The 72,089-nt window shown below is 44.0% G+C and overlaps 1 protein-coding gene across 3 annotated transcripts; it reads right to left on the bottom strand.

Moving 5' to 3' along the window:
- Positions 1–16,196: 16,196 nt before the first annotated feature.
- Positions 16,197–71,015, bottom strand: BICRAL (BICRA like chromatin remodeling complex associated protein). 3 transcript variants are annotated; one of them, XM_073553441.1, is made up of 13 exons: positions 70,903–71,015; positions 55,468–55,585; positions 55,108–55,153; positions 49,570–49,618; positions 37,188–37,256; positions 34,365–35,987; positions 30,490–30,559; positions 20,583–20,662; positions 19,329–19,378; positions 19,087–19,232; positions 18,347–18,441; positions 17,942–18,044; positions 16,197–17,225 (listed from the first exon to the last, which is right to left on the bottom strand). In XM_073553441.1, the coding sequence occupies exons 3-13, from the start codon at positions 55,146–55,148 to the stop codon at positions 16,447–16,449; spliced, it is 3,105 nt and encodes a 1,034-aa protein (XP_073409542.1). In that variant the 5' UTR covers positions 55,149–55,153; positions 55,468–55,585; positions 70,903–71,015; the 3' UTR covers positions 16,197–16,446. The 3 variants fall into 3 exon arrangements, with proteins under 3 accessions (XP_073409542.1, XP_073409541.1, XP_073409540.1); XM_073553440.1 differs by lacking the exon at positions 70,903–71,015 and adding an exon at positions 69,458–70,277; XM_073553439.1 differs by lacking the exons at positions 55,468–55,585; positions 70,903–71,015 and adding an exon at positions 69,458–70,277.
- Positions 71,016–72,089: the final 1,074 nt, after the last annotated feature.

Below are 72,089 nucleotides of genomic sequence, written 5' to 3'. Positions count from 1 at the left end.
CTGTGGGTCAAGGTGTGATGAGTGCCCGGTCTCGAGAGCCTGATGTAATGTGTGTTCAACCCCACAAGTTTGAACAGAGGGGCGAGGTATGTGGTGTAGCAACCACTGTGGCCACTAGGGGGCACTGTGTGGATGTCCCAAGAGAACGGATGAGTGGCAGAATCCTGAAGGATGGTTATGCATCTCAAGGTGGGTGGCCTTAAGGTGGAGACTTAGGTATGCGTATTGATCAGCAATGATATTGCTGAGGTGTTGTTTCAAAGTATAAGGGAGAAGTCTCCAGGTAACTAGAGAGTTGGGGGGACCTGGTTACCTACAAACCCACCCAGGTGTGTGTGTTTAAAGCACGGTTGTAAATTGTGTGAAAATGCCTGAAGGACCTGTGATGAGGTCAGAGTCATGTGACCCAGTGGGCGTGGCTATGAACGATATAATGTGGCCAGGGTGAGTCACAAGGGGTGAATGCAGGGACCTGGTTGGTCCAGAGCGGAAGGTCCCGTGCACAGGATTGTCTCCTGGCTAACAGCCTGTGTGTGGCTGTGTGTAATGGCTGCCAGAGCCTGAAAGTTCCCTGGAGTGATATGCAGCATGGAACCTGTGTGAACACTGGGTTTACAGTGGGAAGCTATAATGGACGCTGTGCTGTTTATGTGAAGTTTTGTTGATTGCTTCTGTCGATTTATGCTGCATAATAAACCACAGGGACTGCTATGTTTAATGGAAATCCCGTGCCGGATGTGTTTTGTTCGCTGCCAAGCGAGAATTCCCCAAGTAAATGACAGCGCTACCTCACAGCCCCTACATTACGCTGCTCTCAGATTAGGTGGCACACACGTGGTGACAGATTCCCTTTAAGATATTCCTTGGTCGGAAATATATCAGCCCTGGCAAACAATCTCATGACATCTGCATCACAAATTTTACATTTTGTTACCCAAAACTGCATAAAAATTACATTTAAAAAAAAAAAGTTTGTATAAACTCACCTATTGTTACACTCCAAATCTCTACTGCGAAATGATGACGCCTCTACTAAATCACTGTAGTCACTACTTGGCATTTTCAGTCTCTTATATTTGTGACATGAGGGATATTATGTCTACACATTACATACATATTGACGCAGATAACGTACCTACACAGCACCGGACGTATGGGAAAAACTGACTCCGTTAGGTTACCCTAGCAGAATTTCTTTAAAGATCCTATTTCAGTATTTAGTTGGTGTGATAATAATATTAGCAAATACCTCCAATTAGACATGTAGTACAGTTCTTCTGATTCGCTATGTCGCTTACCTCATGTCCAGGCATTGCAGTAGCTTAGGTATCCATGGTTACGACCAATAACTGACTAACTGTCACCATAGGAGTGGTCGTAACCATGGATGCCTAAGCTACTGCAATGCCCTGCACATGGGGTATGCAACATAGCGAATCACAAGAACTATACTACATTTCTAATTGGAGGTATTTGCTAATAATATTATTACACCTACTACATATTGGGATAGGATCTTGAAGATGGGAATACCCCATTAATGTTCATGTCCCCAGTTAGAAGAAGCTCTTGAGAGATACGGTACTTTTGAGGAGATTTATCTGGTGTAAGGAGTAGCTTACAAATGTTCCCATCTCAAGGCTGCTTGCTTGAATATATCATAATTTAATGCCTTTTCTGGAAGAAAGATTCATAAATAAGATAGGTACTACAATGATGCGTTGAACATCGGCTGTATAGCTCAGTTATAGGGACGCTGCATGGAATTTTCCAGTCTCTGTTTATAATTTTTGGGAGAGGTACACCAATTTATTTTTTACTACACATTTTGCAGTAAAGCAATCCATAGACATACTGTTGATGTAACAGCAATACCGTCCTGCCTCCCTGTATACATGCATGTTCAAATCAGCTAAGCGTGCATGTATTCAATGCCTAAAAGGGAAAAAACACAGTAAGGCTCTTCTGGTGGCAGCTTTTCTCTTGTGGACACGAAGGAATGGGTATGTGAGTGGCTCAGTGTTTAGCACTGTACAGTGGGTAGCATAGTGGCTCAGTGGTTAGTATTTTGCTATAGCACTGCCGTTCTGGGTTCAAATCCCACCAAGGACAACAACTGCAAAGAGTTTGTATGTTCTCCCCATGTTTGCGTGGGTTTCCTCCGGGTTCTCCGGTTTCCTATCGCACTCCAGAGACATGCTGATAGGGAATTTAGCGCTGTAAAAAATGATGGCTGTATATAAGCAAGCCAAAATAATAATACCTTTATGTATTGTTGAAGGTCCATCTGTTGGGACCCACATCAATCGTGGGAACAGAGTTCTGATAGCGCCGTCTTGAGTTAAACTAGGGTGCGCAAGTTCGACCTCTGCTCCATTCTTGCGATTTTGGGAATAACCCTTTAAGATGTCATTCACCCAACAGTATTTTGCACCACCCAACAGTATTCTGCACCAATATTGGAAGCCAAAACCAGGAGCTGAGCATAAAATAGGAAGCTTGAATCATCCTGTTACAGTTTTTCTCAGTTTATGTTATACTTTTACTTTTTGGCTTGCAATACTGAGCAGAATACTACCATGTGAATGAGACTGAAAACTAAAAACAGTCCTTGTAAGATAGATAGATTAGGTAGACAGATACTCGTAGATAGATAGATATATAGATGATAGACAGATAGAGATAATAGATAGATATAGTAGATAGATAGATAGATAGATAGATAGTTTGAATGGTTTTAATGTTTTTATGTGTTTTCACATGGCCTAGATTCATGCACATCTGCTGCTGTATTCTTTTTGTCTATATTGTGCAATTTTGCAGCTTGCACGTGTTCACACTAGGACCTGCTGGTTGTTTTTTTTTTGTCTATTTAGTTGCTGGATGCTAGCTGCCTCCAGCCTGATCTTGCACCCCTCCCATTGGCATTGCAGGTGGCCGCAATCAGCTCTACCTGCCCATAAATTGTAGGCTTAAGCTGGAGTCACACATAGCGACTTACCAGCGATACCGACATCGATATTAAGGTGTCAGGATCGCTGGTAAGTCACTATGTGATCGCTGGTGAGCTGTCACACAGACAGCTTCACCGGCTATCAGCACAGCGATGCCGAGCGCCCGGCGTCGCTGTAAAAAATAGAATTAAAATAAAAAATATTGTTATTCTCACCTTCCAACGTCCCGCGCAGCCTTCCCGCCTCTCTCCACGCTCCGGTCTCAGTAATCCTTTGCGAGAATGACCAAGAGAGTCACGGTCTCTCGGGAGCGCGAAGTCTCGCGGTCATTCGTGCAAAGGATCACTGGGACCGGAGCGTGTAGAGAGGAATGCTGCGCGGGACGTCGGAAGGTGAGAATAACAATATTTTTTTTATTATTTTTTACAGCTGATCGCTGGTCTCCCTCCTGTCAGACGCAGCGATGCATGCTGGCCAGCGGGAGACCAGCGACGAAAAAAAATGTCCAGAGGTTTCTTACAGCGATCCCGGCAGTGCGGCCGCTCGCTGATCGCTGTCACACACAGCGATCTCACTGGTGAGATCGCTGTTACGTCACAAAAGTTGTGACTCAGCAGCGATCTCGCTAGCGAGATTGCTATGTGTGACTCCAGCTTTAGCCCGGTAGTGACATGTTTGTCCAAAATTGTAGGCTGGTGGTCCAGAAGTGGCTAATGTATGGTAGAGCAGGGACCCATCAGGGGGAGGTCACCTTGCCATGGTTGATGGGCTTACATGAATTGGCCAATTTGTTCACTAAAAACCTTCATTTTCATCTTACTGTAAGTAAAAAAAATTTTGTATCTAAATTGAATGGTTTTAATGTTTTTCTGTGTTTTCACATGGCCTAGATTCATGTACATGTGTTGCTGTATTCTATTTCTCTACATTGTGCAGTTTTTGCAGCTTGCTAATGTGCACACTAGGAGTTGCTGTTCTTTTTTTTTGTCTAGACAGACAGACAGACAGACAGACAGACAGACAGACAGATAGATAGATAGGTGTCACACACACACACACAACACCACTATTCTGATTAATAAGACAGTCACATCTGGACCTTTTTCCCGCAGTCTTTGGTTGTATTGCAGCGATGATTTTAATGTGTCATTTACAGCCAGACAGTTCTAACCATGGACGTCATTATATATTTACAAGTTGCTTCATGAAACACTATTTACCCAACATAACAAAATAAACTGCAATTTGTGATCTTTTTTTTTTTTTTACAAAACATTTTATAAATATTTTTTTACAAAATGTATACAAAGCAATTCATGAGATGTTCTATACAACAAATGTGTATCCGTAAAATGAAATTCAGTAAAACGCTGTCCATGAGATACATGTTTATGCCTTTGATTTCTATGTCAAAAAGTTTCACTGTCGCTCCAGTTAAAATCAATCAAGGAAATGTCAGTTTTAAATTGTTTGTTGAAGCAGCTGCTGGGAGATGTAGTTATGAAGACAGCTGGAGGTAAAACCACAAATGTATCTGTGGCATATGATCTCCACTATCTACTTTGGGGCTTTAGTCCTATGTATGTAATTTAGGTGCAAACGTACTATTCATGATATTTATTTTCTTTCCATGTGTGTTTAGATGAGTGGTCTCAAACCAAGGGGTGGTAGTGTGATGATCATTAGAAAATGGGCTAAATTTAGATCTTAAGCCAAATTTAGAAGTCCGTGAAGTACGGTACAAGTATGGGCAGACCGGCCGAGGTTCTCCTGGCCCGAACTTGACAGCCTCATAGGCATATATGTGACTGCTAAATTCGAAAGAACCGCTGGCTAGTGCGTACATCGTGGTTCATACTAAGGCCTGTTTCACACTTCCGTTTTTGTGTCCGCCAAACGGATCCGTTTCCGTTTTTTTGACGGAAACGGATGCAAACGGATCCGTTTTTTAAAAAAAGGATCCGTTTTTTGACGGATCCGCGGTAACCGCTATGGGACAAAAACGGATCCTGCAAAAAAATGGCGGATCCGTTTTTTTACGGAAACCAACGGATTTTGACGGATTTGAAAAAACGGAAGTGTGAAACAGGCCTTAGACCGTGCTTCACGGATGTCTCAATGAGCCCCTACTGATGTGAAAAAGACCATCCCAAGCACATAGTAATCACGAGACCAACATCTAATCCTGAGCCTTGCACTGATAGGGGTTGACCCTTACTTGGACAACCTCTTCTTGATCTAAATGTGTGGCCCCGATAAAATAAAAAAAAAAATCTACACTCCCCTCCTATGCTGGTGTCAGCACTTGCAGTCTTGGGGATCTCGTGTGATTGTTGCGACATGTGACCCCTGGCGCCCAATCAGTGCTGGCGTTACTGTCTCCGCCTTTGGACAAATCGAACAGGAAGAGGAAGCCAGGGTTACAACTGATCTGACGTCCTCTTCATATTCAATTGGGTGCTGGGGTCACCTGTCATAATAACAGCACAGGAGCCACGGGGACAGTGAGTGCTGACACGTGGGAACTGCGCCAGCACAGGAGGTGAGTAAAAGCTTCTTAATTTTATCGGGGCCAAGCGAGGGGTATGAGAAGAAGTTATCCAAGTAGTGAACAACTTCTGGCCGGGGTCACACTTCCGAGAAATTCGCCTCAATACCCGGCACTGCCGCCAGCACGCAGACCGGAGTGTGCGGCTGCATGTATTTCTATGCAGCCGCACAATCCGGTCCCGATGCGCGAGTTTCTCGCATCACACTTGCAAGTCTGACCCAGGCCTAAGCCAGAATCACAAGCATATGTGAAAAATTTCTATCACTGGATACATTTTTTTTTTTTGCAAATTCTTCTATTTAAATCTGACATTTCCTCTTTAACAGGGAATGTTGCTACAGAGTAATGCAAACCGTAAACTTGGCACAAATTAAAATAAAAAAAAAAAAGTCAACGTGAACGTACAAAGACATCGTATATCTTCACATTACACTTGGTAAACAACATGGTTCCTCACACTTACATTCCTATTGCAGAGCCTCTGTTACACCTCTACTACATCTGCTATATTCTGTAGTATTATCCAGCAGAACTGAAAAGACATAAACCATGGAAGTAGGTTTCACGACAAAGACTGTTTTCTGCGCTAAACATAACCATCTCTACTCAACAGCCAAAAGGCAGCATATGATGTGATTAAACTCGTAAAGGAAACCTATGAGAGCACAAACTTGATTTATTTGCTTCGTATATACAGGGAAACCTCAAAAATACTCCTCTTTTAGGATAGAGCAACATTTTTGGCTCCTACGCAGGCAGCACTTGTAGAGAAACTACCTAGGCACTCAACCATGACCCAGAAAGTTTTGTAAAGTCCCTACTAGTTATGCTCAATGCCAGGCAGCTGCCTCCCAGCACTGTTCTGTTGCCCGCCTGGAAGAGGGTAAAATGATGGAGACTTGTTACTTCCTCGCAGCATAATGGTCCTTAAAACAAGTAAATATACCAGCCAGTAAACCAAAAAAATAAGGGAAAATCTGTCATTTGCCATTAATATGTATTATTTTTTACACACTGTAAATGCCGCTGCTCTCCGGAGTCAGACAATGTTTTGCTATTGTTGCCGTGACTCCTCCTTCCTGAGATATGCACCCTCTTTCCTGTGTGTAAATCTTGTCTATTTTGACAAGTAGGTGTGGTCCTCAAGATTCTCTGTGGGCGTCTTCATAAGGACCATGCCCACTTGTCTAAGACGACTAGATTTACATACAGCATCAAGAGGGGTATATATCAAGAACAGAGAGGCACAGGAACCAAAGAAAAACATCACCAGATTCATGAGAACAACCCTTATGCCAGGTAAAAAAAAAATAATTACATATTTACGGCAAGTGACTGGTTCTCTTAAAGTTGGCTAGAACCAAAAACTTTGCTTCTGCAATTAGAAAAGAACACAAATTAAGTTGAATAATCAAACACTGCTTGAGAAAAATGGAACTCTACCCCTATCAAAAAAGAGAAAAAGTAATGTTGGACCTAGAGATATGTATAAAAAATAAAATAAAAAAGGAGTTTTAAGAGTGGTCTAAAGTTCTGTTATGAAGAGTAACATTTATGGAACACCCCAGAAAAAAAAACCTGACAATGAAAGAAAAGGTACTTAAAGGGTTATTCCCACAATGACATTATTTTTCACAAAGCACAGTAAAAGCACACTTATTGTTAGTAGACATACTAAGTCAAATATAACATTTTCTTCTTGTACTTTTGTGCCTTTTTCATTTCTATCTGCCCCTCTGTTCATCCAGCTTCACATAGCAGACTGGGCAGTCCTATGCTTTTCTGTTAAATCTACATGTTCCAGCAGCACTTGCTTCTCCTCAATGCTGCAGCCCCCTCTCCCCTCCTGTGTGCTCCTGGACTAGCCCCATTACTGAGTGTTTTACCTCATATTTCTGCGCACTCTCTGCTCCTGTACAGTGACCAATTCTATCTTATGTTATCTACATCAGTATAGCTGGAGTGCATTTTTATCATTAGCTGGTTCTAGCAGAGCTCAATTCTCCTGCCATCCTCTGCATTGGCAATGCAGAGCTGTGTTTGTTGCCTGCTGCTGACTTATCAGTCTTGTGAAACTGCAAATGGAACTATATTGATGCCGAAGACAGAAGATAATCCTCTTTTATATGCATCAATAGATAGCATTTGCGGTTTCACATCACTGGTCTCTCAGCAGCAGGCAACAAGCACAAATCAATTAGTCTCAGCCTCTCTATACAGCCCTCTCCAGCATTATATCCTCTCCATACAGAGCCCCATCCTGCAGTAGATCTATCCTTTCTGTCCCCTCTTTATACAGCCCATCCTGCATTATATCCTCTGCATACAGAGCCCCATGCTGCAGATCTATCCTTTCTGTCCCCTCTTTATACAGCCCATCCTGAAGTATATCCTCTCCATACAGAGCTCCATCCTGCGGTAGATCTATAGTTTCTGCCCCCTATTTATACAGCTGAACCTGTAGTTCATCATTACTCTTAAAAGCTCTGTTTTAGATACAGCATGGCTATACTGAGAAACTGCACTGCACAGGATAGATCAAGGCCCCTGGAAATACAGGATGGTTCCAATTGCAACAGGAAGGTAAATACAGTAGAGCCTGGAGGGTCATCTTTAGGCTGTGTGCCCACGTAGCGACTTTTAAGTATTTCTGCGGCGTTTTTTAACGCGCGATTCTGCCGTGGAAACGCTTAAAATAAGCGTTCCATGCATTTGTAATAGAAAATGCACATGTTGTGCCAATGGTGCGTTTTTTACCGCTGCGGAATCGCTTAGCGGTAAAAAACGCAGCATGTTCATTAATTTTGCGGAATCGCCCGCGATTCCGCATACCATCAATTATATGCGCAAAAACGCATGGGAAAACGCATGTCAAAACGCTTGACAATCGCGTCAAAAACGCGTGTCAAAAAGCGCATGCGATTTCCCTGGCAAGGGCATGCGTTTCTGCTCAGGAAAAAAATCGCTTGAAAATCGCTACGTGGGCACATAGCCTAAAAGGGGTGATATTAGAAAAATGGAACGGATTTAAAAATAGGTTACACTGAAACAAAATATATGCGTACATTATTATAAGACCACATTTTGAATTGGGAAATAAACCTTTAAATGGCTGATGGTAAAGTTCAAACACCATAGATTCATGCACCGACCGTCAATGTTTTTCCTTTACACATAACATAGTGGGTTTTTATCTCTTGGGAGTATTCTTCATATTTTTATTCTTGCCTTAAAAAATTTTTTATATGCTATTGCAGATGTGACTTTTAAGTTTACTGACTCTATTGTTTGTCTTATACATTTGTCTATGCAAACTACATTGACTTAGGCAAAAAGAGATTACACTAACCAGCTGCAGATCAACATACAATACAAATACTATACTAAATGTGTTACATGTGTTGGTAAATTTGCACTTGTATGATTTGTTTGGTTTGATTCTCTTTGATATATAGGAAAGGAAGGAAAGTTGGAGAAAAAAAAATATATTGTTATGGGGTATTCCCGTCTCATATAGTGACTGCATTTAGTAAGTATACGTTAGGTTTTTATTATTATTTGTGGGACTCTGACCTCTGAGACACCCACTAATCCTAAGGTTGAAAGGACAGCAGCATAAATCAGTGCCTTGTCCCTTTACGGTATTTCCTTGCATCCAGCTATAAGGCCGGGGTCACACTAACCGACGCAAAATACGGTCCGTAGTTTACAGGCGTAATACAGATGAATGGCCCCTAAACAGTGCTCCGTATGTCATCTGTAAGCAAGGTGTGGTTGCGTATTTTGCGCATGTCAGCATCCGTATGTAATCCGTATGGCATCCGTATGCAATCCGTATGGCGAGATTTTCTCCCCGCCTTGCAAAATGGACATATAATGGAGCCCTATGACAGGGTTTCTAACAGAAACTAAATAATAGATATAGACACATAGAATGCATATATATATATATACTAGCTGAAGAGCCCGGCGCTGCCCGGGCATAGTAACTGTGGTTAGTTATAGAAAATTATAATTATCCTCCATCCCATAGTCCCGTGCCCATATACCCATCATACATATCCACGATCCCATAGGCCCGTGCCCATATACCCATCATACATATCCTCCATCCCATAGTCGAGTGCCCATATACCCATCACACATCCTTCATCTCATAGTCCCATGCCCATATACCCATCATACATATCCTCCCTCCCATAGTCCCGTGCCCATATACCCATCATACATATCCACGATCCCATAGGCCCGTGCCCATATACCCATCATACATATCCTCCATCCCATAGTCGAGTGCCCATATACCCATCACACATACTCCATCCCATAGTCCCGTGCCCATATACCCATCATACATATCCACGATCCCATAGGCCCATGCCCATATACCCATCATACATATCCTCCATCCCATAGTCGAGTGCCCATATACCCATCACACATCCTCCATCCCATAGTCCCATGCCCATATACCCATCATACATATCCTCCATCCCATAGGCCCGTGCCCATATACCCATCATACATATCCACGATCCCATAGTCCCATGCCCATATACCCATCATACATATTCGCCATCCCATAGTCGAGTGCCCATATACCCATCACACATCCTTCATCTCATAGTCCCGTGCCCATATACCCATCATACATATCCTCCATCCCATAGTCCCGTGCCCATATGCCCATCATACATATCCGCCATCTCATAGTCCCATGCCCATATACCCATCATACATATCCTCCATCCCATAGTCCCGTGCCCATATACATATCCGCCGTCCCATGCCCATATACCCGTCATACATATCCTCCATCTCATAGTCCAGTGCCCATATACCCATCACACATCCTCCATCCCATAGTCCCGTGCCCATATACATATCCGCCATCCCATAGTCCCGTGCCCATATACCCATCATACATATCCTCCATCCCATAGTCCCGTGCCCATATACATATCCGCCATTCCATAGTCCCGTGCCCATATACCCATCATACATATCCGCCATCCCATAGTCCCGTGCCCATATACCCGTCATACATATCCTCCATCCCATAGTCCGGTGCCCATATACTCATCACACATCCTCCAATCCATAGTCAACCATTATGACATCATAATGAGCGGCGGCAGGGCTTGCAACCTTTGATGACATCAGCGTCGCCATGGCAACCATTGTGACGACATAATGAGGGGCGGGGCTTGACACGCACACACTGCTTCCCCAGTATGCAAATAGGGGCATTGTGACATCATAATGAGGGGCGGGGCTTGACGCGCACACACTTTTCCCCACAGTATGTAGATAGGGGCAAAATTGTTTGGTGAATTGGAACGCGCGGGGTTAAAACTTCGCCTCACAACATAGCTAAGGCTGTGTGCACACGCTGCGGATTAGGTGCGGATTCATCCGCGCGGATTTTGTAAAATCCGCAGGTGAAACCGCAGGTCAAAAGACCTGCGGTTTTACCTGCGGATTGCTCTGCGGTTTTGCCCTGCGGTTTTTCATCTCCTCAATAGAGGAGATGCAAACCGCAGGAGAATCCGCAGAAGGAATTGACATGTCAATTCTTTCTGCGGATTGAAAACCGCAGATAATCCGCGCGGAAAATTCCGCACCGTCTGCACTGCGGTTTTTGATTCCCATAGGGAATCATGGTACTGTACACCGCAGCAAAAACTGCTGCGGGTCCGCAGCGGCCAAAACCGCTGCGGAACCGCAGCAAAATCCGCAGCGTGTGCACACAGCCTTAGGACGCTCTCGGGGTCCAGACGTGTGACTGTGCCAAATTTTGTGGCTGTAGCTGCGATGGTGCGGATGCCTATCCCGGACATACACACATATACATACACACACACACACACACACACACACACACACACATACACACTTTGAGCTTTATATATTATATATATATATATATACATACATGTCATTGTGACAAACATATATATATATATATATATATATATATATATTTATACTTCACAGAGTTCTTCATAACAGAATAGCCGCTAATTAAATTGCCGGCTTCTATCAAATCCTTCCCCAACCCGACATGAAATGACACATGGTTTACATTCAGTAAAGCATTTCATTTCATGTTTTTTTTTTATGTGTGAGTTTACTGTATAGCGCACTGAATTGCCGGCTTTTCTAAAAGACACCGGGTGCGTATTTCTCGCAAGTCACATGTGTGGTCCGTGTGTAATCCGTATTTTTTGCGCACCCATAGACTTGCATTGGCGTACTACGGGCGTAGTACGCTGACAATCGCAGCATGCTGCGATTGGCACGGACCGTAGAATACGCCCGAGAAATATACGGCTGTTGGGAGCAAACCCATAGAGAAGCATTGGTCCGTGTGTAATGCGTGCTTTTAACGCCTCACACTCGTCCGTATTCTTTGCTAGTGTGACCCCGGCCTAAGGCCGAAATCAGATGTCTGTGTATCATGGTCCGAATATGAATCAGGATGCAAGGAATGGCCATGGATTTCCTGACCCAAATTCCACAGCCTCATAGGCATATACAGTATGAGGGTATTGAGTTGGCGGTCAAGAGACTTGCGGTCAGTTCATGCATTGCAGTATACATTCAGACAGTGATACACCGTCTAAATAAGACCTAAAGGAGGCAGCTACCGACGCCGATCAATTGATTTACTCTGCACTGTGGCCACTTTATCCTCAGGATTGATGTTAGGCCATGAGGTTGGTCTCCCGACAATCATAAACTAATTGGATAGTCAAGTATTAAACTATGTTTTTAATTAGCAAACCTGAAGCCTTATGGAAAATTATAAGTTTTTGTACTTGAAGAGTGACATCTTAAAGGCATCCACAACTTATCTAATGGTCGCTATATTTGCCAGTTAGACAGTCACACGAGCGATGATTCTCTGTTCAGATCGATTATGGCAATGACACTTTGAGCCAAGTGTCAATTTTCTGTGGTCCAATTTTCTGGCATGAAAGAATTGTACCACAGGTTCGAAGAAGACGGAGAATGCAATTTCTCCATTCTCTCGGTCAGCGGTAATCGAACTGCACTTAAATGACATCTAAGTGCACGCCAGTGTTTTACACTCACCCGTAGACTTGTATGGGTGCACATGATGCCAATGTCGTAGCCACACACAGCATGCTGTGGATAGGTAATAAAATTATAATATGGTTACTGTTACTGCAATTTGGTAAAACTGCATACACCAACTTATCCTTAATGGGTGCAATTACCATGTTGAGATGGGGCACTTTTCATACACAAATTGATGAAACTTATGAGACGGCAGATTCGTAAAAAAATACATTGCATGTTAATTCATACAGAACATCCAAATCGATTCAGCCATGCTTTCCCAGACTATCACATTTGTGACGTTCAGATGGCTGTGATTTGCGATAGCATACAAAGATTGAAGTCATAGGTGAATTGTTAGTAGCGTCACCAGTATCAGTACATGGAAATGTGCCTGAGGGAAAAGCCACACCGCCGTATAAATCAAAGCGCAGACTGGCCGGTGTCTCTCCCGACCCGAGCGTGGCAGCTGCATACAAATACAAGAAGCCATCGCGCTCAGGTCTGGAGAGCCACCGGCCAGTCTGTGCACTGTGCTCCGATTTATACAGCTGTCTGGCTGCAACCTAAGACCTCCAAAGTCCATTACGTGTGGGTCTAACACGCAAGGACCTGCGGCAGCTTGACCGGTATCTGATGTTAGAACGTTTTTCACAGTTTTCTCAAACAAGGATATCGCTAGTATATGTCATCACTTTCCAAGCGTTGGGGTACCTCTATGCCCCTTACCAGCTGCTAAAGGAAATTTGCAGCAAAGGGAGACTTTGCTTTTTCCAGCCAGTACATGATGGGCTGAACTCCCAAATATGACTGGTGGAGCAGGAAGAGAAAAAGTGTCATATTGCTTTTTTAGCACTTAGAAGGGGGTCACCCCATTGATTGGACATTGGGAGCATATCTTAGCAATTTTCTTTTAATAACTGTATGGATACTGGGGGGGTTCCAGAGCTTCTCACTTCAGCATAGGGAGATTAAATGTGCAACTGACAAGGTATCCATAACCCGCTTGCCAGGTTTCGTGCCCATCTGACAGGTATTATATGTTTAGCCTAATAATAAGAATAGGACAGATGCACAGTACTTGCAGATACCTTAAGAGAATCTGATGACAAGCGACATGTTAATAGGGTCTCAAACCTCCTGATATGGCAGGGAAAGACTTGGAATGACCCTATTAAGGGTTTTGATCGGAGCCTTTAACTTTTACAGCTAATGAAATCATTAATCTGGGATATATATGATAGGAGATAACCAAGGTAGATGCGATGGGGACCATTGGAAGAAGTCCTGTCCAAGTTATCCCATTCTTCGTCACCTATGTACATTGAGCTCATTTTTGCATCTGCCATCATAGCAATGTTAGCTTAAAATGAAGCAACAGGGGATGTCCTGCTTCCTCGTTGCAGGTTTGGGTAAGGAGATACACAACAAATCTTACAAATGAAGGACCTTAGCAATATCAATTAGTGTTAACAAACATTTAAGAGTGAACTGTTACCTTTATATGTCTGGTCATCTACAGCCCCATAACTTCAGGCTGTGCTAAAAACTAGTAATGTATTGTCCTGGCATAGAAATGACTGTAATGAATAGCTGCACTCTCTCTTAGGGCAGTTTCACACGTCAGTATCTCCGGTACGTGTAGTGACAGTTTTCTCACGTAACGGAGACACTGACACACGTAGACACATTCTAATGAATGTGTCTATGCAGATGTCAGCGTGTTTTCACGGACCGTGTGTCCGTGTGCAAAACACGCTGACATGTCGGTTTTTGTGCAACAGCAAGGATCACAAGGACCCATACAAGTCAATGGGTCCGTGTAAACACGCACCGCACACGGATGCTGTCCGTGTGCTGTCCGTGTGCGATCCGTGTGCGTTTTTAAAAGGCAAAGGGTTAACATTGAAAATAATATTTCAAAAACACGGACACGGACAGCATGCGGACAGCACACGGATGTCACACGGATGACCTCCGTATGCATACGGACACACGCACACGGATAGCTCCGGTACCGGTTTTTCCGGTACCGGAATTATCTGGACGTGTGAAACTACCCTTAATAAGATGGATATGACTGATGTATTGCTTACGACAGACGGCGATTCTCACACACAATAGTGATGAGCGAGTATACTCGTTGCTCGGGTTTTCCCAAGCATGCTCGGGTATCCTCCGAGTATTTTGGCGTGCTCGAAGATTTAGTTTTCGTCATCTCATCTGCATGATTTGCGACTTGTAGATAGGGAATTCCCACATGTATTCAGCCTGTCTAGCAGTCGCAAATCATGCAGATGAGACGACAAAAACTAAATCTCCGAACACGCCAAAATACTCAGAGGACACCCGAGCATGCTTGGGAAAACCCGAATAACGAGTATACTCGCTCATCAATAACAATAAACCATCCTGAACTTTAACATGTACAGAACATTGCTGATAGATGACGTGCATGTAGCATTACATATATATTAATTTGGATGGTACAAGGAGTCTCTGACCGCGAAACCGTCTCTCGTCTAAATTTGAGGACACTTATAGGACATTTCAGAAAAGGTGCAATCTCTCATATTTGGCATCAGGTACAAAAAAAATGTGTAGCTCTAATATTAAAAAGGACCTGTCACTTGCCATAAACGTAATTTTTTTCTAAATGGTGTAAATGCCAGTACTCAAATGAATCCGGCGATATTTTTCTTTTGTTCCTGAGTCTTTCCTTTCCAGATATATGGCCCCCTATTCTATGTATGTAAAGCTAGTCTTTTAAGCTAAGGGGGTGTGGTCATCATGAAGATGCCCAGAGAAACATTGAGGACCACGCCCACTTTGCTAACAAGACTAAATTTACATACAGGAAAGAAGGGGCCATATCTCAGTAACGGAGAGGAGCAGGAATAAAAGAAAAAACACGCCAGAGTCAGAAGAAAGGTATTTACATCAGGTTAAAAATTACATATTATCCTATTCTTCTGTTTTATGTAAATTACATCCTTTTGTCTATTGCTTACCTGCACAATATATTTTTTTTGAATGTCAATTACTCAGTTTACTTGTGCTCTTTTAAGAGATCATAAATGTAATGGTCTGAAATCCACTTTACGACTCATCAGAGGCTATGGTTGCAGCTCTTTGTTTCCCCCATAATCTATACTGCAGCTCTGCTTGGTCCAATTTCCATCTGTGTATAGACACAATCTTCCCACAAGCTCAAAATCAATTTAATATATGAAGAACAGATTTCCACTGCTGTATTTATCAGGTAAATGCCACTGATTATCAGAAAGGAGGAACATCCAGATCTACTTGCATCTGGGTATTGAGACCTGAAAAAAGGTCTCGCAACAAAGAAGGAATCTGCGGCATACAAGACAACTTTTGCTGGCGACAAAATGAAAAAATAGTAGGCCATTTTGGAACAAAATATTAAATACCCAAACTATGTTCATATATAAAGTACCAAAATAAACCGCATGATCCCAGATTAAAATTTAGTCGCCTTAATAAAAAAAAATCCCTTGGATTTACTGTACTTGTTATGTCTCTTTCTATTATAGGTGGCAGTGCTTTACCTCACTCATCTGACACTGAAGAAATAAGTCTGCTTCAGATTTGCAATAGAGATTGCATCTTTAATGAAAATGTGAAAAAAATAACAAATATATTTTAAAACCCTTGTACTACTACTGAGACCTGCTTTTTGTAGATCCATCCTGATTGTCTAAAACAGGCTTGCTTTCACTCAGTAATGGCTGCCTCAAGCCGCTGTGTGCCGTTGCAAATCTGGCTTGTGAATAAAGTCACTATTGCTCACTGGTGGCATGCATCCCACAGAAAAAATGTGAAAGTTGTCCTTTAGCACTCTAATATACTATTTACAGCGGCTTCTAAAACCGAATCCGTTTCTGGTGCTCCTTCTCTGGCATCAGAAATGGGTTTGTCCGTGCAGTTTTCCTCCAATGCAGGAGCTGATGGTTTTACAAATTGTAATTCTGCTGAATTCCTGCTGGAATTGTCACTTTTGAAGTGTTTTGCACTTAGTTTAAGTTCCAGGACATTTCTTACTGTCGCTTTTACCGTATCACTGGGAGTTGAAGTTTTACAAGGTTTTCCGGGACTTACTGAAGGATCTCCTGGCTTGCATGCAGCATCTTGAGAAGGTCCCGCTGCTTTACCATGGAAATGCTCTACATCGCCTGTGTCCATATTTGCGCCAGAAACAGAAATGGTCACCGGAGCATCAGCAACAGGGTTGGGATTCCTAGATGCCTTATACGAAGCATCGGGATCTGAAGAACATTCAGTGTACTTGCGCTTCAGTTTATAAAGGCTTACGAAAAGTTGCTTTTGTGGTAAAAGACTTGTATTCTTCAATTTACTATCTGCATTAAGGCTGTCTTTATCCTCGGAAGGGTCATTGGGTTTATGGGATGCTGAATTATTCTTAGGCACTGATAATGGGGAGTCGTGTACTTTACCCACAATTGTCTTGTCCTTAATATCATCAACCGGTGAACAAGCATCTGATAAGGTAGGGTCTGCTTCGGCATCGGTATCCTGACTGCTGGAAACCTTCTCATCAGAAGAACTTTCTTGAAATGTATCAAGGCAGCAAAACTCTGACAAGTAACCATCTGTGAAAAGAGGAGAATTTTTTTTTTTTCTCAATGCCTTAGTGCCACACAGGTACCTATCTGATATTGATGACCTACCCTGAGGCTGGGTCATCAATATGATAAGTCTCAACATCCCCTTTAAAAAAAAAAACTTTTTAACCAGTTACAGACCACCTGTAAACTTTAAACATCCAGACGATCCACACTTTGCTCCGCATGGACATTCTAAAACGTCAATGCAGAGTAGGTGCAGAGATCGTGCAGCTGTGGAGTCACTATCTGATAGACACAGTCAGACTCTCCGTAGAGAAGGCAGACATGGGTTATTACCACCTGTCTTCCTGATAGCTGTATACACAGCGCTGAACAGTACTCACAACTTTATGCAGTGACCAATTGGATGCTTTGTATACGTACACTGAGCGGAGGGGAGAGATCTCCTCATGAAAACACGAAGCTCATAAACCAGTGTATTTTTTTCATTGCTTCTGGTAGCCAAATGGCAAAATAAGTGTGGCTACTAGGAGTCCAAATGTAGGTGTGACATGCAGCTCTTACATAGGAAAGAATGTTGAGTTGACAGATAAACGTTAAGACCCCATCTACCAAGCATTGCTGAAAAAGAATAAAGAGCTCTCTCTTCTCCCTTTTATAGCGGTTGTTTTATTATTTCTTTCTCTTGCTATTATGTAATTTATGCTATGTAAAAAAAATGTGGTAAGAGAAAAACTCACCAGGATCGACCAGCGCCATCCGTTTTTCAAGTGTTAGCATGGCTCTTTCTTCTTGGTTGAACATCCTGTCTAACATTACCATCTCTGCAGAAGGAGTGGTCCGCTAAAGCAATAATGCAGACAACAGATCAATATATTAATACCTCACCCATCAAATACCATTCAGAAATATGACATTTTCTCGTATGTCGCTGTTGGATGCCTTTGTGGACCTGGCCATCAGACTATCTAATTTTCCATTTGCTGCACATCTTTGCTTTCTCATCTGAACTCAGTTATTTCCCCGACTATGCTTTTAATATTCGATTCTGTCATCATCTACAACTCGGACAGATTCGTGACACCAATATATATTGGTAAATGCATACTGATGAGTTATCTGTGCATTATATGTACATTACACACCATTGCATCATCTACTAGCAGCATTCGGTACTTGTTGAGCATTGCCTGGGTCTTCTGTAAAAGATGTGTGGCTGCAGTCTCAAATTCATCGTCCACTGTAATTAAAAGAGAATAAGTAATCAATAAAAATGACAAAATACAACTAAATAAGATGTATATTATAAAGGGGATGACCAGCAACTTAAAGCTTTGTTCATTGCTAAGTTCACAAAAGTGTATTTTCGGTTTGTGTTCTGTCCTTGCGTGCAACGGACCATACAAGGACTAATTGTAATTTTCCCACACAAACTTTAGGTCTGCATGTAAAAAAAAAATGCAACATATGCCAATCTGGTCCGGATTATAGACCAGATTAGTGCATGTAAATAGCAAGCAGCTCGTGCACTTGTCCATTATGCAGATGAACGCATGAAGCTGCAAAAAAACCCAATCATGCCACAAATTTCAATAAGTCCAATAAGTTCAGTGTTAGTCTGAATCTAAGTGAAATGTGCCAAAAATGCAAAATGATCCACATCAAAGTTCATTCTGACACAGAAATAGCTCACGTCCTCCTATGTCCAGACATATTACTAGCAAAAAGCTTGAAGGTGGCAGATTGCTTAGCTGATGCCGAGACAGAAAGGGAATTGGCCTAGCTATCAAACTGAACCAGAAAGCCAGCCCCTTTCAAGCACTAGTCACAGAGAAAGGAAAGATATCTATCTACCTTTGCCGTATAGTACATAGTGATGAACTACCTTGCTGTAAATCCTCCTCACTTGGCAGTGATCCTTGAAATATATGAAATGGGAAAAGCCTTTCACAAGCATTATTGATAGACTGGAATCTGCTTCTGTCTGGCAGCAGGGATCGCTCGTTCTCTTTACGCAAAAGCTGAAGAAATCTAGAAAGCAAAAAAAAAAGAAAAATTCAAAATAGAAATGAAAATCAAGATGTTATAGTCCAATCAAAATACTGAATAAAGGGCTGTAATACTCACAGAGCTTTTTTTGAGGTTGGCCTCTTCAGTACACCGGGACCCCCATCAACCTATCAAAAAAAATATACAAGAAACAATATTTACAAAAGAGTTTTCAGTTTTAGACAATTCTTAAAGTTTCAACTACCCCTGGCCCTCTACAGCTGTAGTATAATGTTATTCAGTGGCTTCTGCTCTCTCTCTTTAACTAATACTTAAATTCTTTCTTCAGTTTTTAGCAATTTCCTAATAAACAATCTATGGCCAAACAATTTTTATTGGTTATTTCGAGGCACTTACAATTTGATCATATTTTAAATCATTTTTTTTGGAGGGGAGAGGGGTGATGATTGAAAAAACTGCAATTATGAAGTTTTGGAGGGTTTCTATGCTCTATAGAGTTTACTTTATGGATTAAATCATGTTATCTTTTGATACTTTCTGTGGATGTGGCAATACATTAGGACCCCATTTCATTATTTGTGGGGGAGGTTCTAGTCACTTTCCTTTTTGTCTTGTGGTATTAGTTGCTGTTTTTGGTGTCAAATTCATTAAACTAATGCACGCAATTCATCAATTTGGCAGAAAGTAGAAAATTGGATTTTTTTTCTGTTTTGAACTACTTTAATTAAATTAGCAATTTGGTGTCAAAAGTCAGAAAAAATTGTGTGGAGGGGTGAGAGTGATATTGATGAATCAGGCAAAAACATCTGGAATTGATAAACTCCACCCAAAATGCAGAAAACAACAAAAAAAAACCAAGGACATATAAAGTAGACTTAAAAAAGGCGCATATAGAATAACGAATTGGGTGCAATACAAAAGCCTTTTTCTAGGCTGTATTGTGCATAAATATATGACTTCAGATTTTGTATTAGTCTAGCCTGATGAAGAGACCTGAGTGGTCTCGAAAGCTTGCAATGTATTACCATCTTTTCAGTTAGCCATTAAAAGGTATCAACTACTGAGGACTCTCAATCCTGAATATTTTTCTTCACAGCAATTGGAATGTTTTTTCCCATTTTCTAGTACATGACATGGTAAAACCAATGGTGTAATTCAAAAGTACAACTCGTCCCACAAAAAAACAAGCCCTCACATGTCCATATTGATGAAAAAAATAAAGTTATGGTTCTGGGAAGAAGGGGAGCAAAAAATGAAAATGCAAAAATACCTTCGGGGGTTAAGGGGTTAATCTTTTACACTTTAAAAATTACAAAAAGGAGAATGGGCACATGCATATACATATTGAATATACCAAAAGGTAGCTATTACCTCTGCACTTTGCATTCCCACGACAGCTTCTTTTGACAATGATAAATGATGGTGTAAATGTTTCCCTACAGCACTGTGATCTGCAATAAAACAAGTGAATACGGGGTATTTTTTCATGATAGCTTGATATTTGAAGTAGCTGCACTGTAATTTGAGTAGCAGTTCTCAAAACGTAATTATTGCTGCTGCCTCATGATTAGTTCAATTGGAGTCATCCTTATGGTCCCCACACTTAAAGAGAACCTGTCAGCAGGATTGTGCACAGTAACCTACAGACAATGTCAGGTCGGCACCGTTATACTGATTAAAATGATACCTTGATTGTTGAAATCCATTTTGTGGTTTGTGACTGTTCTTTAATCTTTATTTTCAGTGTTTAGTTAATGACATGCTCGTGCCCCAGGGCGGGCCTGGAGGGGGTGGTCTTTATGTGGTGTTCTGATTAGGTATTATTAATGCAGACTGCTGATAGGTCATTGATCCCTCAGTGACATGCCCCCTAGTTTGCATAATGAATATTTGTACATACTTAGCAGCTATCGGTGTATATAGCTGTGATCCGATAGCAACTTTTGCGCCGGCGCATGCGCAATAGCAGTTATCGGATCACAGCTATATACACCGATAGCTGCTACTGCGCCATTTTCAAATTTGATTTTCTTTTTCTAGCTGAATAACATGAAGAAAATGTATTATTGGCACATGAAACATGCGATTATGAAGCAGAGCAGGTGCCACGACTGGCACCTGCCTGCAGAAGTTTTTGTTTTTCTTAAGTATGTACAAATATTCATTATGCAAACTAGGGGGCAGGTCAGTGAGGGATCCGTAACCTGTCAGCAGTCTGCACTATGAATACCTAATCAGAGCACCAGATAAAGACCCCCTCTCCAGGCCCGCCCTGGGGCACGAGCATATCATTAACTAAAAATTGAAAATAAAGAAATTAAAGAACAACCACAAGATGGATTTCATCAACCAAGTTATCATTTTAATGAGTATAATGGCGTCGATCTGCAACTGTCTGTAGGTTACTGTGCACATTCCTGCTGACAGGTTCCCTTTAAGATTACAAACTTACAGATTCCATAATGACCATCTAATGCAGGGTGAGTAACCTTTTCTGCCAAGGGCCATTTGGATATTTATACCATCAATAGGGGACCATACAAATTGTGTGCTAACTTCACCCACAAAGAAAGTCTTTACGTTGGTACTGGTGTTAGGATATAATCTTCCATTGCACTCGTTTCAGCGTTCAGTAGTGAACACTGAATGAATGTCACGAGGTTACCGCAAGAGAGAGGAGCCAAAAGACCGCAGCGTGAGATTATTCCTTCTCCTACACTGAAAAGAAGCACTTCATCTTCTTTTTAAATGATGTTAATTTCTTTTGGCTGAACTGGGGTTAATCGGCCATGTTGGGAGCTCTGGGAGTCTGAGCTCTCAGCTGAGCTCGGTTAGCCATTCCCATCCCCTTTATAATCTGGGTCCTGATAGAAAACCATGTCAGAGCTAGCTTATGCTGCATGGCTTGGAAGATAGGTGCTTATATGAGAAGGCATTTGGAGGAGTTATCTGTGACTGTTGCGTGGGTTTGTAAGTGTGATAATTCCCTTCCCTCTTCTTACTTTGGTCTTGCCCTGTCCACACCCCGGTGCATTCCTCAGTTATATGTGAGTGTATATTTGTATGCCTGGTATTTTCAGTTACCCCTTGTTCGTGTTGCCTTGTTTGTTGGGTTGGTGTTAGGCGTTTGGTTGATGCCACTGCACAGCAGGAATCCTGAGCCTTGCACCCAGCGGTCTCCCATTCTTCTTCAGCCGCAGTGGAGCCTGCTCAGCAGATTCGTCGGTACCGGCGCTCTGCCCAGGCCAACTCCGTGGGTTTGCTTGCTGCTGCCACCTCTGGCACAGCTATGACAATGCATGCTGCTCAGCAGCGAGATTCTCCAGGGACTAAGTCCTCATGTCGGGCCACTGAGCATGCCCGTGGAGTGATCTCCCATCGGAGATCGAGGGTCACGTGCTCAGGTCCTGCTCGTGTTCGGATTGGCCCATCCGAGAAGCCAGGAAGGTCCCGGACGCCCATGGCTATAAAAGGTTTGCAGGGCCGCTCGCCCATGCGCTAGGATAGACTGTATTTACAGGCTATAAGGTGTGTGAGATGTATGCACGTATGAATGTATCTGGTGACTGACTCATTATGAAACCTCTACCCTTGGTACGCATGTGTTGTGCAGCCTAACCTGCTAGCGCCCAGGCTTAGGTGTAGGTAGCTCAGGGTTTGAGTCAGACATTGGTCCTCACCAGTGATCCAGCACGCCTCAGTGCACGTGCTCCACACTCCACTACCAGCGTCTTTAGCGGCGCTCGTGGCAGCGACGCCGCGCGCTCAGTGGGCCTAGAGGGACTCTAACCCCGTGTCCTTGGGGTAGCGTTCTGTGGCCGTACACTGTGCGCTCTTTTAGCCGAGCTCTGTGAGCACAAACAGGTTCCGGCGTTTATGTTCAGCGGTAGTGCGGCTCTCTGAAGCAACAGAGTCCGCCTCCGTACACACCGGGTGATGATAACCCGCGTGTCTTTATAGTATACCGCCATATAGCATCCGCCATTACTGAGCAGCAGGTTACCACCCCTGCACGGTGGACCTCGGGCTGCGAACGCACCTTATTACCATCTTTATTATTTGGTGCCTTCCGGGGTCTGGCTCTTAATGGCGGATGAACAGTACATCCGGCAGCTGCAGGGCAGGTTGACGGCTCTCGAGCGTTCAGCCTCAGCTGAGGATGTTACTGCGGTCGCTGTCCAGGCAGCCACAGAGGCTGTCTCCCGTGTGACCACAGCCATCCCTGCCCCGACTTTGTTCCGCCGCCCCCTGCCCAAGAAGTTCTCGGGTGATAGTGCTTCTTGTAGGGGTTTCGTAAGCCAGTGCTCTATACAGCTGGAGCTGCTGGCTGCACGATTCCCCTCTGAGCGGGCTAAAGTGGGATTTATTATTTCCCTCTTGTCGGGCAGGGCTTTGGAGTGGGCCACACCGCTGTGGGAGTGTGGTGATCATGTGGTGCAGAGTGTCTCGCGGTTCTTGGACACTCTGAAGCAGGTCTTCCTGGGACGAGTCACCCATGACACCGCGCTCAGGCTGCTGGCATTGTCACAGGGCTCGTCCATGGTCAGCCACTTTGCCATCCAGTTCCGGACGCTGACCTCAGAGTTAGAGTGGCCAGATAAGGTCCTCATTCCGGCATTCTGGAGAGGTTTGGCTGGCCATGTGAAGGACACTCTGGCCACCAGGGAGATTCCCGCCACACTGGAGGAGCTTATCACTGTCTCCACCCGTATTGATCTTCGCTTCGCCGAGCGAAGGTTGGAGCGGGCCCAGTGTAGGCAGCGGTTTAGGTTGGCACCTAACTTTGCTAAACCTCTGGAATCTTCCGATCGGGCGTCCGAGCGTCAGGGGGCTTCCCGTGAGGGATCCAGGCCCCGGTCCGCTCAAGCTCCTGTGACCTGTCATGTTAGCCGGCAGTCCGGTCACCTTACCAACCGGTGCCCACAGCAGCTGGGAGAACGCTTGCGCCTAGTGGCCATAGGAGGCGGCGCACTAGAATCAGCGGCGTTTTCCTCCAAGCTGTCCTTTAAGGGGACACTTGAGTTTGATTCATCTACTCTGGCAGTGGAGGTTTGCGTGGATTCCGGGGCAGGGGGCAATTTTATGTCGTCAGCCTTCGCTCAACGGCACGCTATACCCCTGGTTATGATGTCTACACCAGTCACCGTCAGAGTGGTGAAAGGCACCACTCTACCCTCACAGATAACCCACCAGACCGCCCCCTTGTTACTCTCACTGGCTCCATCTCATCAGGAGATGATATCCCTCCTCGTCATGCCCGAGGGTATTGACCAGGTACTTCTAGGGGTCCCCTGGTTGCGGTACCACTCCCCCCATATAGAGTGGTCCTCAGGGAGGATTATTGGGTGGAGTAAATCATGTGAGGGTAGATGTCTGAGGGAGTGCATTCAGGTTGCCTCCACCGAGGTTCCCGCAGATCTCTCGTCGCTCCCCAAACACTATCGACAGTATGCGGACGTGTTCTCCAAAAAGGCGGCGGAGACCTTTCCACCGCATCGCCCCTATGACTATCCTATTGACCTCCTGCCTGGTGCCGAGCCTCCCCGGGGTCGAGTCTATCCCCTATCTCTCCCGGAGACAGAGGCCATGTCTCAATACATCAGGGAGAATCTGGCAAGAGGATTCATTAGGAAGTCAGTGTCACCAGCGGGGGCGGGATTCTTCTTCGTCCAGAAGAAGAGTGGGGAACTACGTCCTTGCATTGATTACAGGGGTCTTAACGCCACCATCACCGTTAAGAATAAGTATCCTCTGCCCCTGATATCAGAGCTGTTTGATAGGCTACGGGGAGCGAGGGTGCTTTCCAAACTTGATCTGCGGAGGGCTTACAACCTGATTCGCATCCGTGATGGGGACGAATGGAAGACGGCATTTAACACCGGGGATGGGCACTATGAATACCTGGTGATGCCCTTCGGCCTCTGTAATGCCCCGGCCGTCTTCCAAGACTTTGTGAACGTTATCTTCCGGGATATGCTTACCACCTCGGTTGTAGCCTATCTGGATGATATTCTCATCTACTCTCCAGATATTGATTCCCACCGGAGAGATGTTTGCAAAGATTTCGATCACCTGCGGGCAAACTCCCTCTATGCCAAGTTGGAGAAGTATGTGTTTGAGCAGGAGTCCTTGCCTTTCCTGGGCTATATCATTTCCGCCCGGGATTGGCCATGGAACCTGCCAAGCTACAGGCGGTGATGGATTGGCAGGAACCTCATTCTCTCAAAGGGGTGCAGCGCTTTATGGGGTTCATAAATTACTATCGCCAATTCATCCCCCACTTCTCGACTTTGGTAGCACCCTTGGTAGCCCTCACCAAGAAGGGTGCAAATCCCAAGTTGTGGTCGGAACCAATCTCCAAGGCCTTCTCCTCCATTAAGTCCCAATTCGCTAGCGCTCCCATTCTACATCGCCCCGATGTAGATAAGCCCTTCATTCTGGAAATGGATGCCTCTTCCGTCGGTGCTGGAGCGGTCCTGTTTCAGAAGGACACGCAAGGTCGGAAGCACCCATGCTTCTTTTTCTCCAAGACCTTCACACCAGCGGAGAGGAATTATGCCATCGGGGACAGGGAGTTGCTAGCGATGAAGTTGGCCTTCTCGGAGTGGAGACACCTCCTCGAGGGGGCTCGCCACCCTTTCCAGGTGTTCACTGACCACAAAAACTTGGTGTATCTGCAAACAGCGCAGCGGCTAAATTCTCGCCAGGCCAGATGGTCTTTGTTCTTTTCCCGGTTCCACTTCACCCTCCATTTTCTCTCCGGGGAGAAGAACGTTCGGGCCGATGCTCTCTCCCGCTCCGTGGTGTCATCAGAGGAAGAGGAGCCTCGGCTGATCGTCCCATCCGAGAGCCTGAGGACTGTGGCTCTGGTTGCCCTTGAGTCAGTACCTCCGGGCAAGACATTTGTCCCTGCCCGTCTGCGACCGGAGGTCCTCTCTTGGGCTCATTCGTCCAGGGTGGGTGGACATTTCGGGACAAAACGGACCTCTGAGCTTCTGGCGAGGACGTACTGGTGGCCGCATATGGCCCGTGACGTCAGGGACTATATTCAGGCGTGCGTCTCTTGCGCCCAGAATAGGTCCTCTCGGCAGCGGCCCGCTGGGCTTCTTTATCCTCTGCCGGTAGCGGGCAGGCCCTGGGAGTTGGTCGGTATGGACTTTGTGGTGGGGCTACCCAAGTCCAGTGGCAGCACGGTCATTTGGGTTGTCACCGACCATTTCTCTAAGATGGTGCACCTGGTACCTCTCTCCCGGTTACCTTCTGCGTGGGGCCTGGCAGTGATGTTCATTAAGCACGTTTTCCGCCTGCATGGCATGCCGGACAAGATTGTCAGTGACCCGGGTCCTCAGTTTGCGTCCCGGTTTTGGAGAGAGCTTTGTTCCCTGCTCAGCATTGAGCTGAATCTCTCCTCGGCCTATCATCCCGAGACAAACGGGTTGGTAGAGAGAGCCAACCAGACCCTGATCACATATCTTCGACATTTTGTCTCGGTCAGGCAGGACGACTGGGCATCCTTGCTGCCGTGGGCAGAGTTCGCTTTGAACAATGCTGTGGCCGACTCCACCGGTCAGACCCCATTCCTCCTAAATTACGGCCAGCATCCGCGCCTCCCTGTGCCCATGCCCGTGTCATCCACCGACTCCAGGGTGGCAGACTGGGAGGTGGAGGCACGCGATATTTGGGATCACACCCAGGATGCTATTCGGGCTTCCAAGGAGAGAATGAGAACCTCCGCTGACGCACACCGGCGTCCTGCTCCGACTTTTACCCCTGGCGACTTGGTGTGGCTCTCCGCCCAAAACATCAGGCTGCGGGTAGAGTCCGCTAAGTACGCGCCGCACTACATTGGCCCCTTCAAGGTCCTCGAGCAGATCAGCTCTGTGGTCTACCGTTTGGCCCTTCCACCACACTTGGCTATCTCTGATACATTCCACGTGTCCCTCCTTAAAACATAGCCACATTAAGGATAAGCAACCCATAAACACTAATGTATATAATAAAGTAAAGGGTTTAAGGAACATGTGGACAATCGCAAAAACATAACAATAGACACAGAAAAGAAAAGTGATCAAAAAAGGTCCAAAAAACTAGATAATTCAAAAGATAAAACATTGAGTCTTTATTGAAATATGACCAAGGTACAGGGAAAGTGAAAACAAGTCAAACATGACCATGGTAGCACAAGGGCGACAAAGTGGGGCATACATTGGGCTTATGGACAGTGTAGGGGAAAGCAAATTGCTTAGGCATTGTTATGTTGGCAACATTGAAAATATAGCACCCATCCCCAAAATACACATATTATAAATACCACCCAACAGGATATATTAATATAAAGACACTACGTCAAGATATACACATCTTTACCTGTTGGAATGGGAGATGAAGGTCCACCCAGGTATGACCCCCCCCAACGCACGTTTCGGCAACTGGCCTTTCTCAAGGGGTAATGGGAAACAAGGGAAGTGAGGGATATTTAAGATAGAGTCCACCAATAAGATGGTAGAGCACACACATGTGAGAAATCAGGCCAATCATATGGTTAATAGGAATCACTCACAGAGGTGGCGCTTGTAACCATGGTTGCATCACAAAAACCACATAGCTCCATATGACAACAACTCATGTAGCGATATCCAGCAGGAAGAGGGCAGACAAATGCTACATCCAATATGTAACTATAATACAAGAACCATCACTATCCCATAGAGAGTATCACAAAAGATCTCTAATATATGAACATAGAAAAGCTGCGCCCCGTCCTATATTGGTGACATCAGCGGGCACACTAGTAATGGGCAGTAGTAGCGTCAGGACGGCCACTCCCCCTACTGGGTCACATGAGAAAGCACATCCTGTCATAGTGACGCGGTCACGGAAGAGACCACGTCATGAGCTCCTCCCCTTAAGGACTCAGAGGTGGCGACACGTCCAACCTTAATGACGCACTCCGTCACCTAGGCAACCCTGGCGGCGGACTACGTCAGCATCGCCCAGTCATGCCCATGAGTGATTCCTATTAACCATATGATTGGCCTGATTTCTCACATGTGTGTGCTCTACCATCTTATTGGTGGACTCTATCTTAAATATCCCTCACTTCCCTTGTTTCCCATTACCCCTTGAGAAAGGCCAGTTGCCGAAACGTGCGTTGGGGGGGGTCATACCTGGGTGGACCTTCATCTCCCATTCCAACAGGTAAAGATGTGTATATCTTGACTTAGTGTCTTTATATTAATATATCCTGTTGGGTGGTATTTATAATATGTGTATTTTGGGGATGGGTGCTATATTTTCAATGTTGCCAACATAACAATGCCTAAGCAATTTGCTTTCCCCTACACTGTCCATAAGCCCAATGTATGCCCCACTTTGTCGCCCTTGTGCTACCATGGTCATGTTTGACTTGTTTTCACTTTCCCTGTACCTTGGTCATATTTCAATAAAGATTCAATGTTTTATCTTTTGAATTATCTAGTTTTTTGGACCTTTTTTGATCGCTTTTCTTTTCTGTGTCTAGTGTCCCTCCTTAAGCCTGTCACTTGTCCCGGTTCTCTGAGTCATCTGCCTGGACATCAGACTTGTCCTCGGACGAGTTTGAGGTCAATGCCATCATGGGATGCAAGGTGATGCTGGGCAAAAAGTTTTGTTTGGTGGATTAGAAGGGTTATGGTCCAGAGGCTCGGACCTGGGAGCCAGTGGAGAACATCCACCCTCCGCTCCTCATTGCGGCGTTTGAGCGTAGCGAGGCTCAGAGGGGAGGGGGCCCTAGGAGGGGGGGTAATGTTAGGTGTTGGGTTCCTGCCACTGCACAGCAGGAATCCAGAGCCTTGCACCCAGCGGTCTCCCATTCTTCTTTGGCCGCAGTGGAACCTGCTCAGCAGATTCGTCGGTCCCGGCGCTCTGCCCAGGCCAACTCCGTGGGTTTGCTTGCTGCTGCCACCTCTGGCACAGCTATGACAATGCATGCCGCTCAGCAGCGAGATTCTCCGGGGACTAAGTCCTCATGTCGGGCCACTGAGCATGCCCGTGGAGTGATCTCCCATTGGAGATCGAGGGTCACGTGCTCAGGTCCTGCTCGTGTTCGGATTGGCCCATCCGAGAAGCCAGGAAGGTCCCGGACGCCCGTGGCTATAAAAGGTTCGCAGGGCCGCTCGCCCATGCGCTAGGATAGATGTATTTACAGACTATAAGGTGTGTGAGATGTATGCACGTATGAAGGTATCTGGTGACTGACTCATTATGAAACGCCTACCCTTGGTACGCATGTGTTGTGCAGCCTAGCCTGCTAGCGCCCAGGCTTAGGTGTAGGTAGCTCAGGGACTGAGTCAGACATTGGTCCTCACTCCTCACCAGTGATCCAGCATGCCTCAGTGCACGTGCTCCACACTCCACTGCCAGCATCTTTAGCGGCGCTCGTGGCAGCGACGCCGCACACTCAGTGGACCTAGAGGGACTCTAACCCAGTGTCCTTGGGGTAGCGTTCTGTGGCCGTACACTGTGCGCTCTTTTAGCCGAGCTCTGTGAGCACAAACAGGCTCCGGTGTTTATGTTCAGCGGTAGTGCGGCTCTGTGAAGCAACAGAGTCCGCCTCCGTACACACCGGGTGACGATAACCCGCGTGAACTACTCTGCCGGGACGATTACTAATGTCTATAGGTGGATCAGAAGAATAGGTGGAATGAGCTTTAGTTCATTTCTGGCAAATAAGGAAACTGGCACGTTTAGGAGGGATACGCAGCGGGAACGAAGAGCCTTCGTTTTTAGAATCTCAACATAATGTGTCATCAAAAAATTACCTATTGCTTAAATCAGATTTTTTTTGTAAGTTTTTGCTTGAGATGGTTTTTTTAATCTTACTATATTAAAAAAAAAATTAGAAATCTTGAAATGGCCACTGGGCCTAATACTCTCTTTTCTGCACAGAATGCTTTTCAACAGCCTCATTATCATCACAGATAGGATTACAATGAAAGCTAACCTCTGTATCTCTGTATATAGGAGATAACACAGGAGCCATTATTCACAATTAATAATTTCACAGCTCACCTCCTCCTCCTGTACAATGACTGAAAACACCTCTATATAACGTAGATAATACAGGATGCACCACTCACAATAAGTGATGTCACAGCTCACCTCTTCCCCCTTCTGTACAATAACCTGATTAAAACAACATGCCATTTTCTAATTACATTTTTTCTTTAAGCCAAACGACTGTATCTAATTCTAAAAATGTTATTTTACATACTTAGTTATCAAGAACGCCAAATCATACCTGGTGTATTTGACTGCTCATCTTGGTTTTTCATTAATGAACCTGCAGACTGATGATTCAGAATATTTTTCTAAATGCAAACAAAAAGCACTAAAAGTTACATCTGCCATATTACAGTTTATATAGAAAATTAATTAAAACAAAAGGTCAAGTGCACTTTATATGTATTGAATGTCTTATGTTGCGATCATCCTACATTACAGCCTGCATTACAGTTCTGTGCTGCATGCATGATTCGGCTGGTTTTTAATAAAACTTCCAACCACTGTCTAGAAATGTTATTCACTCCTCCTGCCTGCCATCTTTGTACCCTATTAAACTTAATAGCAGATTGTCCAGTCTTTTGTACCAGCCATTAAGTGATTGCAGGTCCAAGTCTCGTATGGAAAATATATCAAATATATATATATATATATATACTGTATATACACAGTGCTGTGCAAATTAATTGGGACAAAGCATTTTTTTAAGTAAAATCGTAAGTTGGTTACCAGTCAGTGATTCAAACCAGTTCTAACTGCTTTGAACAGGTGTGAGTGTACAACTTTGAGTAACAAAATGTGGTTTGACTGGTTTTAGTCAGAATATAACAGCTAGCTGCCCCCTCAGCTTCCGTTGAGAGCTTGTTTCTGTGAGGAGTGGTTTAGTGTACTTTTTCTCTCGGAGGGCAACAAAGCCAATAAAGAAACAACTTCTGACATCTCCAATGAAGGCAAAACGACTCACATGGGCAAAAAATATAAATCGTGGACAACTAACCAGTGGAAAAAGGTAATTTTCAGTGATGAAACCCATCTTTTTGTTCAAGGGTACAGAACAAGTGTTGTTAGAAGAAGCAAAAATGAACCATTGCGAGCTGATCATATTCAACAAATTGTAAAACACCCTCAAAAGCAGATGTTTTGGGGCTTTTTTACAGCTGATGGTACAGGAAGCTTATTTCCTGTCGATGGTAAGATGAATTCATCCAAATACATAGTCGTTTTAAAACATTTTATTGTGCCATTCTTGCGTAAATTTGAAGGGATATTTCAACAAGATTTGGCTCCATGCCACAATTCCAAGTGTGTGAAGAAATTCCTGGAAGAAACTAAATTAAAAGTGCTGGACTGGCCTGGCAATTCACCGGACTTAAATCCTACAGAAAATTTGTGGAGCATTGTGAAGAGACGTCTTGGCAAAATGGACTGTACAACCAAAGAACGCATGATAAACAGTGCAATGCCAGTGTGGTTCCATGATGAAGAATTGAAGAATTTATGCAAAAACTTGGTAGAATCAATGCCAAAACGCATTGAAAATCTCATATCTGCTAAAGGAGGATTTATTTCTTACTAAAATTAGTATGTAACAGTGCATGTCTTCCCTACCCCGTAAGTATGAGTTTGGTAGGAGTTTTATTTAACAAAGTGGTCCCTCAACTTGATTTGTGACATACCGTTTATTGTACTTTATCCATTACTTCGATCGCTATGTTTGCGCTTGCACTTGATTTTGTATGATCTAACATCTGTTGCATCAATTAATGACTCGATGTAACAGTGCATTATAACATTTTATTATTAAATATTCAAAGACATGTGTTATTTTTGGTTTGTCCCAATTAGTTTGCTCATAACTGTATATATATATATACAGTATATATATATATATATATATATATATATATATATATATATACAGCTCTGTCAAAAATTAAAAGACCACTGCACAGTTTTAGAAAAATCAGCTTCTCTAAATGTCTGACAGCCATTCCATTCCAGCGTCAGTTGAATTCCAACCAGAGTACACCTCATTCTACTTAATGTGCTTCTGATTAGGTGATCACCTGAACCAAATCTTATTTAACGAAGGAAAGTATAAAAAACCCTGCGGTGTTGTTCACAATCCTCTTGCAATAGGACAAGCTGGATGGCAAAACAAGTGCTAGTAATATCCCAAAAGTAATAGGAATGAAAAAAGAACTTTTATTCATGCCAAACGAGTTGAAAAGAAAAGTCTTGAGTGAGGAAAAGAAGGGCTCAATTCTGTCTTTACTAGCAGAGGGATACAGGGAGCATCATGTTGCCTCCATCCTTAAAATTTCTGAGACGGCAGTCCACTACAACAAGGTCAAGCAGCAGACATTGGGGACAACAAAGCTACAGACCGGTAGAGGGCGAAAACGACTCTCCACTGACCGGGATGACTGTCATCTTATTCGAATGTCACTCAGCAACTGTAGGATGACATCAAGTGACCTACAAAAGGAATGGCAAAAGGCAGCTGGGGTAAAGTGCATGGCAAGAACAGTTCGTAACAGGCTCTTAGAGGCAGGGCTCAAGTCACGTAAAGGTAGAAAAAAAACTTTCATCAATGAGAAGCAAAGGAGTGCCAGGCTGAAGTTTGCCAAAGACCATAAGGATTGGACCATAGAAGACTGGAGTAAGGTAATCTTCTCTGATGAGTCTAATTTTCAGCTTTGTCCAACACCTGGTCGTCTACATGTTAGACAGAGACCTGGAGAGGCGTACAAGCCACAGTATCCTGCACGCACTGTGAAATTTGGTGGAGGATTGGTGATGATCTGGGGATGCTTCAGCAAGGCTGGAATTGGGCAGGTTAATCTTTGTGAAGGACGCATGAATCAAGCCGCATACAAGGTTATCCTTGAAAAACAATTGATTCCTTCTGCTCAGTCAATGTTCCACAACTCTGAGGACTGTTTTTTCCAGCAGGACAATGCGCCATGCCACACACCTAGGTCAATCAATGTGTGGATGAAGGACTACCACATCAAATCCCTGTCATGGCAAGCTCATTTTACAGACCTGAACTCCACTGAAAACCTCTGGAATGTAATCAAGAGGAAGATTGGATAGTCACAAGCCATCAAACAAATAAGAACTGCTTGCATTTGTGTACCAGGAGTGGCATAAGGTCACCCAAAAGCAGTGTGAAAGACTGGTGGAAAGCATGCCAAGACACATGAAAGCTGTGACTAAAAATCATAGTTATTCCACAAAATATTGATTTCTGAACTCTTCCTGAGTTAAAACATTAGTATTGTTGTTTCTAAATGATTATGAACTTGTTTTCTTAGCATTATTTGAGGTCTGAAAGCACTGCATTTTTTTGTTATTTAGACCATTTCTCATTTTCTGAAAATACAAAATTTATTGCTTGGAAATTCGAAGACATGTTGTCAGTAGTTTATAAAATAAAAGAGCAATTTCCATTTTACTTAAAAATATACCTATAAAGAGAACAATCAGACAAACTGAAAATTTTGCAGTGGTCTCTTAATTTTTGCCAGAGCTGTATGTATGTGTATATACTGTATAATATGTATTTTTCTAAATATATTCAGTTGATTAACATTTTTTTTTTAAATTTGAAAGAAATCCATAAAAATTTAAATCACATCACCTTTTACATTCTGTAAATTATATTATGTGTGCGTGTATGTGTGAGTGTGTGTGTATGCATAAATGAATGAAAGACCAAATTACCGCAATATCCTATTCCGTAAGAATAAAAAAATAACAGCCAAAAAAATAAAATAAACCTTAATAGAAATATAAGCCCAATAGAACAATACACGGCAATATGCCAGTATTGCAGTGTATTTTACCAGCAACCAAGTGAATGCAGGTTCATGTCCCCCAGGAAAATTATAAAATAAATGAAAATGAATAAAAAAAAGTTTAAAATTGCTTTTCCCAACCTGTAAGTTAAAAAAAAAAAAAAAACAGACTAAAAAGTCCAGCATATTAGCTATTACATCTAGTTTACAGAAATTTGTATTCTGTTAAATGGTTTGATTAGGTTGGCTAGCGAGAAGCATTATATAAACAGTTAAGTAGGTTCACGCTGCAATATCTTGTAATTTATACCTGATTACAGAACGGCTGCTTAGAGATTGTGTTGGAGCAGAACATGCTGTTGGAGTTAGCAATAGCTCCTGGAAGAAGAGTCTCGTTCACTACAGGATGGTGCCTGTCGTTTTGCTGTTCGGCATAATTCTCTCCAGATCCAGAACTCTGAAATGATGGTCCCATACCTTGAAGAACAGTGCTTGGATTTACAACAGTGAAACGGTTTGTCGTTGCCATGTTAGAGCAACCAGATGTTGATGATGATGACGATCCTTGGACTTTATTTCCTTGACCAGGAGATAAATGTAAAAGTGTGGGAGATCCTTGTGCTACCTGACCGCCTACCATCTGAGATGGTCCTTGGTTCAAGATGACTTGTCCTCCGGAGCTTGAGAAGGTCTGACTGGAAACAAGCTGTACAGCGGTTCCTGGGCTGTGTAACATTTGCCCGGGATAATGTTGGCATGGCCTGACCATGCCACCCGTGTTTCTGCTCAACATTATATGTTCTGTAGGGACTTGGTGAGGGCCAAGTTGTGGAGGCTGTGTCTGAACAAATTGGGTATTTATGGCCTGAATATGCTGGAGAGAACTGGAGTTTATGGAAAGACCTGCAGGAATGAGGAATTGATTATGATGAGTGTGTGCTTCCCCTAAAGGAGAATGGATAACGATGCTGCTACCTGACTGTTGGCTCAATGGTTTATGGGAACGTTGATGAGTTACAGGAATTTGAGAACCCATTACAGGGCTTTGTGCAGAATTTCCAGGACCACAATGAGTTCCTTGATGCCTGTGATGGTGTATCCCCAAATTACTTACGCTGTAGGACATTTGCTGTCCAACCTGCATAGGCTTTGGCTGAATGTTAACTGGACCTTTTATAGAATTTGGCGCTGGACCTCTATGAATAATTATGTTGTGGACCGGTAAAGATGTTTGGAAATTCCCACTAGTGAACGGGACCGTGACTTGTTGTCCTGCAGGACTTACATTTGGGCTTGCAAACATTGTACTGCCATTTGGAGTATGACTCTGCACAAGTACTCCCCCGCTTGTACTGTTAGGAGGTGCCTGCTGACCACTTTTAAGTATAATTTGAGATCCATCGAGATTATTAATTGTCATCACTGGAGACTGGTTGTTGATTGAGCTGATAAGATGGATCTGTCCAGAACCACTGTGACTACTGGTAGGAATATGCTGGTTGGGAAGAATTCCAACAGGTTGCATAAAACTATGCTGTACACCTACTGTATTGCTGGCAAATGATGCACCCACTTGCTGCGGAACAACAGGAACGTGGGTCACTCCTACAGGATGTAATGTTTGACCTGAGTAACTAGCGGCATTAGTAGCCTGAGTTAGGGATGCTGACGAATGGGCATGAGGTGAAATATTGGAAAATTGCTGGCTTGAGCCTATGCTGGCATCCAAATAAGCCTCTTCTGCCAATATCTGCTCTGTAATATTGGCCTCCTGCAGTGATTTCTGTAAAATGTCCTCACTGAGGTCTGGGATAGAGGAAGATTCAAGCTCATCTTCAAAGAACTGAATATTGTTCGACAGCTGAAGTCCCTCCGCAGATTCCTCTTCAGTCAGACTTTGCACACTTTTAATGGATGACTTGGATTCGGTCAGCTGAATGGAAAATAAAAAGCATTAAGTAAATAAACTATAGCTACAAGGCTATAAAATAAACCAATAAACCATAGGATAAATGCCAAATAATTATTTTATTTTTGGCAAAAATTAATTTGGATTTTTTTTATGAATAAGTGTCCTATTCTATACAGAGTCACCCATTATAATTATTTATTTGTTATTGTTTATATTATTAATAGACTATATTAAATATATATATATATATTATAATAATAATATTCTAAAATTATATCTAATTTATTTATATTTATTTTTTGTTTATATTATTATTTATCACATCCTACTGAAAACATGACTAATCTGTTGTTAGACTAATAAGGGCATTATTACTGTTCAGTAGAATTTCTTTTGTTCTTGTTATGTAGGATTTGCTTTAAAAAGGTATTCCCCTTTCAGAAAACGTTCTGCTATAAGCTAAGGCAGTTCCAAAAAATATATACTGAATATTATTTTTCCACACCGGGTCCAGCGCTGACTCTCTGCCGCAGCCCCGTCTCTGTTGTCACAAACCTAAGCTTACTGATTGACTGCAGCACTGTCGATATGATGTCAGCGCTGTTGACAAACGATAGAGACCAATGCAGTGGTTGAGACACAGAGCTGGACACAAAGAGGGTACGTAATACTCAGATTATATTTTGATAACATATTTTAATAACTACCAAAGTGTTGTTAAAGGGGAGAGCCTTTTTAAAGGCATTTATGAGTTTATTTATAGTGACTTTTCTTTTTAGCTACCATATGTATTTTTTTTTTTTTTTCAAATTTCTGGAACAAACATTGCACAAAGCCAAACAATATCTGTAATAAGGTGCCAATAAACAGGTCGTTGTATTATGCTATAGTTCCACAAAGATATACAGCATTTATTCCTTACTAGTTGATGTTGAAAAAATGCCAAGTTTAAACACGTGACAAAATACAGGAGTATTATCCATTAGGAGCATTACTTCACCTAGTACTGAAAATCTTACCAAACCATAAGGACTCCATGTGAAACCAAACAGTTTTTTATATATACTGTAGCACTTCAGTTTTTAACACTAAGTTGGGCATATATACTGGGAAATGTATACTACATAAGTAGTGGTATGGATTTGCCCTCTGGGATGCAAGACTTGCTTGTTCAGCTTTGGTACGTAAAAACTACAGCCCTCATTTGAGCTTTGTACTTACACTAATATTAGCGAAAATGGAGTTTGAATTAGATGCTGAAAAATCCGTATTTGCTAAATCTTCAGCAGCCTGCAAAGAAATATAAGGATTTTAATTGTATGAAAAATAATCTGATAATCACCATAATCACCATAAAATCTTTCTTGGAGCTTTCATTGGGGGACACTGGTAACCATGGGTGTATGCTGCTGTTGCTAGGAGGCTGACACTAGGCAAAAAAGGAAAATATCTCCTCCTCAGCAATATACACCCGCTGACAGGCACGAAGTACCTCAGCTGGTCTTAAAGCAGTAGGAGAGACAGCCAAAACTCAACATATGTACCAACCCAACAACAAAGGCACATGGGCCCAATAGAGCCAACAGTTAGGGAGGGTGCTGTGTCCCCCAATGAAAGCTCCAAGAAAGAGATTTAACGGTTAGTACCAAAAATCTCTCTTTATCGCTTCATTGGGGGACACAGGGAACCATGGGATGTCCCAAAGCAGTCCCTAGGGTGGGAACCAGAAGAAAAGGCAAAGAAAACAGACTTAGGCTGGCAGGTGCGTAACCGCCACCTGCAACATCTTCCTTCCCAGGCCTGCATCAGACGAGGCACGGGTATGAACTCTGTAAAACCTCGCGAAGGTGTGCAATAGGGTGACCGCAAAAAATCGATGTCGGAATTTTGTCCGTCTGGACCCCACAAAATGATTCCCCTTTCCAGATATTGAGATAGCCAAAATTTGAGCTCGATCAAACGACGTTAACCCGTGCCGCTCGTCGCTCAAAGTTTGAAAAAATCCAAAATTGAGGTATTTTAAGATTTAGGTATTTTGCATAGTCTGTTAGACTATAAAGAATGTGACAACAACATTGCAGAAATAGCCCTGACCAAATTTTCGAACCATTTGTGGTATTTGAATGCAGAGTTGGTGGGATTATCGTTTTTTGATCCCACCATTACAGACAATGAAAAGTTGTTAATGGCTAATAAATTGCTCAGTAGCACAGATGAACCATCAGAGCACGCTAGGGTTGTAAATCCAAAAGTTAGGAAAGAAAAATTAAAAGAGGTAGGAAGTAACCGACTTTAACGACCTTCTGACAAAAGATGAAGAACAAAAGCAATATGTCCTGCAAGTTGTAAGCAAATGCCGAGCATTATATTCTGACGTTTCAAAAACTACTTTAACAAAAGCTCTAGAATAGATTAGATAACTATGTAAAATTATCAACTCATGTAGGTTAGCGTGCTCTGATGGTTCATCTGTGCTACTGAGCAATTTATTAGCCATTAACAACTTTTCATTGTCTGTAATGGTGGGATCAAAAAACGATAATCCCACCAACTCTGCATTCAAATACCACAAATGGTTCGAAAATTTGGTCAGGGCTATTTCTGCAATGTTGTTGTCACATTCTTTATAGTCTAACAGACTATGCAAAATACCTAAATCTTAAAATACCTCAATTTGGATTTTTTCAAACTTTGAGCGACGAGCGGCACGGGTTAACGTCGTTTGATCGAGCTCAAATTTTGGCTCTCTCAATATCTGGAAAGGGGAATCGTTTTGTGGGGTCCAGACGAACAAGATTCTGACATTTTTTCCCCCCCATATGAGATCCGGTCACCCTAGTGTGCAAAGATGATCAAATCTGTAAAGCTGAGGCCTGTTGACAAACTGCCCAGGAAGCTCCCACTGCCCGAGTGGAGTGAGCTTTCACCCCCGGATGAGGCTGTTTGTCCTGAACGCGGTATGCCTCCAATATTGCCAAACGAATCCAACGGGCAATAGTGGACTCAGAAGCAAGGAGCCCTTTACGACGACCTTCAGAGATGACAAATAAGGAGTCAGAGTGGCGAAAGGAAACAGTCCTCGAAAGGTAGACTCGGATAGCCCTTACCAGATGCAACCTGTGGATGGACTTCTCCAGGGGATGGACCGGAGAGGGACATAGAAAAGGAAGGACAATGTGAAATGAAGATACCACTTTAGGCAAGAAGGAAGGAACCGGTCTGAGAACTAGCTTGTCCTGACGTAGAATCAGGAAAGGATAACGGCATGATAAAGCCGCTAACTTAGAAACTCTACTGATGGACGTAATGGCCACTAAGAAGGCAACCTTCCATGACAGGAGAGAAAATGGAATGTCTTGAATGGGCTCAAAAGGAGCACACTGGAGGGCACCAAGGATAAGGTTAAAGTCCTATGGATCTGCCAGGTGGTCTTTACCTGAGAACGAGAAGCCAGATTTAGTTGGAAAAGAATTGACAGAGCGGAAACTTGCCCCTTATGAGTACTGAGTGATAGACCCGAGTCAGGATGGAAGGAAGAGAAAAGGACATAGGGACCAAATTGTTGTCCTCGCTCCACCGGAAGAAGGCCTTCCAGTATCTGTGTTAGATATGCGAGGATGCTGGATGTTTCGCCCTAATCATGGTCTGAATGACCTGATGGGGAAAACCAGCCTCCCTCAGGACTGCAACCTCAACGGCCATGCCATTAAACTCAGAGGTTGTTAACCTCAGAGACTGTGAACTCTGGTGGAAGATTGGGCCTTGCGAGAGAAGATCTAGACGGTCTGGAAGCCTCCAAGGAGCATCCATGAGCATATTTACCAGCTCAGCAAACCAGGACCGTCTCAGCCAGCCCGGAGCTAACAGGATTATGGGAATCCCTTCTGCCTTTATTCTTTTTCACGACTCTCAGAATCGAGGGGAAAGGCGGAAGACGGAAGAGGATAAGGCAGTTGGAATTGTGACCACGGGATTATTAGAGCATCACAACTGATGGCTAGCGGATCTCGGAACCTGTCTACGTACTGAGGAACCTTGTGGTTCATCCGAGACGCCATCAGGTCAACATCAGGTGTGCCACATTTCTGACAATTCTGGTTGAAAACGGCAGGGTTGAGAGAACACTTGTCTGATGCGAGACCCCGACGGCTGAGAAAATCAGCAACTCAATTTTCTACCCCCTGAATGTGCACGGCTGATTTGGCGGGAATGTGATGTTCCACCCATCGCAGAATTCTTGTTAATTCTACCATAATCTGTTTGCTGCGAGTCCCGCCTTGAAGGTTTATGTAAGCCACGGTCGTGGCGTTGTCCGACTGTATGCGGATCAGCTAGTCTGCGAGGAGGAACTGCCATCGGCGAAGGGCAGAGAAAATTGCCCTGATCTCCAGGAGATTGATGGGGAGAGCAACTTCTTGGGTGTTCCATCGACCCTGCGCTTTGTGATGAAGAAAAACCGCTCCCCAACCGAGGAGACCGGCATCGGTGGTGATGACCTGCCACCGGAGATGAAGGATGGAATTCCCTCGTAGGACTGATGCTGATAGCGCCCACCTTCCTGGAAAGAAAGAAAATTTAGATTTTGTAACCGGACATGACTATCTCTCTGACTCAGGCATCGTCGACCACCAATAACCATACTTTCCGGAAGAGAAGAAGCCGGCCTCCCACCCTGGAGAGACTCCCAGGTGGGGGGTGACCCGTCACTCCGAGGAGAACCAGTCAGCACGAGACCCTGAAGACTTAGAAGAGCGACCCTTTTGTCGCCAGTGAGGGGCCAGTTGGAAGGATGGCTTCTCTCTTTCCCCTTGGGTGGAAGAACGGTCCTGCTGGGCATAAATTCCTGAAGCAGAGAAGGGCCGAAAGGAATGAAATTGAAGTGACCTCTTCTTATTAAAAACTCGTGTAGACTTGGAATGGGGAAGCGAGGTGCTTTTTCCGCCGGAAGCATCTGAAATTATTTGATCCAGTTTGGACCCAAAAATTCTAGAGCCTTGGAAGGCAAGGCCAGTGAGGGACTTTTTTGATGGCGGATCTGCATTCCATGCTTTCAACCAGAGAATACGGCGTATAGCAATGATATTGCTGGTAGCCCTGGCGGAAAAACCGGCCGCATCAAAGGATGCGGTCAAAAGTTATTTGCCGTCTGGTCTGCCAAATCTGCCATCTCTTCCGGCGCAGCGGCCGCTAGGATACCCTGAAGAAGCATTCTTCCCCAGGCAGACATGGCCTTTGTCACCCAGGTGGAGGCAAAAATGGAACAGAGGGAGACGCCAGCTGCTTCAAAAGCTGACTTAGCCAAGGATTCTATCTGTCCGTAGAATCCCTACCATCCAGTAGAAACAGGGCTGTTTTAGAACACAAGCGAGAAACTGGCGGATCCACATTGGGCGATTCTGCCCATCTACCAATGAGGTCTGGGCTAAAGGGATAGAGAATATCGAGCCGCTTCCTTCCTGGGAAGCGCTTCTCAGGGTGTTCCAAGTGTTCCAAGGGAAATTTTGAGAGGGACGTTTTAACCATTTCAAGTAGACGGAGTGCTCCTGAGCAGGTGCCTCATCCTCCTTTAGCTTCAGAGTTTGGGTAATTGTCAGGATAAGGCTATTGACCATATCCTGCATCTTTAGGTTCTGGTCCGTATTAGACTCAGACTCAGATTGGGAATCCACACCCGACCCAAAAGCCGCCTCCAAGGAGGGGGCATGGTGTGAGGAATGCATCCAGGAGGATGCAGAGGGACCCGGAGAACTGGACGAAGAACCGGAAAGAGCTTGTTTCCTTTGCATTGTTCCCGATTTGTCCCTGTGAAGGTCGCGGTCAGGTGCGTGCAAATCACCGTGAGAGGCGTTTGGAGTACTGGTGACGGTAGACAAATGCGGAAGTCATTCCAGGACGTGGACCAGGGAATGTGAAACTTTTGTCAGGTTGGAGACTGTCTGTGACATGGCAACAGCCCACTCCGGAGGACAGGCAGAAAGAGGAGGACTGGCCTGATGACCACTTTCTTTTGCAAAGGGCACAGGAGTAGTGAATCACAGTAGGCTTAGAGTGACCGGTCTGCAAACCCTGTCTTATGAGGAAAGGTTGCAGGATTTGGGAATGTTTAGCTTGCAAAAGAGAAGACTGAGAGGAGACTTAATAGCTGTCTACAAATATCTCAAGGGCTGTCACATTGTAGAAGGATCATCTTTATTCTCATTTGCACCAGGAAAGACTAGAAGCAATGGAATGAAACTGAATGGGAGGAGACACAGATTAGATATTAGAAAAAACTTCTTGACCGTTAGAGTGATCAAAGAGTGGAACAGGCTGCCACGAGAGGTGGTGAGTTCTCCTTCAACAGAAGTCTTCAAACAGAGGCTGTCTGTCTGGGATGATTTAGCGAATCCTGCTTTGAGCAGGGGGTTGGACCAGATGGCCCAGGAGGTCCCTTCCAACTCTACGATTCTATGATACTAGAGGAGCAAGAAGAAGCCTCTCTAGAGTTGGGTATAAGTTGAGCCTTGGGGATACTGCTGTGGAGGAGCCAAGACAAAAGGGAATAGAGCCTACCCAATGCCAGTGACAACCAGCAAAAAGAACTGTGGAAGTTGTGTCCCTCTTTGAGCAGAGCATCCTGCAGGTCTGCAGAGAGCGCAGGATATAGCGGAGTCCCCTATGTGCAGAACACAAGCACGTCTGCAGAGAGCGCAGGATATGCGGTATGAAGAGTCTTATGCAGCCTCGGCTGTGTCACCACACCGCTGTAATCTGCCAGTCGGTAAAAGAGAAAGCAAGCATCCTATTGGCTGACACGTCGAGGGCGTCACCAGCCAGGACAATCTGCCGGCCAGCGAAAAAGAATGTGCCCCTCCGACTGGCTGACACATCAGGGGCATGAACAACCAGGAAGGGGAAGCTCCGTGATAGGAGAGGAAAAAGCGCACCAAAAATCGCACGCTGCAGGGACGTGGCCAGACTCAAAATAGAAGGAGGAAGAGTAATTCGATTGGACAAAAAGAGAGCCCAATTTAAACGAAAGAGTGTGACTGGATAAGGGAAGACAAGGAAGGGGTGCAGCCAGCAAAGGGAGGGGGGATTGACTGCAAGTGCTGAGACCAGCCATGTGAAAAATGGCCGCGGCTGCCGGGAGATCCCTACCTTGAAATGAAGGGACAGTGTACCGCGGGATGACACTTGCCGCTGCGGAGGGAGAGGAGGGACACATACCTGCCTTCTCAGGGTGTTCCTGTGAGTCCCAATCCCTCTGCAGCCATGAGGATCACATCAGAAGCCCTCGGGTAGGTGATCGCTGGAATCAGGGATCCACCTTCCCGCACCGTCTCCAGTCGGTACAGAAGATGGCGTCAACCCCTTACAAGAAGGGGGGAGGCCACCGCTGGTGACCACCGTCTTCCTCCCAGCCCTTTCCGAGAGAGGGGTGGGGAGGGGAAAAGGCTAGGAACACCCACCGGGAATCACCCTGAAGCACCGTAAAGGTGACACGGGATTAGGTCCTGGCTGCGGGCCTGAGAGTGGGCGATGTGGGTGACACCACACTGCTCTCTCAGTCACATAAGTATGGGAAAACAGGGTGAGAAATTACACCCTGTTTCCCTAAGTAAGAAGAACCTGAAAGACAAAGAGAAAAGATTAATAAAAACACACAAGATACCTGAAAAGGAAAATGTGGATCTGGTAGCAGATCCAGGTCCGCCTCCTACAGATACTAAGCTTAAACTGAGGTATTTTGTGCCTGTCGATGGTTGTATACTGCTGAGGAGGAGCTGTTTTCCTTTTTTGCCTAGTGTCAGCCTCCTATCGGCAGCAGCATACACCCATGGCTACCTGTGTCCCCAATGAAGCGATAAAGAAAATCACCTAACACCACAAAAAGAGAAACAATAAATTATCTTAAAGGGGTTACCTCATAAACAACATATATCCACAAGATAGGTGATAAGAGTAAGAACGCTGGGGGTTTTAACATAAAAAGTCCCAAAGTTCACTGTGTCAATGAAGAGATAATGAGCATGTGCGACCACTAGCTATAGGAGTGATGGACATACATACTTACTAACGTTCACTTACAGACTGTGGGACCTTCATTCTTTCGATTGGAATGGCCTTCAACAGTGAAAAACACACAGCAATCATACCTTTATCATTTATCTTGTGGACAGATGATGAAGGGACAGTAATACAGCAAAAATGTACAGCATCAGTAGTCAGAGGTAAATTATTTATATCTTGTAAGTGGGAAGGCATGATGGAAATAAGGAGGAGCAATAATTACACGGGCAAAAAAAGGGAACTAATCTCATGTACGTGCATGGATATCACGCAAATCATAAAGAACGAAACCCCACATTCTACTGCATCACTATCACTAGTAACATGGAAATTTTCCTATCACATATTAAGTATTCTGTGATGTTTTTAGCAATACTAATTTATCTTTTCATTAATATATACAGTTGTGGCCAAAAGTATTGACACCCCTGCAATTCTGTCAGATAATACTAAGTTTCTTCCTGAAAATGATTGCAAACACAAATTCTTTGTTATTATTATCTTCATTTAATTTGTTTTAAATGAAAAAACACAAAAAGAATTGTCCTAAAGCCAAATTGGATATAATTCCACACCAAACATAAAAAAGAGGGTGGGCAAAAGTATTGGCACTGTTCGAAAAATTATGTGATACTTCTCTAATTTGTGTAATTAACAGCACTTGTAACTTACCTGTGGCACCTAACAGGTGTTGGCAATAACTAAATCACATTTGCAGCCAGTTGACATGGATTAAAGTTGACTCAACCTCTGTCCTGTGTTCTTGTGTGTACCACACTGAGCATGGAGAAAAGAAAGAAGACCAAAGAACTGTCTGCACTGGACTGCTTGACCGTGTGCATGGCATTATGAAGTCTGAAGACTACCAACAAATTTTGCAGCATAATGTAGGGCCCAGTGTGAGAAATCTGGGTCTCCCTCAGAGGTCATGGGTCTTCCAGCAGGACAATGACCCAAAACACACTTCAAAAAGCACTAGAAAATGGTTTGAGAGAAAGCACTGGAGACTTCTAAGGTGGCCAGCAATGAGTCCAGACCTGAATCCCATAGAACACCTGTGGAAAGATCTAAAAATGGCAGTTTGGAGAAGGCACCCTTCAAATTTCAGGGACCTGGAGCAGTTTGCCAAAGAAGAATGGTCTAAAATTCCAGCAGAGCATTGTAAGAAACTCATTGATGGTTACCGGAAGCGGTTGGTCGCAGTTATTTTGGCTAAAGGTTGTGCAACCAAGTATTAGGCTGAGGGTGCCAATACTTTTGTCTGGCCCATTTTTGGAGTTCTGTGTGAAATGATCAATGTTTTGCTTTTTGCTTCATTCTCTTTTGTGTTTTTTCATTTAAGACAAATTAAATGAAGATAATAATACCAAAGAATTTGTGTTTGCAATCATTTTGAGGAAGAAACTGAGTATTATCTGACAGAATTTCAGAGGTGTCAATACTTTTGGCCACAACTGTACTTCAACTAATGTTCATGTACATAAATGATGGTGTATAGTGATGTGCAGATGTGCTCAGATAAAGTGTTATCCGCCATGCTCGGGTACTAACCGAGTGTCTTCGGCGTGCTCAAATAATATATTAGAGTCCCCGGATGTCTCGCAGCTTTTAACATCTTATCCAAGCATGTTTGCTCATCACTAAGAGTGTGTACTTACTATCATAAGGATATGAGCATACTTTACACTTAAATATGCACTTATTCCCCATGCGCAGTAACTAAAGGCCCCGTTACACGCAACAATATTGTGAACGCTATCGTTGCAACGTCACCAGTTTGGTGATGTTGCAGTGATGTCGAAAATACATTATTATTATTATTATGCATTTATATAGCGCCATTTATTCCATGGCGCTTTACATGTGAAAAGGGGAAATATAGACAAGTATAGTAAACATGTGTAAGACAAGGGACATACAAGTACATAAGGAGAGGGGACCCTGCCCGCGAGGGCTCACAGTCTACAGGGATGGGTGAGGATACAATAGGAGAGGGTAGAGCAGGTCATGCTGTGGTTCAGTAAACCGAGGATCATTGCAGGCTGTAGGCTTGTCGGAACAGGTGGGTCTTCAGGTTCTTCTTGAAGGTTTCCGTTGATGGTGAGAGTCTGATGTGTTGCGGCAGGGAGTTCCAGAGTATGGGGGAAGCACGGGAGAAGTCTTGTATGCGGTTGTGGGAAGAAGAGATAAGGGGGGAGTAGAGAAGGAGATCTTGAGATGATCGAAGGTTGTGTGCGGGTAGGTACCTAGAGACCATGTCACAGATGTATGGAGGAGACAGGTTGTGGATGGCTTTGTATGTCATGGTTAGTGTTTTGAATTGGAGCCTCTGGGCGATAGGAAGCCAGTGAAGGGCCTGGCATAGGGGGGAGGCTGGGGAATAGCGGGGAGACAGGTGGATTAGTCGGGCAGCAGAGTGTAGGATGGACTGGAGCGGAGCCAGAGTGCTAGAGGGGAGGCCAGAGAGTAGGAGGTTGCAGTAGTCAAGGCGGGAGATGATAAGAGCATGCACTAGTGTTTTTGTGGTTTCGTGGTTGAGGAATGAGCGGATCCGGGAAATATTTTTGAGTTTGAGGCGGCAGGAGAAGGCGAGGGCTTGGATATATGGTTTGAAAGAGAGCGCAGAGTCGAGGATCAACCCAAGGCACCGAGCGTACGGGACTGGGGAAAGAGAGCAGCCATTGACATTGATGGATAGGTCTGGTGGAGGGGTAGAGTGAGATGGGGGAAAGATGATGTTTTGTCCATGTTCAGTTTGAGAAAGCGAGCAGAGAAGAAGGCTGAGATAGCAGACAGACCTTGTGGGATTTCAGTAAGTAAGGAGGCGAGGTCGGGTCCAGATAGGTAGATCTGCGTGTCATCGGCATAGAGGTGATACTGCAAACCGTGGGATTCTATGAGCTGTCCCAAGCCGAAGGTATAGATGGAGAATAGTAGGGGTCCTAGGACAGAGCCTTGGGGAACACCGACAGACAGGGGGCGAGGTGAGGAGGTGGTGTGTAGAGAGGGAGACACTAAATGTTCGGTCTGTTAGGTATGATGAGATCCAGGATAGGGCCAGGTCTGTGATGCTAAGAGATGAGAGTCTGTAGCAGGAGGGAATGGTCTACGGTGTCGAAGGCAGAGGACAGGTCCAGGAGAAGGAGGACAGCGTAGTGTCGCTTGCTTTTGGCGGTTAGTAAGTCGTTAGTGACTTTAGTTAGGGCAGTTTCAGTTGAGTGATGCGGTTGGAAGCCAGATTGTAACCGGTCAAAGAGGGAACAGGAGGAGAGGTGGGAGGACAGTTCAAGATATACATGCTGCTCCAGTAGTTTTGAGGCGTAAGGAAGAAGAAATATTGGGCGATAGTTAGACACAGAGGATTGGTCAAGGGAGGGCTTTTTGAGGATGGGTGTGATTGAGGCATGTTTGAAGGATTAGGGAAAGACACCATTTGTAAGTGAAAGGTTGAAAAGGTGTGTTAGAGATGGGATGAGGACTGTGGCCAAGTTAGGGATGAGGTGAGATGGGAGTGGGTCGAGTGCACAAGTGGTGAGGTGTGATCTTGACAGAAGGGTGGAGAGCTGATCTTCTGTCATGGTGGAGAAGCTGGCTTTTCGAGAACAGGGCTGAGCGGCTAAGAGGGGCATTGGGGACTGCGGGCCAAAGTTTTGTCTGATCGTGTCAATCTTCTGCTTAAAGAAGGAGGCAAAGTCTTTGGCAGAAATGAGAGGAGGAGGAGGAGGTGCTGTGGGACGGAGTAGAGAACTGAAAGTGTTGAAGAGCTGTTTAGAATTGTGAGACAGGGAGGATATGAGAGATGCGAAGTAAGTTTGTTTTGCGGCATAGAGCGTGGACTTAAAGCTGGCAAGGGACTGCTTGTATGCGTTGAAGTGCTCAGTAGAATGGGTTCTCTTCCATCTCCGCTCAGCGGCCCTGGAAACTCGTCTCAGTTCTTTGGTCAGGCTGGTGAGCCAGGGCTGCCTGTTGATTGTTCGAGTTTTGCTCTGCGTGAGGGGGGCAGCCGAATCAAGCGTTGCTGTTATTGTGGTGTTATAAAAGGTGGCAGCAGCATCTGTGTCATGAAGGGAAGCTATATCTGTAAGAGGGAGAAGGGATTCAGAGAGTGATTGTAAATTGAGGTGTTTGAGATTCCTGTGAGGGTGAGCGAGTTTATGGAGCGGGGGTTGCGCAGTAGGAGAGGAGAGGGAGGAGAATGTCAGTAGGTTGTGGTCAGACAGGGGGAGGGGTGAGTTATTGAGATTAGCGAGGGAACAGAGACGGGTGAAGATAAGGTCCAGCGTGTGACCATCTTTGTGAGTGGCCGCAGAGGACCATTGAGTGAGGCCGAGGGAAGCCGTGAGTGATAGAAGTTTAGAGGCAGCCGGGTTGGAAGTGTCAATGGGGATGTTGAAGTCGCCCATGATGATGGTGGGGATGTCAGCAGAAAGGAAATGGAGTAGCCAGGTGGTGAAGTGGTCAAGAAAGGTGGAGATGGCTAGTTCTGGGGGGCGGTAGATGACAGCCAGTTGGAGGTTGGAGGGGGAATAGATGCGGACGGAGTGCACCTCGAATGAGGGAAGAGTAGCGGAGGGTGGCAAAGGAATTGGGGTAAAGGAGCAGGTATCAGACAGGAGCAAGCCAACTCCTCCACCACGTTTGTTGCTGGGGCGAGGGGTGTGAGAGAGATGGAATCTGCCATAGGAAAGCGCAGCTGGAGAGGCTGTGTCAGAGGGAGTGAGCCAGGTTTCAGTGATGGCGAGGAAGGAGAGTTTGTTGGTGATAAAGAGGTCATGGATAAATGATAGCTTGTTGCAGACAGAGCGTGCGTTCCATAGGGCTCCAGGTAAGGGGGTTGCGAAGACGTGTAGAGGATCGTGGCAGGGTGGTAGAAGTGAGTGTAGGGAGGTGTTGAGGAGGGCCAGGATTTGGGGATACGTCGCCAGCAATAAGGAGTAGTAGACAGAGCATTAGAAGGTGGGAGCAGGATAGGACATGATGTGGCCGTGTGGGTCTGGAGAAGAAGGATTGTATGTGGAGGAACAGTTGTGACGAAGAGGTGAGATGGCTGGGAAGGATGGAGGGGGAACTCCATCTTTGTGTGTGACACATAGCAACGATCAACGATCAGTTGGCTGATCGTTAATCGTTGCCTAATGGTCTGGGCCATAAATCTATCGTTGGTCTCTCACTGGGAAGCACACATCGCTGCGTGTGACAGCAAGAGACCAACCATCATCGAGCTCCCAGTGCCATACAGCAGACGCTGGAAGCTGGTATCCAGGGTAAACAGCAGGTAACTAAGAGCCACACGGCGCTTAGTTACCCGCTGTTTACCCTGGATACCAGCGTGCTCGCTGGTCCTGATCGCTGGTGAGTCTGCCTAAGCGAAAACTCACCAGCAATCAGCTAACTATGTCCCAGCGATCCACGTCGGATCGTTGGTAGGATCGCTGGGACATTGAAGCGTGTAACGGGGCCTTAAGTATGTAATAAAATAGTATTGTCATAAATATATACAAACATCCATGCTGTCATTTAATCAAAATAAATGTAACAGAAAACAACTTACCGATTTACAACCAGATCCATGCAAAAAGTAACTTAATGCTTGTGGATCCCTTGATGGTAAAAAAAAAAAGAAAATTAAAATAAAATTTCACTAAAAGACTGCAGTGGCGTGTTAGAAGCTATTTTAAGTCTCCTTTCAAGTATTAAAAAACAAGCCAAAAATAAGAACAAAGAGCCCAATCCATTAAAGCACCACTCCAGTGTTTTTTTTTCAATTGCACCAAGGAGTGGTGGTTTAAATGTAAGTCACCTGCCCCCTGTCTGATGCTCACCTGTCACTGCCTTCATCCGTTCTCAGAGCTGCTCCAGTCGGTTTCCGGTGAAAAGTGACCAGCTCGCAGCTACAATGTTTCATGGAGCAGTGCGGAGGTCCCTTTTAAATACAAGTCTATGAGAGCCTTGTTGTGTCCTCGTTCTGGCTCTCATAGACTTGTATTGAGAGAGGGTAAAGTAGCTTCTGACTTCCAGTCAGTCAGAAGTTGCACTCATAAAATGACGCAGGGGGACTGGAGAGCAGGCCCGGATTGGTAATATAACCAACCGGGCATTATCCCGGTGGGCCGCTGTCATGTGGGCCGCGGGCGGCAGCGCCCGATCATCTGGCCGCTTGCCAGCTGATGCGGCCACTGGCCTGGCTGTTGCGCACGGCGCTTATAGTTTCCAACCTTCCAGCACTGCAGGGAGATAAGCCGCCACGCCCCCCCCCCCCACCACACAGCCGTGTGTGTACGAAGTGTATGGAGAGGAGCCGTGTGTGTACGAAGTGTACGGAGAGGAGCCGTGTGTGTATGAGGTGTATGGAGAGGAGCCGTGTGTGTATGAGGTGTACAGAGCGGAGCCGTGTGTGCACGAGGTGTACGGAGCGGAGCCGTGTGTGTACAATGTGTACGCAGAGGAGCCGTGTGTGTACGAGGTGTACCGAACTGAGCGGCTATAAAAGAGGTGTACGGAGCAGAGCCGTGTGTGTACGAAGTGTACGGAGAGGAGCCGTGTGTGTACGAGGTGTACGGAACAGAGCTGCGTGTACGAGGTGTACGGAGCGGAGCCGTGTGTGTACGCAGTGTATGGAGAGGAGCCGTGTGTGTACGAGGTGTACGGAACAGAGCTGCGTGTACGAGGTGTACGGAGCGGAGCCGCGTGTACAAGGTGTACAGAGCGGAGCCGCGCGTGTACTTGGTGTACGGAGCGGAGCCGCTTGAGTATGGTGTATACGGAGCGGAGCCGTGTGTGTACGGAGTGGAGCCATATGTGTACGGGATGTACGGAGCGGAGCCAAGTGTGTACGAAGCATACAAAGCGGGCTTTTCCCACGGACACAGGATTACACTGCGGAGCCCCGAGGAGCATTTTAAAACACACACATGATGTTTCACCTGAAGTGATGTGCTGGAAGCTGACCGGAAATGAGATAATTTCTTGAGGAGATTGTGACGGAACCAGGAATGCTTAAGATCCATCACCGTGTCCTCCTCAGACAGCGCAGACAGCAGGATCGCCTTGGAATCGGGGATGCCGGCCATGTGAGCGGATCATGATATGTCCTGCATCGGGAGGCTCAGGTGGGCACTACAATGGGAGCCGGGCTGCTATAGTATCTTTATAGAATATTTCTTTATTTCTTTCTCTCTTTTTCTTTCTTTCTCTGTTCTTTCTTTCTCATTCTCTGTTATGTCTTTCCCTCATTTTCTTTCTCTCTCTCTGTTCTTTCTTTCTCTCTCTAATCTTTCTTTTTTCTTTCTCTCTCTCTCTGTTCTTTTTTTCCCCTCTTTCTTTCTTTTTCTTTCCTCTTTCTTTCTCTCTGTTCTTTCTTTCTTTTCTTTACTTCTTTCTTTCTCTGTCTCTCTCTGTTCTTTTTTTCTTTCCCCTCTTTCTTTCTCTCTCTGTTCTTTCTTCTTTCTCTCTGTTCTTTCTTTCTCTCTTTTTTTTCTTTTTTTTCTCTCTCTCTCTCTGTTTTCTCTCTTCCTTAGTGCCAGTCAGTGTGCCCATAATGCCAGCCACTGTGCCCTCAGTACCAGTCAGTGTGATCAGCAGTGCTAAATGGGTGCGATTAGGCGTGGACATGGGTGTGACTAGTTGCGAAATGGGTGTGGCCTAAAATTTGCAGCGGCGGGCTGTGCGCACTGCTGTCTTTCTCCCTCTTTCCCTTCTTCAAAACTTGGGAGGTATGATAGGGGCGGCTGTGACCAGGGGGGCTGGTTGCCCAATGGATAGCAATTCTGCCAGGAATTCTGTCACCGTGCGTACAAAAGGGGACAGAGCTTTGGGAGTAGTACTGTACCTAAAAGCAATAAATAGGACTGAGCTGAAATACTGCGCACAGCTCTGACTACATGTTATATAGTCGTGTTAATCTCCTCTCACTTCTTGTAACCTACAACTGTACAAAAATATTATATAGTCACCATGTGACTAGTGGGCCTGTGTAACTTCAAATGCCAGGGCTGAATTTTAGTCCCAGTCCGGCCCTGCTGGAGAGGCACCAAAAAAATTATGAAGACGCCTGATTCCATGGCTGTATCACTTACTGGACTGCGTTCCATGCTCAAACATGCGTTCCATGCTCAAATCCATCAGACACATCTCATCTACGTACGTACAGTACAGACCAAAAGTTTGGACACACCTTCTCAAAGAGTTTTCTTTATTTTCATGACTATGAAAATTGTAGATTCACTCTGAAGGCATCAAAACTATGAATTAACACATGTGGAATTATACAATTAACAAAAAAGTGTGAAACAACTGAAAATATGTCTTATATTCTAGGTTCTTCAAAGTAGCCACCTTTTGCTTTGATTACTGCTTTGCACACTCTTGGCATTCTCTTGATGAGCTTCAAGAAGTAGTCACCAGAAATAGTTTTCACTTCACAGGTGTGCCCTGTCAGGTTCAATAAGTGGGATTTCTTGCCTTATAAATGGGGTTGGGACCATCAGTTGTGCTGTGAAGAAGTCTGGTGGATACACAGCTGATAGTCCTACTGAATAGACTGTAGTATTTGTATTATGGCAAGAAAAAAGCAGCTAAGTTAAGTAAACAAAAACGAGTGGCCATCATTACTTTAAGAAATGAAAGTCAGTCAGTCCGAAAAATTGGGAAAACTTCGAAAGTGTCCCCAAGTGCAGTGGCAAAAACAGTCAAGCGCTACAAAGAAACTGGCTCACATGAGGACCGCCCCAGGAAAGGAAGACTAAAGGCCCCGTCACACTAAGCGATCTCGGTAGCGAGATCGCTGCTGAGTCACAACTTTTGTGACGTAACAGCGATCTCACCAGCGAGATCGTTGTGTGTGACCGCGATCAGCGAGTGGCCCCCCTGCCGGTATCACTGATCGCTGCAAGAAACCTCTGGACATTTCTTTGGTCGCTGGGCTCCCGCTGGCCAGCACGCATCGCTGTGTGTGACAGGCGGAAGACCAGCGATCAGGTGTAAAAAATAATTAAAAAAATAAAAAATATAGTTATTCTCACCTTCCGACGTCCCGTTCAGCCATCCTGCCTCTCTCCACGCTCCGGTCCCAGTGATCCTTTGCACGAATGACCGCGAGACTTTGTTATCCCTCGAGACTTTGTTATCCCTCGAGACCGTGACATCTCGCGGTCATTCTCGCAAAGGATCACTGGGACCGGAGCGTGGAGAGAGGATGGCTGAACAGGACGTCGGAAGGTGAGAATAACTATATTTTTTATTTTGATTCTATTTTTTACAGGGATGGCCAGCGATGCCGGGCGCTCGGCATCGCTGTGCTGATCGCTGGTGAAGCTGTCTGTGTGACAGCTCACCAGCGATCACATAGCGACTTACTAGCGATCCTGACACCTTGATATCGGTGTCGGGATCACTGGTAAGTCGCTTAGTGTGACGAGGCCTTAAGTCACCTCTGCTGCGAAGGATAAGTTCATCCAAGCCACCAGCCTCAGAAATCGCAGGTTAACAGCAGCTCAGATTAGAGACCAGGTCAATGCCACACAGAGTTCTAGCAGCAGACACATCTCTACAACAACTGTTAAGAGGAGACTTTGTGTAGCAGGCCTTCATGGTAAAATAGCTGCTAGGAAACCACTGCTAAGGACAGGCAACAAGCAGAAGAGACTTGTTTGGGCTAAAGAACACAAGGAATGGACATTAGACCAGTGGAAATCTCATGAGTTCAAATTTGAGATCTTTGGTTCCAACCACCGTGTCTTTGTGCGACGCAGAAAAGGTGAACGTATGGACTCTACATGCCTGGTTCCCACCGTGAAGCATGGAGGAGGATGTGTGATGGTGTGGGGGTGCTTTGCTGGTGACATTGTTGGGGATTTATTCAAAATTGAAGGCATACTGAACCAGCATGGCTACCACAGCATCTTGCAGCGCCATGCAAGTTGGACCATCATTTTTACTTTTCAACAGAACAATGACTCAAAACACACCTCCAGGCTGTGTAAGGTCTATTTGACCAAGAAAGAGAGTGATGTGGTGCTACGCCAGATGACCTGGCCTCCACAGTCACCAGACCTGAACCCAATCTAGATGGTTTGGGGTGAGCTGGACCGCAGAGTGAAGGCAAAAGGGCCAACAAGTGCTAAGCATCTCTGGGAACTCCTTCCAGACTGTTGGAAGACCATTTCCGGTGACTACCTCTTGAAGCTCATCAAGAGAATGCCAAGAGTGTGCAAAGCAGTAATCAAAGCAAAAGGTGGCTACTTTGAAGAACATAGAATATAAGACATATTTTCAGTTGTTTCACACTTTTTTGTTAATTATATAATTCCATATGTGTTAATTCATAGTTTTGATGCCTTCAGAGTGAATCTACAATTTTCATAGTCATGAAAATAAAGAAAACTCTTTGAATGAGAAGGTGTGTCCAAACTTTTGGTCTGTACTGTACATCGGTGGGAGAATCTCTCTCATAAACTATGATGCACAGAGCCAACTTTACACGCAGAGGACTTTTTTTTCCTTAAGTCTGAACAGAGAGAAACTCCAAATATAGAGATGCTAAAAATTATCAATTACGAAAAATCTGAAGTCAGGACTTAGCTACCACAAAATTCCATAGTTGTAGACTTAAAAACCTAAATTGTGATTATTTAGGGTAAAGCGCTGCAACGGTTATAATATGACCTCAAACATGGCTACTACACCAAATTTATTTCACTAATTGCAATTATATTTATTAGCTTTAAATAATACTCCCTATAATTATATGGCATTAGCAGATGCTATTTTCTTATGGGACATCACACGGTTCTTGCATCCATACATGCAAAAATATTTTTTGCTCTTTTTATGATTTGGGCAATAAAAACGGTATATAATGGATATTTTTTTTATGTCGTTAGTCTGACTGATTTCATTTCTATGCTTTTGTTATACCTCTTAACGATGCATGTGTTTGATAAAAAAGTTGCAAATTTTTATGAACTATTTAATTGAAATACATCATACTAACCTTAAAACAATTCCAAGCTTAAAAAAAAAGTGAAACAATTGTTTACGTTGTTTTTAGCAGTTTTGATGCAAAGAAAGAATTTAAATTTAATTCACTTACCCGATAATATCAAGAAGACCGGAGTCATCATCATCATCCATGTCAGCTATACAAAAAAATACACTTCTGTTTAATGTGTGCAAGTTCAAACACACCAAATTTCAACGTCCAATATAATGGGTCCAATCCACTTAATTACTGGTAAATAACCAGATACATCATGGGTCAAATAATATTTTTCTATTATTCCAGGAATATGCTTCATACAACAAGGCAATCCAAATTAAAACAACATTATGGACCTGCTGAATGCCAGGAGGGTTATTCTTTATTTTTAAAAAAAGAACATTCGCCAACTAATTTTGTATAGAAATAAAGTTTAGATTTCTTTCACTTGAGGAACTGCAATTTAAAAAGTACCTTGTGTTCCAAAGTATTACCACAACCTCTGATCAGGCCATTGATAATAGGCGTCATATTGAAAAGGATTCAGAATGTTCATTTTGACAAAAAAAATGCTGTTACAGAAGGTTGGGACCTGGGAGAGAAAACAAAAATATTACAAATTGAAATAAATTGAAGTCGATTTCAAAACGTGCACAGGCAAGTAAGTCAAATAGCCGAACACATTTGCTTTAAAATTATAATACTAATTAAATAAAATATCTAGATTTGCATAGGTGGTCAACTTTAATAAAAAATTAAGTTTGGCTTAGTAATATACTTTGATTCGAAAATATCCACTGATTTCCTGATAACTAACCCTGGAGCAACACTTCAGACCCTGTGCTTGTGACAAGCACTAAAATGGAAGTGAAGCAGTGAAAAATCATTTGTAGGTAATTGTGGTTCTAGAATCTAAAAATGCAAATATTGTACTTTTTCTACTGAATATTTAATAATTCAGATAAGTGGACAATCCCTTTTAGCTCAGGTTCTGTTCTCATGACAGTTTTTATGATCCCATGGTGAGGAATACAGATGAAAAATTAAACATTCAGTTACAGGACCCATTAGTTTGAAAATTGAAAGGGTTTTATTTTTCCTAAAATGTCATCAGTTTGATACCATTGCAAAAAAATATATATATAACACACAGAATGGAGACTTTTTTTTAAACATTAAACTGTATGGGGAATGGATCATAGCGGATGGTCATCCATTATGTTATCCATCCATTTAACAGATGTGTTTCTAACTAGAGAAGGGCAGACTCCTGGATGTTCAGGTCTGGCGGGTTCGGCCAAACAGTTACAAAAAGTTCGGGTTCAGGTATCAGAACAGTACCTGGACCCCATTCAAGTGAATGGGGGGGCCAGAATATCCAGTGTTTGTTACGCTGTCATGTGCTACAGGTGAGCTGCTGTGGCATGGACCTTGCGGGAAGCCCTCGATCCACCATCACTTAGATAGCGGTGTATGCAAGACAGTTGACGGTCCCTCTCCACCTCCCTATCAATCAGTGGTGGTGCAATGGGAGCTGAACGGACTTCGGTGAATGCCTCTGGACATCCTACGGGTTGACTCCTCCAGGATGGACAGGGCTGATGGTCCGGCGAGAAGAGCCTGGCTACAGAAGGGGGTACAAGGAGGCGACACGCCATGTTCCCGTCTGTTGCTGTTGTGAGGAGCGGTGCCCTGAAGGGAACCGTCACCCCTAAAAAGAGCTCAGGCTTAGGTTGTAACACTGCAGGAGGGGGTACGTGGAGGCGACACTCCACGTTCCCGCCTGTTGATGGCTTGGGGAGATCGGATCCCAGAAGGAATCCGTCGCTCCTTTGTAATTATTGGAAAAAAATTCAGAATTTAAAAAATTTAAATTGAAAAATAAAAAAAAATGTGGTCTGAATATCAGACCCGTATGCCTCCTATGGACACTAAGCGTAAACTGGTTCAGCAAGAGCCAGGGTGGGGGTGTATACTGCAGAGGAGGAGCTAATCTCTTTAAATTCACTTAGTATCAAGCCTCCTAGAGAAAAACCCACGGTTCTGTGTCCCCCCAATGAGGCGAAGGAGAAAATGTGTTTTCATTTTTAATCAAGGGCTTTATTCTGGCTGTATGTTTATTTACAATACAACTATAGGATTAGTAATGGAGAGGTGTCTTACAGACTCCTCTCCATTACTAATCCGTGGGCTTGATGTCACCTGACAATATGAAGGTGACATCAACCCGACTTGCCACCGCTAAATGAAGGTGACATCAACCCCACTTGCCACCGCAAGAGGGCAAGTGGGAAGTTGGGCAAAGCGCCAGAATTGATGCATCTAATAGATGTACCTTTTCTGGGCTGCTGCGGGCTGCTATTTTTAGGCTGGGGGGACCAATAGCCATAGCCCTTTACCAGCCTGAGAATACCAGCCCCCAGCTGTCTGCTTTAGTAAGGCTGGTTGTAAAAAATGGGGGGACCCCACGCCGTTTTTTTTATTTATTTAAATAATTTTAAAAAACAGCGTGGGGACCCCTCTATTCTTGATAAGCAGCCTTGTTGAAGCTGATAGCTGAGGGTTGCAGCCCCCAGCTGTGAGTTTTGCCTGGCTGGTTATCAAAAATACAGGGGGACCCACGCCATTTTTTTTATTATTATTTATTTACAGCTCAAGAAAGGCAGATGAATACTCCCATCCGCTGCTCCTGCTCTCACTGTTATTAGCAGCTGCAGGTGTCGGATGATGAGATCAGTAGTCCCATCAGCTGACACCAGTGACCAGAGGTAAACTGTATACCTCCAATCACAGCTGAGTGCTCACGCTGTCTTTTGACAGTGTGGTAACCGTAGCTCTCTGACCAGCGGGGAGGATTTCACCGCCGACCAGAAGCAGTGTTTTCCACGCTGTCATGCACGTCATGTCATGTCATGCTAGGATTTCATGCTAGCCAAAGACTGCAGATAGGTTCCCTTCAATATGTTTTTCAGAACTTAGTTTATAAACTATCAGTATTATGTGCAGAGGATGTGCAGGTAGTGGGCACAGAAGGAAGTCAGTGATACAACTGTATCCAATAACGGGCAATCATTGAGTGATGTCAGAGAAAGGGGCATCATGTGAATAAACTTCAATTGTACAGCTTATAAACATGCAGCATTTGCCATTGTCTGTAGCCTATAGCAGGGTTTCCCAACTCCAGTCCTCAAGGCCCACCAACAGATCATGTTTTCAGGATTTCCTTTGTATTGCACATGTGAAGCAATTATCACTTGAGCAATAATAAGGAAATCCTGAAAACATGATCTGTTGGTGGGCCTTGAGGACTGAAGTTGGGGAATCCTGGCCTATAGTGCACAGAGCACATTGGAAACGTGTAAGGAAAGGGAACCCGACAATAAATTCACGATGCCCCGGGCGACATAAACCTGAGTGTTGCTCTGCCATTTCAGCCAGGTCTATTTTATGTTGTAACGCTGTGGCATTTCAGAGAAAACATACATTTAAATGCCGGCCAGAGACCATTCGGCTCGGGTGACTATTCTCTCTGCCCCACTCCCCTAAAAGGACAGGTTTCTTCCAACATGTGTATATGGAGAAAGACCTGTCACTCAAATGGAGAAGATGCTGGGACCATCTAATTACTTGAGACCCATAGTCCTTGCCCAGCTTTTAAATGTATGTTTTCTCTGAAATGCCACAATATATGTTAAACAGTATCGATCACCAAATTTCACTATGCAAACTACATCATTAATTTTTTTATTTGATCTCTTACACCTGACGAGACTCATATACTTAAGTAATTGATCTCTTACACTCAAGGAGACTCATATACTCGAGTAATTGAACTCTTACACCAGGCTAGACTCATATACTCGAGTTCAGGATCCAGAATGACTTTAAAAATCTGTTTTAAAAGTTTAAATTCAAGTGTTTGCCCACCTACCCTGATTGAAACCTCCTCAGCGTCCCTCCTCCAGAAAATTCACACTGCTCAGTACAAGCTGCAGCTGTCAATTAGCCCAGGTGGGCAGAAAGTGAGTACATTTGGACTCATAAAATGCTTCCTCCTGCTGAGAATTATTAAGTCATTCTTACATGGATTTAAGAGTGTATGCATCTTGCATTGGTAGATCTGATGACAGATCTGCTTTAAAGGGGACCTGTCAGGTCCAATAACGCTATTAACCCACAGATATAGGGTAAATCTTCAAGTTTGTGTCACCCAGGAGAAACTGATCTTTATTCATCCCCGCAGGGCTGTGGAGTCAGTAAGCCAAACCTCCGACTCCTCATTTTCCATGACACCGACTCTGACTCCAACTTCACCAAAATGGGCTCCGACTCCCAACTCCACAGCCCTGCATCCCAGGAGCCGCTGGCTTTCAGTCACGCAGGTGTGCCCAGAGCTACCAAATCAGTCAATACCAGAACCTTTATTGAATATTTCAACACAACTAAGCACGTTAAACAAACTAGTTTCCTCCAAACTAAAGACACCATCTGTAGACAGTTATTTCACACCTCTTACCTTTTGTTGGTACAAAAGTGTACTGGTTGGCTAGGTAAGAGGTCACTGACATTAGTCTCAGGGGTACTAGCTTTTCTTGAGGAGTGTTACAGGCAATGCTCCTTGGGAAAATGGTATGCACATTGGCTCTCCTTCAGAGAGAAGGAAATCGCTCTAGTGCCACCTATTGAACGTTGCTACCTTATATGTTGTCTAATCCTTGATTAGACTTAAAGGATCTGTAGACCATTTTTTTGCAGGTTTCTGGCCCCTTTACAGCATCGAAGTTGGCTACGTGAGACCATTAACACTGGCATCAGGGAGATTTGATCGATTCCCTTTTAAAAGCTGAATCTTCTGCCTTTTCATCAGTGACACCTTTCCACCTAGCTGTCTGCTGCAGTGAAATACCTCGCCTTTGTGCCGTCTGTGTTTCCTTTGTCAATATGTGTGTTATCTGTGTTTTATATAGACAGCTCTCCTCCATGACTAGTTCAGACATCCATGTCTCAAAGGAGTTTTGATCTGTCCCCATACAGTATCATGTTCTCGGTAGCAGATCACCTGCGTCCGCGGAATGATGTGCAGATAATTATTTTTTCTGCCAGAATAAACGATCCTATCACCTGACAAACAAACGTACTTTTAGGTACTTTTAGGTCAGTCATCGGGTGATGGCCACTATGTTTACACAGGCAGATAAAGGAGATTGAGCGTTCACGGATTAATCAAAGCAATTATGCCAGAATTCTGGGACAATTCTTTGGAAGATTTTGTGACTTTTGAATGCCAATTTCACCCAGCTCCACCAAAATAGGCAGAGATTGGGTGGAACAGGGGCGTGATACCACAGCTCATCTAATTCATCACGAGCTGTGGTGTTCCTTACGTCAGAAATCTTATTCAAATCCCAGACTGGAATAAGTTTTACTTCAATTTACAGAGAGGTTCACACCACTTGTCAGATGCTCCTAATGCACCTCTTAATGAATCAGTAGCATCTGACTCCAACATGGCCCCCTAATCAAGCCCTGGCATGAAAATCATTGGTCTTGATGAATTGGGACCATTGGTTTTTTTGTGGAACTGTGGAAATGTAGGGGAATTACAACAATGAATGCTTAAAAAAAATTTATATCTTTTTATTTATTTAAAAAACAGGAAATAGAAAAAATAGAAAACAATTTTTTTTAAAACAGAAGGATTAACCCCCACCAACAATAGTTTGAAAGACTTTATATTAAATGGGTTGTTCCACAAAGAAAGTACATTTTAATCAATAGATCTTGGAATAAAAATAAGTTCCACAACTGGATGTGTTAAAAAAATGCTCCTGTGCTGAGATAATGATATACTAGTAATGTATAATGGCTGTGTCTGATCGTGCTGGAATGTGGTCTGATCATACTACATCTCCTGTGCAGTGGAGCACGTAAAAGAGAGTATATAGACAGGACAGCACAGAATTGCTGCTGATTTAAAAACTTACAGGGAAATATTTTAACTCACAAAAACAATGTTTTACCTCAAATAATCATTTGTGATCCCTTGTTGTACTATCTGTATACTCTTTTGCTTCCCCCCTGCCCAGGAGATGTGGTATGATCAGACCATATGGTCAGACACAGCCATTACACAGTACACAGCAGGGGCACATTTATAAGATTATCTCAGCACAAGAACATTTTTTTTGTAATACATACAATTTTGGAACTTATTTCTATTCCAAGATCTATTCATTAAAATGAACTTTATTAATGGGAAAATCCCTTTAAGGAACTTCACTTTAAAAACTGAAGACAAGAATTTACTCATGGTATATGGTAAAATAAAAAAACTTATAAACAATCCAAATAATATGTGGAGAGAACGCATTATAGTTGATGACACGTTCACCAAACAAGTAAGAAATAGAAGGCAGACACGAACACTCAATAAATAAAACAAAACCCATTATCTTCAATTGTTATACTCATCTTTATCAAGATCATAAAGCTCTTTTTCCTAATAGTAAGGTAATTATCGTATTCTTTTAATGGTTTAAGGCATGAATAATGAGCCTCCTCATGGTGATAACATCGCCGGTTTTGATGAATTGGAGCATATGCTCTGGTAGACAGAAGCTCAATGGGGAGTGGGGACTTTAGGAAAAGTTCACACGCGGTTGGTTCAGATTTTCCTAGAGCTTTACGTTTTTGTCTTTTTAGTCCCACTATAGGAGTTGACAACGATTGCTAAATTAATCCACTTCAATACTTTTAAATTGCAGTATATTCAGGCATCCTACTAGACCCTGAGCTGGGCCTAATAGAACTAAGTTAGTAGACCTAGGAGACACCTTTATGCTCTTTGATGCAATGGTAACTAGAGTTGATGCTAATTGATACTCATAACCTCTTTCACCGGCCTGGTTAGTAATCTACAGCAACTGGAAAGTAGCTGAGAGAACCACCTCTTACCTGCAAGCATCCATAGCTTTTCTTTTAATTAGCAGGCATGACATTACATCACGTGTCACGTCGGCTAATCAAAAGCAGAGCCACAGATACCAACAGGTAAGAGACGGTTCTTATGGGTCTTGTCTAGTGGCTAGTGGATCAGATCGTGGGATCAATAGTGATGAGCGCATTACTCGAGTTTGCCTAGGGTGCATGGTCATGAACAGATATCGCAGGTGCTCGAGTTGACATGTTCGAGTCCCTACCACTGCATGTTTTGCAGCTGTTAGACACGGCAACCTATTGACACCCTGCAATCCTGTTGTCTGGACACCAACAGGCTGGCCTCTCTGTCAAATAAAAAACAAACTTAAAAGCAATTGTTGCTTTAATTATCAGAGAAATCTGTTTATTTCTCCTTCTGGACTGATCTTTCATTCTCAAGTCATGGGTAAAACCAGTAGAGGAGCAGCAGACAGAGGCAGATACCAACATTCTGTTGCAAGTTCTACAGAAACTAGATTCAATTCACTATAGAACTTTGAGAGCACCAACTGCCATCCAGCTCAGGAAATGGAAAATCTGTGTTCACTAAAGACACATTTTACCGGTGAATAGAAAATTTAGAGAATGAATGATCAGCTCAGGAGAAAAAAGCAGATCTTTCTAATAAAAATACATTACAGACCAAAAGTTTGGACACACCTTCTCATTCAAAGAGTTTTCTTTATTTTCATGACTATGAAAATTGTAGATTCACTCTGAAGGCATCAAAACTATGAATTAACACATGTGGAATTAAAAGTGTGAAACAACTGAAAATATGTCTTATATTCTAGGTTCTTCAAAAGTAGCCACCTTTTGCTTTGATTACTGCTTTGCAAACTCTTGGCATTGATGAGCTTCAAGAGGTAGTCACTGGAAATGGTCTTCCAACAGTCTTGAAGGAGTTCCCAGAGATGCTTAGCACTTGTTGGCCCTTTTTCCTTCACTCTGCGGTCCAGCTCACCCCAAACCATCTAGATTGGGTTCAGGTCTGGTGACTGTGGAGGCCAGGTCATCTGGTGTAGCACCCCATCACTCTCCTTCTTGGTCAAATAGCCCTTACACAGCCTGGAGGTGTGTTTGGGGTCATTGTCCTGTTGAAAAATAAATGATGGTCCAACTAAACGCAAACCGGATGGAATAGCATGCCGCTGCAAGATGCTGTGGTAGCCATGCTGGTTCAGTATGCCTTCAACTTTGAATAAATCCCCAACAGTGTCACCAGCAAAACACCCCCACACCATCACACCTCCTCCTCCATGTTTCACGGTGGGAACCAGGCATGTAGAGTCCATCTGTTCACCTTTTCTGCGTCGCACAAAGACACGGTGGTTGGAACCAAATATCTCAAATTTGGACTCATCAGACCAAAGCACATATTTCCACTGGTCTAATGTCCATTCCTTGTGTTCTATAGCCCAAACAAGTCTCTTCTGCTTGTTGCCTGTCCTTAACAGTGGTGTCCTAGCAACTATTTTACCATGAAGGCCTGCTGCACAAAGTCTCCTCTTAACATTGTTGTAGAGATGTGTCTGCTGCTAGAACTCTGTGTGGCATTGACCTGGTCTCTAATCTGAGCTGCTGTTAGCCTGCAATTTCTGAGGCTGGTGACTCGGATGAACTTATCCTCCGCAGCAGAGGTGACTCTTGGTCTTCCTTCCCTGGGCCGGTCCTCATGTGAGCCAGTTTCTTTGTAGCGCTTGATGGTTTTTACCACTGCACTTGGGGACACTTTCAAAGTTTTCCCAATTTTTTGGACTGACTGACCTTCATTTCTTAAAAAAATGATGGCCACTCGTTTTTCTTTACTTAGCTGCTTTTTTCTTGCCATAATACAAATTCTAACAGTCTATTCAGTAGGACTATCAGCTGTGTATCCACCAGACTTCTGCACAATACAAATGATGGTTCCATTCCCATTTATAAGGCAAGAAATCCCACTTATTAAACCTGACAGGGCACACCTATGAAGTGAAAACCATTTCCGGTGACTACCTCTTGAAGCTCATCAAGAGAATGCCAAGAGTGTGCAAAGCAGTAATCAAAGCAAAAGGTGGCTACTTTGAAGAACCTAGAATATAAGACATATTTTCGGTTGTTTCACACGTTTTTGTTAATTATATAACTCCACATGTGTTAATTCATAGTTTTGATGCCTTCAGAGTGAATCTACACTTTTCATAGTCATGAAAATAAAGAAAACTCTTTGAATGAGGTGTGTCCAAACTTTTGGTCTGTACTGTATATTACAAAGTTTCTATATTCACAGAAATTATTTATGGGGAAAAAAATGACAGCGGATACATGCTGCCTGATCTACGGGAAGCATGTTTCAACCAGGTACTGTTTGACTCTGAAATGCTGTGACGCTTCAGAGAAAAACGTACATATAAAAGCTGCAGGGGACCAAGCCAAATGTGAGACTAGATTTATACGAACGGCACACAGACGTTTAATTAATGGGAATATGTCACCCCCTGGGACGAATATGACTAGTCCTACCTGTATGCCTCATATTAGTGGTCATGTTGCTTAGAAATCTTATATTGTCTTTATGCTAATGATTTCTTCCAGGCACTGGGGCATACAGTGCCCTGAAGAAATCCCTGCCTCCTGTCTTCATTATTAATACTACTCCCCTTCCATACACGTCAGTTATGGCCCCAGAATCCTGTGCCCTGCACTCCCTCATAAAAATATATACCTCTTCCTCCATCCTATGGGATCTGCATTCAGGGATCTTCCGCGCAGGCCCCCCCCCCCCCCCGCTTAGTCATCGCTGTGTACACATGGTTCCTAATCATGAATATGCAGTGAGGAAGTGGGGAGAGCACCTCATCGGCGCGCACACCGGAGGTCAGTGACTCACCAGCACCAGTTAACATAGCCATTTGATGGCTTGATTTTATGCAGGATGATTTTGTGTTTTAATGGCTCCATTTTGTGGCATTGATACAACTTAGCTTATTCCTTTTGAATGAAAAGCAGAGAAAAAAAAATAATTTACATATCATTTATACAGTATTCAATGTGTGGTATAAATGACATGTTAAAGGGTCTGTCACCGCCAAAACTCAAATGAAACTATTTATAGTCATATTGTCATTGCACCCTTAGTGTGGCCAAGTTCTGTGCACCATTCCGCCTTTTCAAGTAGCATCCATCACACTTCCCCTTAGCATAACTGACAGTGCTCCCTTCGATCAATCCCAGAACTGAATCCGTGGCCCTGCACATCCGCACTGACACTGCAAGAGCCATTAATCTCTCCCTCCTGTCCGCAGCGGCAGTTCGCAACTGTGTGATCTTGTGTGCTGAAAGCGACCACAGCAGATCGGAATGAGTGAAGAGAGCAGGGGCAATGCCAGCAAATACTTCAGCTGAATGTGTGTCCTCAGATGCACATTCAGCTGAAGTGTATTGCAGCGCACAGACTCATCAGGTCCGTGCGTCGCAATACACACTGCCAGCCAATCAGAGACCTCATGCGCTCCTCTTGCCTGAACACTGAAGACAGCTGCCGGCTTCAAAAGAGGACGCAACATGGCAAGGGAGCACAGGGAAGAGTACAACGCTGGGTTCATACTGCGTTAAAGCAGCCCGTTCAATGCATAGCGTTGATGGGCTGCGTTATGCTATACCGCTAGTGCAGATGATTCATCTGTGCTAGCGGTGATGGAGCCTCAGACGCTGCAGCCCGTGTCCGAGGCTCCATCACTGAATGACAGCACATCGCTAGCGCATGCCGATTATGGCATGCGTTGGCGATGCGCCGGATAATAGGGGTTAATGGCATCGTTAACGGACTGCGTTACACCGCGCTATGCCGCAGTGTAACGCAATCCGTCTAACGGACTGGTATGAACTTAGCCTTCTGGTTTATTTTTACAAAAAGCAGCAAGTACAAAGTACCCGTGGCCATATTACTGTATGTATGACTAAGGGGTGTGCATTATATTACATGTATTACTACGGGCTGTGCATTATACAGTATTACATGTATACACTGGAATGTGCATTACACTACACGGACGAAGGCAGAACGAGGGACACTCAGATTATATACATATATCTATCTATCTATACATATCTATATACAGTATATACTGCTCAAAAAAATAAAGGGAACACTATTCAATTTGCAACAGGCTGTTTGTGTTCCCTTTATTTCTTTGAGCAGTATATATAGCTCAGGATGGCCAGAGATGATGGGCATATAGCAGGATGACGGACATAAATATCAGGATGAAGGGGGGGCCGGTCCAAATCTTGCACAGGGGCTCATCAGACTCCAGTTACTCCACTGGATGAGAGCAGAGCACACCAGCACTGACACCAATCTGTGAGCGCACTCCATGGGCTCCTGCAGTGTCAGTGATACAACCCATTCAATCCACTCTTGTTTATTGAACAAAAAAGAAAACAGCAATTCTGATGCTGATTTTCATTCTTCACTTAGCGGTGAAAACATGTTAAAGGCGTTTTACCAAGGTGGATTTTTTGTATACATGTATGGGGCTTTTTTTATCATACATATGAAATAAAGTATTTTATTTTATTGAAGAAATGTGGGTGGAGGATTTTATTATGCCATCATGTTTTATGGGATTTAACTTTTATTTTCTTCTATTCTGCATTTTTTCCAATGTAACTGTATCATCATAGAAACCCTAGTTACAGGGAAAACCAGCTCAAGTCACTGGCACGGTTGACCTGGCCATACACAAGTTAAAGAGGAAACCTGTCACCAGCGGAAATGCTATTAGCCTGCAAATACGGGGTTAATTTGCAGGTTAATAAGTGTTACTAACCTGCCAGGCGTAGGTTAATAGTGTTACTAACCTGCCTGGCGCCTGCATGTAGTCGAACATTGCGGGTAAAAAATTAACTTTATTCTCCCCGGCTGCATTCGGTTTCAGTCACGTGAGCGACTCCTGTTCAGCTGTAAGGCTATGTGCACACGCTGCGGATTCACCTGCGGGTTTTTCCGCGCGGATCCACAGGTAAAACCGCAGGTAAAGTGACCTGCGGTTTTCCTGCGGATTAGCCTGCGGTTTCACACCTCTACTATGTTAAAGGTGTGAAACCGCTGCGGAATCCGCACAAAGAATTGACATGCTGTGGTTTGTAAACCAACCGCAGCGTGAGCACAGCGGATTTGAAATGCCATAGGCTAACATGGTACTGTGTCTGCGGAACTGCTGCGTTTCCGCAGGGCCAAAAACGCTGCGGAAACGCAGCAGAATCCGCAACGTGTGCACATAGCCTAATTGTGCACCCGTGGGCCCCGATGTAGAGCAAGTGTCCGTCAGGGCCGGGGTAGCCGTTACAGACGCCGCTCTGTATTCTCACAGTGATGACTGAGCCAGCTCCGATGCTGCCCCATAACTGATACTGGAATGCTGCCGGGGTGAATAAAGTTAATTTTCTTCCCGCAGTGTTCGGTTAAGTGCAGGCGCCGTGCAGGTTATTAACGCTATTAACCTGCAGACTAACCCCATATCTTCAGGATAATAGCATTTCTGCTGGTGACAGGTTCCCTTTAATCATATGATATTGCTTATACTTCTATTTTGTATGGAGCGCTCACTGAGCACTATGTAGATGGCAAAAGAAAATGCAAAAGTGGTGATAAACAGTTTCTATCTTCTCTGTTGGGTCTCCGGCTTCGTCTTGACGGGCACAGATTGCAGGAGGACATGCGTTAACCACAGGGCATAAATTTACAATGGTAATTTTAAATTTACAATGAACAAAGGCCATAACTAAGTGCCTTGAATTGGCAATCCAGCACTAATGGCAGTGCTGGATCTGTGGTGGATACTGGCTGCACCAGATTAACCACTTAAAGGGAATCTGTCACCTCATTTTCAGCTTATCAGATAAAAAATATCATTGTATTGAGTGTTTTCTATACATTTCCCACCTAGCTTTGAATTCCCGACTCCCCATGTATCACCCAAAAATACCTTTTTTCTTTCACCCGTACTGTATGTAAATGATTTTGGTCCGGTCCGATGGGCGGTGTTTTTGCTCCTTCCCTCCACCCCTCTTTGGCCGCTGTACGCAATATTTCAGGTAATTTCCGTAGTTCTCGTCCATTTTTCGCGCTTGCGCATTGCAGTCTCCACTCGCCGGCGAACTATGTCCCGAAACACAGAAATGGCAGCAAAATACTTCTGGGACATAGTTCACCAGCGCATGCGCACTAATGCTTTTCGACTTTGCCCACAGTTGGGCAAAGCATACTGTGCAAGTGGAGATTGCAATGCGCAAGCGCGAAAAATTGACTACAATGCTTTTTACTTATTCTGTACTGCGGTCCATGTGAATGCTCAGTCTATTGCAGGGGGGGATATCAGGATTCGGACCCCCACTGATCTGCAAGCAATTCAGGTGACCGCTAAATAAGAAAAGTCAGGTCCTTTAGCTATACGTTAATGTATGCAATACGTCAATTTACATACATAAAATCGACTTCTCCCCTCCGATTTTGCCACCATCTCTGCGCAAGGTGCGAACAGTGTTTCTAGAACTTTTTCTTCGCCTCCAAATGAAAAGCGTACACGCCAGACATACGGAGACGTCCTGCTTTACGTTTCAACTCATCTCTGATTGAGAATAATGAATAAATACATTTTTTTTTTTTTTTTTTAAAAGTTCATCTTTAACCGGTAGGTCAACTCCGCTTTTCTCTACATGTAAAACAAAGTGTAATATAAACAGAAACCTGACAAAACGTAAAGAACTTTATTTTTTCTCTGTCTTGCCCATAGTAGTCTATGGGTACAGTGCTGCAAACAAGATTAATTTTGCAATCCTCCGGCAAAATGTATGGTATGAATGTGAACAATGCCTGAGGTGTCCCCTTAACCTGCCACCGAGGCTCCCAATACAGATGGGAACCATAGCTTCACTACAGACTGCATCACTGAGGATATTGTTCCCTGGTGTCAGCCATTTTAACCACACGTTCAGACATTACAGCATTATGTACTGACACGTCAGTGACTGGAATCCAACGTTTTATATAGCTCTACCAGTCACCACTGAACACTGCCTTCCCCACAGGGTCAGATGGCTGATAACAGAGGACAAGAGCATAGTAAATGGAAAATAATACGATTTTAGGGTCAGCACTCCCTTTATTAAAAGACACACTTGCATATAATACAAACCAGATGTCTCTCATGTAACAGCAGTAGCTGTTATTGCTAGAGCAGAAGCCTCGGTTATAAAATGGAGGCTTGCGCTGAACTGCGCCATCCTGACTGGCCGTTCGCCAGCACCCGGCGCCATTTTGCAGACTCCTCACAAACAACAACATCATAATCTGACAGAAAATCTCTCGTTAAGTAATGTCAACGGGCACATCACTCGATCACACTCGACAGAGAGGACATTTTAATGAAGAAAAAAAAAGACAGGCATACACATAGAAAATCAACAGAAGTACATCGAGATAAAAAAAAAAAAAAACACCAACCCGTCAGGGATTCCCGCCACCGCGCCTTACAACGACTAAGAGGAAGACAACGACAACCCACCACAGCCGCCGACATCGACTGCCGGCCTCGGCCATCACCCCATGATGACACCGCTTCTTTCCCCAAATAATAGAGCAGCCATAACACAAACGATTAATAATCCCGCCAGGAGGCCAGCGAATTCCCGCAGCGCCATAACCACAGTAACGAACATCTTCCGTTCTATAAATGGCGGCCTCGTCCATTTTCCTCGCCACTTTCTGAGGTAAAAATATCATTAAAAATGAAGAAAAAGAAGAGGCGAAGTAAAGTCAATGAAGAAAAATGCTGTATTAAACGTCTCCGGACGGATAGGCCAGATAAGGAGCCGGGGAGTCGATTTTGACCTAGGAACTGGCGCTCCTGAGGTAAAATGCGGGAGAAAAAAAAACTATAAAAAGGCGACGACTCCCATCTCCACAGAGCAGACACCTCGAAATAAATCGTCGTGGGCAGTGAGCGATGCAAAGAGGAAAAGATGGGAGGGGATTGCTAAAGATTATTTTTCTTTTTTCTATTTTTTCCCCCCTGATGATGATGATGGTGGTGGTGATCCAGGGCGGGGAGGGTGAGGGGAGGTGATGATGGTGGGAGTTAAAGACACTGTGAGAGGGAGAGAAAAAAATAATTTTAAACCAGTTGAAATCAACCAGTCATTGAAAGAAGACTTTTCCTTTCCTCCCTTCTTCTTCAATTTGCATTGGGAAAAAAAACCTATATATATATTTATATATATACAATCTACTCCTCCTTATGTCGCACCGTCACCTTTCTTGGCTCCTTTTTTTTTTTAACCACCTCTAGCGGATTAAAAAAAAAAAAATACCGTCTTCATCATCCCCCTCCCTATGATCCTCGTCGTTATCCCTCCACCCCCTTAAATCGCACCCGAAGCGATATAAAACATATAATAATACCAGTATATTTCATTCGGGCAGCGTCGGCCGCGCACGAGAAAGCGACAAAAAAAAAAAATCGACGCTCGTCGTGAAACGAAAGGAGCTTACGATCGAAAAAGGAAACCCTAGATTTTGCCGTCAATTAATATTTTATTATTCCTCACCCACCACCACCTCCCCCGCTTCTTTTTTCGTAGCCAAAAAGAAAAGAAGTAAAAGAGGGGGGGACGGTACTAGCCAATAGCTCTCTAAGCTGAAACCCAATACGCTGGCCTTTTTTTGGCAACTGCTTTTTTTTTATTATTCTTCTTTGCTCCTCTTTTTATTTTCTGTAGATTTTTTTTGTCCCCCCCCCCCCCCCCTTGTCTCTTTTCCTTTTTTTTTTTTTTTTTTCCTCCCCTCCTCGAAGGAAGGAAAGAAGGGAGGAAGGAGGTTGTGTGCGTTTTTTTTTTTTTTTCCTTGAAATTTTTATCACAAAATTATAATACACTCAAAGGGAAACTCACCGTCATGAAAAAGCAGTGCCTTGTCAACGGGGTTTCTTCGCCATCACATCAGGGGCTGGCAGTGTAGAAAGAGAGAGAGAGAGCAACATGAACCTCGCTCAGCCACAAGGAGCAGACGAGGAGAGAGAGAGAGCGCTGCTCGCAGAGAGGGGGGACATACACACACTCGCACGCACTCACGGAAAAAAATTGCGTTTTTTTTATTATTATTATTTACATATTTTACGTATTTAAATTTCTAACTTTTTTTTTTTCCTTCCAGAAGTTAAGTTCTCCAGATACATTTCTTTACTATTTTTTACTGGATTTTATTTCTTTTTATTATTTCTTTTTTATTATTAGTAAAGTATTACAAGTGTTTACTGTTATATGGTACAGTGCCTACAAGTAGTATTCAACCCCCTGCAGATTTAGCAGGTTTACACATTCGGAATTAACTTGGCATTGTGACATTTGGACTGTAGATCAGCCTGGAAGTGTGAAATGCACTGCAGCAAAAAAGAATGTTATTTCTTTGTTTAATTTTTTTTTAAATTGTGAAAAGTTTATTCAGAGGGTCATTTATTATTCAACCCCTCAAACCACCACAATTCTGTTTGGTTCCCCTAAAGTATTAAGAAGTATTTCAGGCACAAAGAACAATGAGCTTCACATGTTTGGATTAATTATCTCTTTTTCCAGCCTTTTCTGACTATTTAAGACCCTCCCCAAACTTGTGAACAGCACTCATACATGGTCAACATGGGAAAGACAAAGGAGCATTCCAAGGCCATCAGAGACAAGATCATGGAGGGTCACAAGGCTGGCAAGGGGTACAAAACCCTTTCCAAGGAGTTGGGCCTACCTGTCTCCACTGTTGGGAGCATCATCCGGAAGTGGAAGGCTTATGGAACTACTGTTAGCCTTCCACGGCCTGGACAGCCTTTGAAAGTTTCCTCCCGTGCCGAGGCCAGGCTTGTCCGAAGAGTCAAGGCTAACCCAAGGACAACAAGGAAGGAGCTCCGGGAAGATCTCATGGCAGTGGGGACATTGGTTTCAGTCAATACCATAAGTAACGTACTCCACCACAATGGTCTCCGTTCCAGACGAGCCCATAAGGTACCTTTACTTTCAAAGCGTCATGTCAAGGCTCATCTACAGTTTGCTCATGATAACTTGGAGGACTCTGAGACAGACTGGTTCAAGGT

Source organism: Dendrobates tinctorius, unplaced genomic scaffold (assembly GCF_039654945.1).
Source record: "Dendrobates tinctorius isolate UK_male_01 unplaced genomic scaffold, ASM3965494v1 ptg000201l, whole genome shotgun sequence".
Classification (NCBI taxonomy): Eukaryota; Metazoa; Chordata; class Amphibia; order Anura; family Dendrobatidae; genus Dendrobates; species Dendrobates tinctorius.
The sequence above is the reverse complement of the archived record's forward strand: the minus strand, read 5'-3'. Positions and strand labels throughout refer to the sequence as shown.

Excerpts from the sequence above, each read along its gene's own strand:
- BICRAL (XM_073553439.1), bottom strand. The coding sequence starts at position 69,533 with ATGTCGGCGGCTGTGGTGGGTTGTCGTTGTCTTCCTCTTAGTCGTTGT. Across the intron at positions 19,233-19,328 it reads CCAACCTCAAAAAAAGCTCT|ATTTCTTCAGCTTTTGCGTA; the intron begins GTGAGTATTACA and ends TTTGCTTTCTAG. Across the intron at positions 18,045-18,346 it reads TGCTAGTAGATGATGCAATG|CGGACCACTCCTTCTGCAGA; the intron begins GTGTGTAATGTA and ends TTATTGCTTTAG.